The 72089-nt window shown below is 35.7% G+C and overlaps 1 protein-coding gene and 1 long non-coding RNA gene across 2 annotated transcripts; both read left to right on the forward strand.

The window, feature by feature from the left end:
- Positions 1-33237: 33237 nt before the first annotated feature.
- Positions 33238-47097, forward strand: LOC121410443. The gene is made up of 5 exons (XM_041602535.1): positions 33238-34233; positions 43031-43747; positions 44532-44732; positions 45355-45470; positions 46226-47097. Exons 1-5 carry the CDS (start codon positions 34101-34103, stop codon positions 46439-46441), a joined length of 1383 nt encoding a protein of 460 aa, XP_041458469.1. The 5' UTR covers positions 33238-34100; the 3' UTR covers positions 46442-47097.
- A 13365-nt stretch (positions 47098-60462) lies between these two features.
- LOC121412187 lies at positions 60463-63709 on the forward strand. Its single transcript, XR_005969566.1, has 3 exons — positions 60463-60503; positions 63263-63382; positions 63695-63709. It is a non-coding gene; the product is annotated as an uncharacterized LOC121412187 (long non-coding RNA).
- Positions 63710-72089: the final 8380 nt, after the last annotated feature.

Consider the following 72089-nt stretch of genomic DNA (forward strand, 5'->3'; position numbering starts at 1 on the left):
AATTTTCATTACAATTTTATTTATTTACCTGAATTATTTTGTTTTTCATTTAAACTTCTTTTACCTTTGAATTTTCCTTCATACATGTAAGTAAGAAAATAAGAGTTTTTGTCAACCCAAGTAGGAAGATTTTCATTATTAATTGGGAGAATTTGTAATTTTTCAAATCCTTTTATTATGTGAAACAAATCATGTTATGGTACCTATAAAAGACATGAATCCTATTTTCAAGGGGTTATTGAATCATTCACCAAGTCTAATTATGTGCTTGACAGGGCAAACAGGAAAGGACCCATGTCTTTCAATGGCAATCGTTGCTCCTTCAAAATTGACTCAATAAACCATTCTGGTTTATTGAGTCAATTTTGAAGGAGCAAGATATGGCAGATCGAGTAAAATGTATTAAAGAGTTGTGAAGCAAGCAAGCAAAAAAATTTCCACCATTTCATTAAAATATCTAATTTTGCGATTTTGACATAATATTCAGAAAGCGATATCATATTTCACTTTCCATGTTTTCTGTTATTTTCTTTCCACTTTTTTTTCTTGGTCATGATTTTTTTTTTTTTTTTTTTTGGGGGGGAAGCGAGCACCCCGAGCCCCAACCCATCAGTATGCCACTGTTCAAGCACCATAACCTTTGTAGCACACAATGAAAGGATTTGAAAAAAAGTTCTCTCATACTTCGGTTTAAAAAAATTGTTCTTGCCTAAGCTAAAGAAGGAAAATTCAATGCTAAAACAGGATATTAAAAAAGGAACAACAACAGAAATCTTTGAGCAAATAAGTAGATTTGGAAATGAATTTTGACCGCATAATACAAAAATTATGGCAAAGATAATGTGAAGATTAAGAGGAAGTCTGCTGATAAGCAAGAAGTCCGATCGTCATGTTTATCATTTGATGACATTTTGGCGCAAGCCTCCTTTTTAACCCCAGACAAAAACATTCCGTGTTCGCTCAAGCGTGAACGAAACTAATTTTTTTAATAACATTTGAAGGATAAGACCCCAGAGCATCTTTTGACACCAAAATATAGAGATCATAATTTGAAACAAAAATTTTATAGACTTTTCAAATCTGTCCCGTTTTTTTTGATACGCACTGTATAAGTGGACATTGACAATCTTCTATGCAAAGATCACTTTCAATCATTTAGAATTAAACACACTGATATTTGTGTCATGTTGGGAGCAGTGAACCCTTTCCATTCGTCAACTGAAGGTTGACACATTCACTTATCTCCTATATCTATGATAACTCAAACTTGACTGACTTACCGTAAACAGTTGTAATAGCATTGTGAACTTGGCTCCGAGTATTAAAAGATTCTAAACATTATATTGATCATAGAACAAATGACCTTATCATGTCTTGTCTTCAGATTGAATATGAAGCTTAATTTAAAGAAAATTTGTTACTGAACATAGATCTGCTTTATAGAAATGGTATGGTACATGGGTTTGATGCAAGTACAGAAAAATAACATGATACTCCTGTATGACAAAATACCCACCATATTTCCTTTTGAATTCAAAATATTTCAAGCTGTCATACCCACAACTTGGTAATATACAGATTGTTTCAATACAGTCAATAAAGGCTAGCCCAAATGTTGGACATCAAAAGTTTGTTAGATATCTGTTAACACATAATTCTTGATAGAATATAATCATCTGAAAACCAAAAATCTTAAACTACTCCATGAACTTAACTGAATTACTAATGCTTAGATATGTTATCCAGAGTTTTGTTGAAAGATATTATGTGCCTCTACAACTACATCCAGTAAGGCTATAGGCCTACTCTTACAATTGAATCTTACTTACCAACCACCTTTTTAAAGATCAATTGATTATAAAATTGATTCTTATTTTCTATGGATAAGGAACCTATTTCACTGTTGTATAAGTGACAGTTGAGAAATGATAGGCTAGACCCATATGCATTTCATATGTTTATTAAATACAACTGAATGTCAGCTTTGGTTACTTTTCATCCTACAAGATTTTTAGGTTCTGAAATTCATGTATTACAATTTCCCTTTGATTGATGATTATTTCAAAGCCGTGTTCACCTCATAAGTATGTAGGAGGGTGGGCATATCTGTAACTGAAAGACAACTTGGCAAGTCTGCAGTGATTTGTTACACACCTTGTCAAAACTTGTCCTACTTTCATGACCTAAATAAAACCATCAATTGGGATCTGGTCCAGACCATACAACTGTTTGTTATCTTCATGTAATGTCTGAATGGAATAATTCTCAATGAAACAAGACTTATCTAGGTGAGTGAATCAGGTCAACCATGAAAAACTAGATCTTAATCAAAAGAAGATGAGTTTGGTTTCTATAGCAACAAATTCAAACACAGACCATGGCCTCAATTCAAGGTGTACAACCCTTCCCCTCCCTCACATAGCGCATGTCCATATTTCGTCCCCTTGACAGACACCTTGTCAAACATCTTAGTTGCGACACTTACCAGGGATCCCAAAGTGATTCTCATTGCATTTTCCATGCATTCCCCATTGTTTTTTTATGTGCTGTGCCAACTCGAAAAAAAGGGGGCTCTGGACTTAAATCTTAGTCTTAAAACGGGGGTCTCTGGAACGGCTCTTGGATCAACATTTGCTAAAAAATGCAATGCTCTGGAATGGACCACATAAAAACAGGGTCTCTAGATAGGTGTAAAACGTGAGATTTATACAAGGCCAGCGCAAGCTATCTGCAGGCGTCGGTAGCTTCAGCGGGCCGGCATAATGGCTCCGCGCAGATCGAGCTCGCCGCTCTGACTGGCTGAGTAGATCACGACAGACGCTCTCTGGAGTGAGAAATCACTGTGACAAATTTGAGGGTCTCCGGAACAGGAAAAAATTAAATTTTCTATGGCTTTCTGAATTGGTGATGCTCTGAAACAGAAATTTAGGCTGAAAATGAGGGTCTCAATCGCGGCACATACGTATCATTCATTTATACTGAATTTCCCCCCCCCCTACCCCAGGGGTTGCACCAGAGTGGTCGAAATTCATTCGCTTGGGTTTTTATTTCAAGTAGTCATAGCTTGGGAGCTTGTGATGGTACCGTTCTGCCTTGCTTTACAAATTCATCAATCAAAATTCCTAAGCATTTATAAAACAAAAATTCAATAACCATTTATATTTTAATTATCAAAGTGACTACTATGACGAAAACCTCCATTTGAGAACACTATACCCCAGTTTTTCTCAATAAATTCTCTTCTCCAAGTACGACAAACCCTACTGCACCATGCAAGCAATGTAAGTATCAAAACACCTGTTTCTTGACCTCGGTCCGAAAATAACACAACAGCCCGAGCACGGTCCCGGCAAAGCATGCCGCCATTTTTTATTCACTTACTTTCCTTATTTCGAGGTCGATTTTCTTCGTTCGAAATTGAAAATGGACTAACATTGAATTTCTTAATACGATATGCCTTTGAAAACGTGATTAAATATCGAATACAATAATTTCATTCCTACTACAGGCAGAGAAGTCTTACGTAATAGCACAGCTGTTGTTTACATTTTGTCCCTGGCTCAACACTCATAATCTGGCCTGTGGAGGTGAAATTGAGACAGGGGGATAACCTGGCCAAGCGGGGTTGATCAGGCGGTGTTTCATAAAGCTGTTCGTAAGTTAAGAGTGACTGGTGATCCTGTCTTGCGGTAAATGGTACACACCATTGGCGATGATCACCAGTCGTTCTTAAAGTCGCTCTTAACTTATGAACAGCTTATGAAACGGCCCCCAGGGCTTGGAAATGATTTCAAACACAAAGTGGGGTCTAATACCGCAGTTTGCAATCTGAACTGCGGTCTTTCTCCAAACGGGGGTTTGACGTAATGACTCAGCTTCCAATTTCACACTTGTTATTTCAGTATACATCATGAAATAGAAATGACGCCAAACAACCATCCATGTATATATTACCATTTTATGCACTTTCCTTATTATAATATTACAACTACCAAACCTTGCATTCCAAGCATACATAAATTAACAAAGCAAAAGCTATTGAGTACTTCCAAGAATAACCCTTCCAAAATACAGTATAAAGAGAAAAGGATTTGAAAGGCAGTTGACCCCTAAGGCATGTATAGTTCACTCCTATGTGTCAAAAGTTAACAAACCTGCAATGAAGTGGAACAATTCAATTATATTTGCGGTCACAATAATTGCTCCACAAGATTAACATTTTGTAAATATGATTATTTCTGAGAAACCTTGATGTTAAACAGAAAAGGCTTTAAGCATAACTGGAATATTGAAAACTGATGTCGAAGATTGTCAACCAGCTTAGAAGTGTTTCCTTTGGATATGAATGGAGATAAGGAGAAATCTTTGTTTTCATGGGTGATGTGATATTCTTAAAAGCTATTTATTCTCAAATACCGATGCTGACATGCATGTATTCCTGGTTCATAGATGAACTTTACTAATTCTCAATACTCTGTACCTTTTAACTGACCAGATTTACAAGAAATAAATTGTGCTGTCATTTCATAATTGTGTTCTTTTCTACTGTCATTAATAACATTTGCTATCATGTATAGAGTATTAAAAGAGGACAGTTTCAAAGAATTATCAGAGTCTCACATGTTCGAATCTTATCGTTTCCTAGCATCCTTTGGCAAGGCATTAATCCACACTTTGCTCCTTCCACTCAGGTGTTCAATGGGTACCAGTAAGATGCAGAAGTCTGTGTAGTATGCCTAGAAATTGAGTTTGTTAACTCTTGTTTAGCATTCTCTCGAGGGAGTGGAGTACGTTAATCGATTTTGTGCAGGTAAGCCAGGCAGATTACCTGGTAATAGTATACATGAATCTGGAAAGTGGTGAGAGATATCGTTCTGATGTACTAGCATTATATAAAAGTGAAATATTATTATTGGTGTGCATCTCTGAAAATTGGTCTTAGTACTTGAAATACAGCTTTTATATTTCAATATTGGTGTAATCACCCCCCTCTCATTCAGGGAAAGAATCAACCTTTCCCAGCTTTGGCATTAAAAAGAGCACATTTTAAGTAAATCAATAAGCCACTTTGAGCAAGGACACATAATTGCATCCTTAACTGTTTCCCCAGATGAGTATGTTCTCTACAAGGGTGTCTATAGCAATCTATTACCCCTCTTTATGATTTTATGTTGTGTCAATACGGGGGAGTTTGACACATCTTCTCATAGTCAGACATCGTCTTGAATCACTACATTCTTCCTGCCGGTGAATGTGTCATACATTAAAATCTTGGCTCTGACATTCATGTTCCAAAAGTCTAGCCAATCTCAATATTGTGATAAATCACAATATCAAAGCACTGTTCACAATTTGCTCTAATCCAAATATTTGATTTTTCAAATTTTCCTAACCTTCAGTACACACCTTAAGATAATGTTTGTTTGTACTTATTTCCATTTATATACATGTTCTAATTCAACAAACCGTATACATCACATAAAACATGGAGGATGGCCCATTTCAGCGATATTAACAAAATACCACTGTTTTTCCATAGGGTCCTTTAAAATGTAAATACATGGATATAAAACAAATATATATAATTACAAAAATATACACAAAACTTAACTGAATACATTACAAGAAAGAAAATACAAAGACTAAGACAGTAATATGCTCTTATTTGCACTCCCATAGAATAAAGTATTCTCTTTCATCAAACTTTTATTCATTGACACCCTTCTGCCTCCAAACTAGAGTTGTTTAACAATTGTCATTTATTATATGACCTGCCTATTTTTCATTTCCCATGATTTAAATTTTAGGTCAAGACTCAATATGGTGAGGTAATTGTCAAGGAGCCAATCAATTTAGATTACTTTGGTCTCATTTATTAATTGTTCCATCAGCTTGTGTATTTCAATCTTCCTTTTTCCAAGAAAGTCCCCTGATGATGTCTGTATCTAAACTGAAATAATCCCCTGTAAATCAATTGACTTTGTCCTTGAGTTGGTGAGGTAAGGGTTATTCATCATCACCAATCTATATCCCACTGGATTTCTTAGACAAGAACAAAAAATAAGAAAGGGGAGTAAAGATATCCATGAGGAACAGGAAGGGAGACAAAGGTGGAGGCAGACAGGAACATGGAAAAAGACAGATATCACAAATTCAACAAAAAAGATAGATACAAGAAAAATATAACAGGAGAGCAGACTTGAAAAGGGACAGAAACTAAAGGCAGACAAAAGTAGCTTTATTTGAAAAAATAGAATGAGACAATAAAATAAAAGACTGAAACGTGAAATAATCTCTGAAAGAGTAAGGGGGCTAACAGTTGGGTGAGAGAATGGGAGGTGTGGAGGGAGGGGGAGAGAGGGGGGTGACTTATAGATGGGGGGGCATCCGCAAGGGCCACAAAATATTTATAAGATCCCATCCCCCAAAAAATGGGCGAAAAAAAAATGAACAAAAAAAGGGGTGAAATATGATATCCTTTTCTGAGAAGTATGCCAAATGCATTACATAATCAGATTTTTCCATCAAAAAGTTAATAATTCTTTCCTGCGCTCCTTACTCGCAGCTTTTTAGAGATTTTGTCCCAGACACCATATCTGGCCCCCTCATTTTTTTTTTTAGCTCATTATGCTATGGGACAGAATAATGAATATTGTTATAGAAAAATTAATTTACAAAAGGTTTGTATCTCATATTGAATTCATTTCTTTTTACAAAAACAATGATATCCATGGGACTACAAAACCAAAACCAAAGAAGAAAAGTGAAACATAAAATTGTGATGATTCAGCAGGTAAGTCTATATTTAAATGTGAACACACACTATTCAAGATTGGCTGATAAAACCATCTAATAATCCCAACAAATTACACATATGGGAGCTCAAAGGGGGTTATTCATTTAGCATAATAATATATACTTCAGATACTCCCTTCTTTTTTAATATATTTGTTTCTCTTCAATCTCTCACTTTGTCTCATTTTCTCTCTTTGTTCATATCAACAAACTGTCATAACTGTATTTTTCTTCTGCTCCTATGATGTACCCTTGCCAAGTTTAAATCTTCAAACTCTGTATTTGAAGCCACACAAGTTCAGTTGAGTGCATTAATAATTCCCTTGTGAATGTCTCTGTTAGAGGCAAGGAATGTGATATGACACATTTTGTGATCAAGTTATCTCAACCTTAAACAGCTGCTTCAATAATGTTTTAGCTAATACAGCTACAAATTGTTTTTCTTTATTTTCTCGGAGGGGCTGGCAGCAAAGGAAAATAAAGCAAGTAAAATTGAAACAATAGATATTGAGTATGTGAAATTCCAGGTGATGTCATTATCATGGAGAGCTACAAAAAAGAAGAATAAATAACAGGAAAATATGCCACCCAAGAATACACTAAATTCCATTGTTTAAATCATACCCACACTATGCCATGGTCAGTGGACTCAGTAATAAATATTGAATTCAAACACTTTTGAGATAAAAAAAGATTAAGTCTCACTTTCACAGATTTGTTTTTTTGTTTTTATTTACATGTAACCCCTTAATAACATTAGTGATCAATATCAATTTGACTGCATTTAAAAATAGCAAGTCTTTCCACGAAGAAATACCCTTAAAAATATTTCAAGTTTTTAAGTCCTTAAAGGATTGAGTTATTTATCTCTTATTACAAAAAATCACAAAATTCATTCTACAGGAAATTGTGATTTAGTTACTCTCTATTGTCATATTAGATCATATGTTTGATAAAACACGCTGAAATAAGGATCTATTTTATTTTCTGGTGTGGAAATGTAGATATTGGCAAAGAGAATGGAAATCACTAATAAGGGGTATCCGGATTCATTTTTCAATTGATCAGATAATTACATGAAAAGTCTAATACAAATAAATCTTTCTTAAAATTGGCTAAAAATCAAATTTTGCAAATTGAATGCATCCTAGCAATAGTTTCTTTTTATATGAAATCAGTTTTGTGTACTGTTTATGGCTGGATACAGTGTCATAAATGGCACTGTCATAATGAAGTGATTATATAATCTCTAATACAAATAAAACTATTTAAAACAATGAAGTTTTGGTGAAAATACTTAATTTTCTCAATATTCCTGAACTTTTTTTTATTATGAATTAGTGTATCCACAGTAACAAAAGTGGCATCCAAACTTTGATGAAATTTAATGCTGGTTTTGAAATAAAAATTGTTTAGTTTTATGTAATTATGAGACAATTTAGAGGGGAAAACTATGCGGGATCCTGTTCACACATCAAAGGTAACTAGCATGAAAGACATATCCAGAATCACAGAAATGCTCTGGAACATAAGCTAACTGGATGAAGAAATTTCAAAATCATTCTGCAAACTGTAAAAAAGTGCATCCTTACTCACTGGCTAAATGTGAAAAAAAATAATTCATTTTTTAAGGAGAATGCCAACAAAATAAAATTAGATTTCAGAAAATTAAAAAAAATGGAACTTCCTGGAAACATTCACTCATTATAATATACACCAAGCCAAAATAAAAATAAATGTATTTTCATTCTTAGAATGCATTGGCCCCTAGTCTCAGGTGACTCAGCTTTTTTCAGAGAAAGAATTTCACGGAGGAATCACGGGGTGACGTTTCACACCTAGGCGGTGACGCGGTTCCCGTGTCACTGACGTTTGAAAGTGCTGAATCAAATTGAAGAAATAGAAAGTTGACAAGACACTGAGAGAGTTGAGGATTACATACTCTATCAGCACCTGACAACCAAACAATTCCAGTTAAGTTGTATTAGTAGTAGGGATGATAAAGTATGGACAAAGATCTAGATTGTGAAAGAAAGAATAATGAAGGCCAATGACTGTAAAAAAAAAAATGGGATCAAACAATAAACGTTAGGAATGTAATTTTCAAAACTTAATACAAATGTAATAAGGCAACTAAAATTGATAAAGGTCAAAATATATTCCTTTCCCATTTCCAATTTGAGAATTTCATGCCTTTGTTAAACTCTGCATTCATAAATAAAGATTATCATAAAAATTAGAGCAACATGAACTACTTAACATCAACAGTGGACAACATTGTTATCAGTACTCTAATGATATTCTTATAAATCAATAACCTTCAAGTTCATGCACTATTTGGTCCCACTTCTATTTCAAAACAAAAACAAATTCTCTTTTCCTCCCTTCCTAGAAACTTGAATCAGATCTGTTTCCAGGCTCCGCACATCTTCTCCTATCTGTGCTGCAATGCTATTGGAGGGAGACCCTTGATCTAACTTTGTTTTCTACGAAAGTGAGCAATCTTGTACAGGTCAGGTTTGTAAGGAGATTAGTTCCAGGATATGGGATTATTTGACCTGGTGAGCTAGGAGAATCACCCCTGAGGATTGCCCTTCTCACACTTTCGGCGGTATTCACTTTACTTTGAAGATGGTAACAAAAGACTTTTAAGAATTTAAAAAGCAATTTCATTAAACAATGTTATGTGCATTTTCATATTCTCTCTTTTCAACATGTACTTGCACTAGGATGTTTGTTGTAATACGTTTTATTCTGCTATCTTTCCCCTCTGATAAAAACCAACCATGAAACTAAGCCTTGAGAGAAATAAAACATTGTTTTCTTTGAACAGAAGAGAGAATGTTTATGCTATGTAGCATCTGCAACCATGGTCACATATGTATATGCAATTTTTTTTCAGGGGGTAAGATATCTAAATATTTTCAAAAGTATGAGAGCGATGCAACTAAGCTTGTCATGAGGGTGCTTTTCTAAAGTGAAATTGAAGGATTTGTGAACATTTTCAGAAAAAATGTAGGTTTTTAAATTTCTGGAGGACCATTGCCCCTCCCCCCTCAAAGACGATATCTGCAAATTGAGAGTACTTTATGCACTGGCAGTGTGTACTTGACACTAATGTACACTGTTTACAAAGTGCATAAGTAATCAAGAGCAGAGCATTTCAAAGTTACCCCTCCATATATAGAACAATGTGATTACATCAAATATTTTAATTTATATGGGAGTGCCCACATGATGTATTCTGTATGAATTACCCTCCCCTTTTATTCAATATGAAAAAAATTACTGATGTTTTCATTTTGTTTTCTTACCATAACATTGCCTTATAATGAAACTTTAGAATGTCACAACTTTCCTATTTTACATCTTATTTGATGAAATTTTTCAGTTTTATGCTTGTTTGATTTTTTAATATTGATTCAAATCTACTTTTTTTCTTGACCTTTAATAAAACAAATTATCCACCACATGCACTGATGGTATACTAACTAACCATTCCTCTTTATATCAAATAGGTTGGCAAAAGTAGAAATACTAAGAGCTGGGGTTGGGAACGATTAGGAGTTGTATTGTTCAACACTATGTTAAGAAGTAATCTAGAATGAATATAAGGTATAAACATCAACAGACTTAATTAACAGATGTGAAAGGGGTAGCAGATTTCTGTGTTTTGAAGAAACTTGTTTACATTATGTTACACTTGTAGCCAGGACTAGGGTTCATGCAGAAAAGTATTTGGTTAACCCCCAGGTTCAAAATCAATTTTCAGGTGCCACAAAATTGGTTGCTTCCACTCGCCCGAAGGAAAGAGTCAACAACAATCTTTCAAAGAGTGTAAACTTGGTGAAGCATATCTGAAGACTTTCAGCGTGAAAAGCGTAGAAGCGTTGTGGTGTAGTGGTTCTGACTCTTGCCTTGTAATCAGAGGATCGTGTGTTCGAATCCCACCATAGCATAGCATCCTTTGGCAAGGCATCAATCCACAATTTGCCACTCTCCACCCAGGTGTTAAATATTACCTGGTGCGATGCGAAAGCCTATATGTAGTATGCCTAGCAATTGAGTCTTGGAACTCTTGTTGGAATGCTCCCCAGGGAGTGGAGAAGGTGCATACATTGTATGCGGGCATGCAAGGATCCGATGACCGGGGTATTAATATATCTGTAAAGCGCTTAGAGATGTCATTCCGATTTGTTAAGCGCTATATAAATGCGGATAATTATTATTAAAAGGATGCCTTGCTCAATTTGCCTATCAACTGTAGGCCTATTTAAGAACTGTTACTTCCTAATTCAACCAATTGATTACCGTAAGTAACGGTGTATTAACCGCACCCGTGTATTAACCGCACCCCCAACTTTGGACTAAAAAAAAAAAAAAAAAAAACTTACATTTACATGCATATTTGAGGTACGAAGAAACAAAATCTAAGATTTTAAGATTTCAAAGTATCCAAAGAGATTACCGGTATGCGGAAATCTGCTGTTCTTTATCAATTCATCTACAAATGTTAGAAAGAAAGAACAATCCCGACAATATTGGCAACTTACACACTCACTCACCTCACAGTCACAGTGTACACGCACACACACAGCACTGCTATTACATTGCAAACTACGATACAGTACCAGTCATGCCAGTACATCAAATTATGATGTGTCTTTCCCAGCGTAGGAGGAAGAAACATTCACATTTCTTGCATCACAACCTCACTACCATTTTCAGAAATTTAATGTCTTAGCATGAATTTTGGATATGGGAATACAGGAAGGTTCAAGAAACAAAGAAATTGACATTTTTTACGGCTTCATGCCGTCTCCCTCGTGCGTGGTTTACATGGTATCTTATGAAAAGCAAACAGGAAGGAAAAAAAAAGCTGGCGCGAAACGGGACTTTGAATAGCGCCAGCTTAAGTCGCACTATAACCACATTACAACGCAATCTCTAAGCTCACTCAACTCTCGCTCATCGGTGACAAAATATTACCGAGTATGCTTGGCGTCTCTTTTAAATTAGCCAGGGAACTTCACTACTTTGAATCGAGAATAAAGTCAAAATTAGTGTCATGAAGGTGGGTGCGTTTGTTATGGACAACATTTAATTAAGATCGTAATAATCGCTTCCCATTACCCGCGGCTCATACCCCTCTAAACGACATTGCCTGGGCGGCTACGCCCGGCCACTCGATGTGTTGTGAACTGGCAGACATCGTACATGTACGGGAAGGGTTACGGCGGGCCGGCTCAGACCCGTCACCGTGTATAAACCGCACCCCCGACTTTTGCTTCTATCCCGCCGAGAAAAAGGTGCGGTTAATACACCGTTACTTACGGTATGCACATAGGTACTTATGTGCTTAGTTTAGTCTAGGCTTAATTAGAAACCTTCTTCAGCATCTTTTACACTTTATACCCTTTCAATAATAAATGGGGGTAAAACATGTGAATTTCATATAAGCTGCTAAGAAATCTTGTACGCATTGAAGCTTAGGATGTGATTGTTGTCAAAAGAGTACAAAAGTGGCTAAAAGTGGAATTATAATGAAGATTCATTTCAATGACAAGGTGATAATCTACACGCAAATGCACAATTCACTAACTTTCTAGTTTTACAATTAATATATTATGTATCATCTTATGCACCAAGTCTATTACACAGGCATCATTAAAACATATTCAGGTCATACTGTCATTGCATAATTTGATATATTTTATTTTCATAGTGTAGTTTACTATGAACTCAATCATTCCCATTAGTAGGCGTACCTTAAATGTGGCAGATATTGCTTAATTGACGAATGTTTAGATGAGGATTTATATCTACTTTAAAGCTGAATCTTACCATGGGCTTATCTTATACAGATGTGGACTTAGTATTTTGCAATTAAATTAATGACTTAGAAAATTCCACAATTTATTCATTTAAACAGATGTTTCAGTAATATCAACTGCACTTTAAATGTGGTTTGCATAAAGAAATTAAAAAGTCCTGTGACTATATGAAACACCTGGATCTTTTGGGCATTTCATGGGAAGAATTCACCAGGTTACACCTGGTTTTGACTCTGTCCTTAACCACAGACACACTAAGGATGATTTATTCATTGAAAACACATCTTTATAAATCCCATGACATCATGTAATATATTTTATATCTTGGATTGATTACACATCATCAATCCCTTGATAGTTTTACTGCTGCACAGGGACAAGGTGACAATTACAACCACATTTCCAGTTCCAATATTGCAGTAGACAAAAGAAGAGTAAAATTAGAGTTTGCTCATGAACTGTTCATCCATGATTGGCTGTTTCGACTGTAGCCCCATTCATGACTAAGGCTGTAATGTTTAGATCTTTTACTCCCTGGTAGTCCATCCCAAAAGGTTTAGCTTTCACTTACCTCTTAATATCCCTGGAGCAAGATCAAATAAATTAGGCATGGCTTAATCACCAAGAGTGACAAATGATTCTCAAATGGACTGAAAATGTTTTGATTTCAGCAGGCAATAGAAAGAGGTTCAAAACGAAATCAGGTGTGGTTCTATTTCACCATGCACATGACTCATATGGGAATGTTTGGATTTGATAACCAAGCATCACAATCGATATTTGAAATCCAAAGCGGTACATAATGCTATGTACAGATATTTTGTTACCATGTCCATAAAGTGATAGCAGTACTATTCTTATGAGACTATGACATTAAATAATTGATTTGGTTTTAGCATTTACATTCATACAAAAAATCTTATAAAGCATTGACACACAGATTAGGCTGGTAGATAATTTTAAGCTGCAATTTAATTGTTGCTGCTGATCTTCCAGGCCCAGTAAATAAAAAGAACTCCTTATTTTCAACAAGGAGTACGTAACACAAAAATAAAGAGTAACTGATCATTCCAATGTGACCAGGGGCCCATATCACATGTACAATTGTACAATGTACAATTAATCGTAATAATCAAATGTACAATTAATCACTAACCTTTGAGTTACAGGACCAAAGTACAATATCTAACAAAATAAAAAATAACAACTGGGGCCCGTTGCAGAAAGAGTTGCAATAAATCGCAACTCTAAAAATCATGCGCAACTTGATTTTCAACCAATCAACAGCGCGCATTTGGGACTTGCGACTGATTTCTTGGCTTGCGTTTAAACGCAACTCTTTCTGCAACAGGCCCCTGAACTGATAACGATCAATCATAAGCTCATAAAATGCTTTTATTTTGTGAGAATATCTCCTTTGTGACAGGATTTTACATACAAGATACACATTTTTGAAAAATATAAAAATCTACATGGCTATCAAATGAAGGAGCTGATCGATGGCAACACCCATGTAGCCGTTGTCACCCAGAGGGTCCAGAGTAATAGAAAGGGCTTTGCCAAGGGAGAAGAGGAAGAGGAACCAAGGTAGAGAGTCCTATGTGAGGTGTTAATCAAAACACCTCAGGAACAACTGATGAGTGATTCTCAATTACACATCATTGATGGTGATGTTCCATCATTGTAGGGTGGGAGAAAACCTCTTTCATAAACAATGTAAATATCAAACAAAATGCTTGATTAGAAAGGTTATGATTGTTACATAATGCATGTTGGAATAGAGGAGTGGAAGTCTGTCAACGTGCTAAATGAGAAGAAGGATATATTAACTTGAACTTATTTAAAAGAGCACATATGCCAATTCAAATACATCAGCATCTTACCACATATTCAACCCATTGGTGAAGAGATGCCTTGCCAAAGAAAATTAATGGTGTAGAGTGCTCTGATTTATTGGCCTGAAATCCAGATCTCATTAGGCATTGCCTTTACAAATAAAATATTAAGAAATAGTATCACATGATCAATTCAACCAATAGAGAACAGAGAATGGAAGAACCCAGAAAAGTAGAAGAACCAAGGGTGAAAGGTAAACCAATGATGAGATAGGATAATATGAAGAAGAATGTTCTGAATATGAATGAGAAAAGGACAATAGAAACATGTGGAGCTACATGGAGTTGGAATGGCAATGGAATGATGTGATGTAGAAACTGAGAAATGAGAGAAACAGGTGTATGACAGAGGCATAGAAATGGTAGTGAAGAGAAGTATGGAAAGCAAAGTGTGAAATAAACAATTAGATTAAACATGGCAAAATTCAACCCTTACAATGGTATAAAAGGGTAAATCACATGATTCTACTCATAACCTACTAGATAATTAGACATTACTGTATCCTCATTCCACACTGATATTAGATATTAGAATTTAAAGAAATACAATAGAAACATTCCTTCCCATCTTTTCACAATATGAATTTCATTCTATACCAATATCTTAACGAATATTTAATCCAACCATCTTTTCTGTGATTGATACAGTGCCAAAATCAGTCTAGTGACTATTTCCTTTTAGCCATGAATTGCAGTTTCACAATCAGCTCTAAAAAAAAGGCAAATTTTGATGAGAGTAAAAAGGGCATTAAGGCCAAATCAAATGATATAAAGTAAAATCCTTCTTACTCCAACATGACAAATTAAGACTGATGCTGAGAGACCAAGCCCATATTTCAAATGTTTGATTAGGGACCACAAGACGGAAATCAAAATGGAACATCTCCTCTCTTGATAAATGCAGGGAGGGATAAAATTGTATCCTTACATACAATGGATAAATCTATGTTCCATTTCAGACGTTATCACCACTTGTGACTGATAGTGCTATCAATCACCAGTGGTGATAGATTGTACATCAGAATACTCCTGTATGACCATCATATCCTACATCACTTCCATGAGACACATTACTGATCATCACTGGCTACTGATAGTGCTATCCATGGCTAACAGTGTGAAAACACCATATTTGTTAGTGTGCTATTTCATATCTGTCAATATAGATCCTAAACAATCAGACTTTGGTAGGATGGGAGAGGGGAGGAATCAGGTCAACTTCACTGCAGCTGGTTTGACTCTTTAAAAATAACCTTTCCAGATTTACTGGACAAAACATAACTAGCCTGATTCAATCTAAACTGTTTTTGTGATCACCGAGCCTGCGTGTAAACACTACACAATGACTTGATGAAGCAAGCGGAAATGCCAAGGTGAAACAAATCTGAAGGATTTTGTGCAAAATTATCTTCTAATTTGGGTTACAATTCCATTCATGTTTAGTCCTCAATGGTATGTTTTAGTTAATATCATATATAGCTGCTCATTATCTTTCATTTAGTATGATTGAATTCAATGGTTCTCACCCATATTTTAGTTGTGAGTCAATAAAAAGAAAACTAATGGCCCGGTCTTGCTTTCCATCTTTAAATATAACGTGTTAAATTACCTCTTGATCCAAGCTTACTTTTATAAGGTGTTTTACTGAAACTTTTTTCTTATATTGCCAGTGCAAATGTATAGCTTGTCTGAATGTGGGATAGTGCTATCTGTGGCATGAATCTGATAGCTCCTTACCTTGTACTAGATGATGATATCTGACATTAATGGATCTACCAGACACATCACACTACCCTTCATGTACTCACCTGTTGTCATTGGCTAGAGTAGGGTGGCATAGATCTTCTTGAATGTCAAGGACCAGCATAGACCTGGAGCAAGGCCAGATCATTTGCGTACTTCATGGTAAGACCACACAAAACATCCTAAAACCATCCAAAGTTTTAAGGAGATTATTCTGATGTCATGGAAACAAAAATTACCTTTTTAAAAATAAGAATACAAATGATAGAAAAGATCATGGCCGTATTGGGGGATCTTCTTTTCTCTTACCTTCAAAAGAAATAAGTATTAACAGCACTGAACTATTGGACCAACGTCAAATGAGCTAACGGCATACCTTATTTCTGAATGTTATAACAAATCAATAAGATAAATTAGGGTGTACAGATATCCAAGAATTATTGAATTATTTGGAACTGGCATGTTATTAGGAGAAAAATTAGGTGTTTGGTTTCAAAAATTTATTCATGAAGTGAATTACTCTAAAGGATGAACATCTTCACCATGTACACTGCACTTTATGTGCTGGACAGTTTTATGTCACACATTTAGAGCTTGCTTGGTATTATAAAGATGTTTTACAAATCTAATAACTTTGCATTGTTAAATATAGTCCAAAGTTAAAATTATCTTAATTGGGATTAATACTAGTCATAAATGTTGGGATGATCAAACATGTGTGTTCAACGATATGTTTTTGTTTAACTTATACAAATTTGATTCAGATTGTTGAGAAAAGTATGGAAAAACACAATTCCATGAATTAAGCAGTCATGGTTTACAATATCGTTATATTTTGTCTTTAAAATATATATAATCATAAAATCATTTAGTTTACATAAAAACTTATAGGATCTGGTTAAAATAGCCTTTCCCTCTGCCAAAGAAAGAGTCATTTAGGCATTAAAAAAAATTAATATGGAATACTCTATGTGGAGATAAGACAAAAGATAATGGGAAAGGTCAGAAAATGACATGGAAAAAAATTTGCAAAACTTATTACTTGGAATGGGTTCTGTAATGTGTTTTGGAAATGACTGGTATGACCTTAGCTAAATAACTGAGGATTACAAATATATGAATATCAGCACTCATGATGACAATTACAGGTATGATATGAGGCTATCAAGTTTATGAAGTGAACATAATATAGCATAGTTCATGCCATCATTCAGTAAAATAGTTGTTATCCATACACCATACTACAACATGCTTGTTTTTATTGCTAAGATTTGAAGATTTTTTTTTTATTTTGGGACATATTTTCATGAAGGAAATATATTGCAGTACTATAAGATATTACCTCTATAAAGAAGAAACAGTCAGTTTGTGTAGCAGTATAGTCAGATGTCAGCCCTAAACCTATGAAAGAGTATGATTCATAAGGAACGTACTTTCACCTATTCCTACACTGAGGTCAGGAAGAATGGAAATGAAACATAATAAATTTTTATTTTTCACATATTTTGGTTTCTTATTTCACAAACAGATGGGCAATAACCTTAAAATCATCATGACCCATTCCCCATATTTCATAGTTATAAAATAAATCTGTCACCCATCTTTCAAAAGTGTATTTTCTATTTTAGTCTAAGATAGTTCTATCCTCCTCATCATCACCAGCCTACAGCTTTTATGTTCACACTGTATCCCTGTCATGCTTGCCTGCCATCCAAACATATCTAAGCTATTTTCGGATGGGTATGAAATCACCGGGTCTATGGTCCTATGCCCTCCCGATATAGCTGTCCATCTTAGAGAAGACACAGAGAATATGTCTCACTCTGTCCTCTTAGTCATTCCTAGTCAATCCTTCCTCTCATCCATCATCACCATCTTTCTCACATCTATTCAACCATGAAAGAACAAGAAGGAAAAGGAGTCCTCCCAAATTCTTTATCATTAGTTTTTGACTTACTTTCTTGGAGAAATGGGATAAGTTCATTAGCTGGGATTTAATGTTACAACACAACCGTAACTGAATCATTATCTTGAATTCTAGAAACAATATGCCAATTGGGGTCAACGTGGTACAAGCGACAACTAGCCCCCCCCCCCCTCCAAACAACATTTTGCAATTACATTACTTGGGTTTCAATCTGAAACAAGTCAACCTGACTAACATGACTGAGGTTCATTCAACTTCATTTCATGAGCCTGAATGATGGCTGGCTGATGGCTATTTGTTGCTATGGACACATACTGAACAATATTGGTGTAATTTACGCATCTTTGGCTAACTGCAACAACTGACACCAGAAATAGACACAAGTTATATTTTGAGCCATTTTCCAATTGCTCTGAAAATGTAATAAAAAGCAACTGTGAAAAACATATCAAATCAGATGAAATGTTATGATGTAGTCTCATCATTCATCTACAAAAAAAATTCACATCACTGTAAGAAGAAGACCATAGATCTATTAGTATTATGATCTAATGCCCCTTCCTTACCCCGTTTGCAATTAAAATACACTCTCTCTTTCTATCTCTCTTTCTCCCTCTTCTATACTCTTTTTATCTATTCAAATCTTTAAGGCGTTCTGAGCCCCAATCCCCCCCCCAAAAAAAGTTCAGTTTAAACCAGATCTGTTATCTTAATCATAATCTGATTGAGTCTGAATGAAGCAATGAAAACTTGGTGGAGCTCAACATGAAGAATACAAATCCACACCAACAACTCCCCATCCTACCCCTCCCCCCACAGAAATGTTGCATAGAAAAAAAAAGTTCAGTTTAAACCAGATCTGATATCTTAATATCATAATCTGATTGAGTCTGAATGAAGCAATGAAAACTTGGTGGAGCTCAACATGAAGAATACAAATCCACACCGACAACTCCCCATCCTATCCCTCCCCCCCACAGAAAAGTTGCATAGAAAAATAATAGACATTTGGTCCACATCGACTGTGTGTCTAGTACATGAACTGCTATGAGAGGCATGATAGCTTCTGGGGGAATGGTCTGGTCGGCACGGTACCTGCTAGCCAAAAGAAACAACCATCTCTTGAATATTCAAAGAAGTCCATATATGTTTTATGAACAAAATTAAACACAAGTCTAGGCCTAGAGAGAGAAGTCTCCAAAGAGTCTAACCATAGATCTTAACTTAGTCCTAATAACAACCATGTTTCAAATCAAAGCAGTGGCATAAGTATGCCACACATTACATGTTACTGGTTAGAGTTTATCTTTCATGAACAAAATTCCTAATAGAATCTAAGTCTAATTCTCCAAAATAGTGGACATAAGATCTGAAGTTTAAGTTAGTTAGATGAAATGGAACAGCCAACGTTAGATCTAAGTTAACAAGTTAGGCCCTAGGCCTAATTAACGTAGGTCCTAACGTAGACTGAAAATTCTGCTGTTTCAGAGAAGTTTTTAAACATTCTGATTTTTTTTAGTCCTCCTACACATGTAGGGAGCAGATGTCAATGTTTATATTACATTTATCAATTAACCTCCAGTTTGAATCAGTTTCAATTCAGTTTCTTCTAGTTCACAATTATCCAACTGCAATTATTGATGCATCAACGATTATAGTTACCTTTGCAATTATTAATGAATTTGCATTTTAATCATACTATTAGGTATTTCTATTCAACAATACTTGCGCTTATTATTATTATTCATTTCAATGATATGTATTCCATTTTTAATGTATTGATTTGTTTTAATTTATATGTAAATACATCGCAATTTGGCTTGGCCGCCATGATGTATGAGTTTTATCAAATAAACCATTTATCTATCTATCTATCTAAGCCAGATGAAGTCAGGGCAGAGCATATTCTGACTGAAATAGACTGATTTTGTCTAGGCCTAACGTTAGTCCTAACATAACGTGTTATCTAGCCAAACTTACCTTTTGCAAGTATTAAGGCATGAAAAATTACATCCGTCATGACTCATGTCCATAAAAAGTTCCCTTCAGATTATGTCCAATAATGTGTTTTCTTTTTAATAGTCCTGAATAAAATGTTGGGGATAGAACAAACAGGAGTCAAGAATCTGTATTGTTCCATTGGTACGTCATATTTGTTGTGCACACACAAGCAATAAGCTTGTAAATGCTCGAGCTGTCGAAGGCTTAAGTAACAACTCAGAGCGGCAACCGACCGATTAGTAGTCTGCTCGGGTGCCGCTGGAATTTAGGCATCGCCCAATGATTTTTGTAGAGGTCAAGCAGGCTGTAAAAATACTTAGCGGTGGCCGAGCAGTGCAAGGTCGATTTCTCAAGGTCAAATCGGGGAAATTATCTGTATGGTGTCCGAGCAGTGATTGCTGACGACCCACCGGCAACCAGCCTTTTTTTATCTAATCGTCGGTCCGATCTTGAATTTGCCGCAAGATCATCAACCGATCTCTGACTGGCCAGCGGCTGGCGACCAGCTTTTGACCGCTCAACAGCTGTTGATCCACAAGTTCAATTTCGACCTAAATCGTTTGACGGTGACCACTTGATTACATTAGCCCCGGTGGGCAACCAACCAGGCACCGAGCATATTTCAGGCGGTGCATGAAAAGTGAGCAGGTGCGGCCAGAATTATAACTTCGCAATAAATCTTGAGCTGCGACCGAGCAATGCCCCAAAAACCAGTGGTACGTGCCTGGACGGCTGTCATTCAATGTCCGGGTGAAATTGGAGTTGTGACCTTAGTCTATCGCGCTGACTCTATGGTATCCACAATCACCGCCGAAAGGAACATTTTGTACGCAATCAAATGGGGATCTCAGCAAAATCTTGTTACCTATGTCCGTTGCCCTTGGCAACCACCTTAGTTGCGGGCATGGTTAAATACATGACCTCACTTTTGACCAGAGGAATGGATTGTTTGACTTTCTTAGAGAGAGGTTTATAATTATAGCTAAATACTTCAAAGAGTAGTCTCAATTTTTTTTTTTCATAAAACATTTCTAATGATCAGTCCAGCAAGATAGTGGACTGAGCTGCATTATTTACAAAAGACAACCAAATAATTTGGACCCAACATTATTGTAAATAATAATATCAATTCTTGTTCTACTACTCTAATCTGTTTTTGTATAGGGAACAGTGCCTTTTTTACATTTCCAAGCCTGTTTTCACGTCTTATATTTGATGAAACAGGTATAGACAAGAAACATGCACAAATGTCTCTTATTTGACATATTCCATTAGGGAAGCTTCAGATCTACAGCTATAGCAGTGACTCTTGACAAGGTAGGCTTCTTGGGTGGCTGTCATCATCTTTTCTTTCTCCTATTATCTATCAATTCTTCTAATGTTTCATGAAAAGGGCATGAATTCATCATTCTTTTGTTTTAAGAAACACACTTCTGTCATCTCCAATTTGTGCTTGCTAACCCTGTTTTGAACCTGACAAAGCTAGACATCACATGAAAGGAACAAAGTAAAAGTGTTCACACTTATTTTAAAGCAGTCTCGCATCCCAATGGATTTACACAATGGAAATACTGATTTATTTGTGAGATGATTTCATATGTCACTGAAACAGGTCAAATCAAGTGATGTATACAAATCTTCTTTTGTTTTCCTCTTTACCAATACCTTACAAATAAAGAATATTGACCTCTTCCTTATTTGCATCTTGTCCTTGTATCATATTCATACAGGATGCTAAAAATGGAAGGTTGAAAAATATATATGATTACCTGATGTGATTTGTGACAGTAGCCAGGCCTCTCTGGAATGGCAATGGTCAGATTATAATAGGTGTCCTCGATCTTTCTGATTCAATTGACTAGGCTGAACTGGCCAATTGCCATCAACAACCCAAATTTCACAAACTTTACTATCATTATAATTGTTGAGGGAAAACATTTAATGGTGTTTTCACTAGTGAGCAAAAGCTTCAAATCAATATAAGTTAATATTTCTTAATATCATTTCAATATATTCATCTGTATAAACACTTTAAAATAACTGTTCTATATCACAATTGTTTTACTTGTATCCCAATTATTTGTTCGAAAGTTCATACATTTTTTCCCCGTATCAGATTTGAAGAAATTAAGAGGTGAATTTTATTTATTCAAAATTTCAAAAATTTAACTTACATATGCATGATGAAATTATGAAACATCTGCGGCGATTCTGGCTTAGGCAGGAATGAAAAATGAATTGGTGTGGTATACTCTTGTGAAAACGGGAGACAATTGAATAATTCAATATCTTATTCAGGCCTGCTTTCAATTTGACAAACAGAATTATTGACATGTGATAGTACTATGCTATGTCAGTTCTTAGAGGTTGAATTCAGAGTAACAGAGAAAACAGAAAAAAAAATCTGGGATAAATTGAGGAGGAAAAAAGAGAAAGCAGACAGATAGATGGAGACAGAAAAAATGAAATACCAAATATAGTTTACATGAAGATAGATCAGCATACATTTACTGATACTTAACATAAACAGAAACATCTTGAAAGAAGTCTAGCATAATAATAATAGTCAGTTCTTGTCCCGGGGGGAGGGGGGCACTCGACCAAAAAAGTGGTAAGGGTGTGCCACGGGCAAGACAAAAAAACGGGGGCCTTGGAGTGGGTTTATTGTAAAAAGGAGGGTCCTCGGAACGGGCTTCAGAACTACAAATGTTTATGAAAACGGGGGTCCTTGGAACAGATCGCCAGCGTGTGAGTACGTGGGTATAGATCCCTATGGAATGGGCATGCGTGCATGATGCATCTAGTTTGGCCTCCTCCGGGTGCGCTCGCGCAGAGGCGATGGTCGGACAGCGCTCTGCGGCCGCTCATTATAGCAGATCAATGCCACCGGAACGGCGTAACTAAAAATATGCGAAGCTTTGGAGCGGATTTCTTTCTTCTTTTTTTCTCAATAAGAAGAAAATGCTATGCCTTGAAGCAGCTTTCTTTTTTCTTTTTCTCAATAAGACAAAAATGCTATGCCTTGGAACGGAAATTTGAGTGTAAAAATGGGGGTCCCCTCCGCGGCACATACCCACTATGCATTATATACCGAGTGCCCCCCCCCCCTGTGTTCTTGTATAGCACATAACATATTACATAAGTTTAAACCTGTGTGAACGTTTTTGGCATATTCTTATTCACCGGCACTAGTCTGAAAATTCAGATCCCTTTATAGGGAAATATGATACATGGCTTTTCGCCAGAATACTAAGGGAATATCAGGGTATGCAGGACTGTTGAATGATAAGGGTGGGAAATTTGGTCCCTTCTCTTCAGAGATAATTATTTCCCCCATCATTTTTTTTTCTAAAGAAGTGATGATGGCCAATATAACCTCCTTCAAAATGTTGTCAAATTTTCAATCTCTTATGAATATCACCATTATTGGATAATAACACTGCAATCTTCTGAATGGAAAGTGGCACAATAGAACAAGCTACTCATTCAATGGAACCAATGATTGGAGACAACACCAGTTTACAGGGAGTAGTATTGTAAATTGAAACATAACATGATACCTATGTGCCGTGCCAAAGCCGGGGGTCAGGGGGCTCTGAAACTAAATCTTGGTCTAAATATGGGGCCTCCGGAACAGCTCCTGGATCAACGATTGCTGAAATGCAATGCTCTGGAACTGACCACATAGAGAAAGGGGCTTTCGAAACACATTAGATCGTAGGCATACCGTGGTAGCGGCTTCATAAAGAAATGCGAGCACGTCTTGCTAGATTCATATCGGGCTAGCGAAAAGTAGCTGTGGGCATGTGGAGCTTCGCCGGCCTGGCGCTATGGCTCTGTGCCAATAAAGCTCGCCGTTCCGTCCAGCTGAGTGGTTCATGATGGGCGGGCACTAGAAGGAGAATTACAAATTTGAGGGTCTCTGGAATGGGGAAAAATATGAATTTCTATGGCTTTCTGAATTGGTAATTCTCTGGAACGGAAATTTAGGCTGAAAATGAGGGTCTTAATCTTGGCACATATGTATCATGCATCTATACTTAGTATCCCCCCCCCTGATTTAGGTTTGCAAGTGGCTAGTTACAAAGTAACTGGCCGATGTACTGTAGTGTCACTGGAGTTTAATACTTTAATTAGTTGATTGATTATAATAATTTGGGGCTCTATATCCTCTAATGCTAAAGCTTCTAACTCCTGCTAGTAGGTAAGCTTTCAAGATTATCTTTCTTGCTACTTATTACTGATGTGACAGAACTCAAAAGCTGGTTTGGGAATAAGGGTTGCATGTATCCCTTCCGTGAGAAAAACTTAATATTGCACAGGCCTATCTGACTGCTGCCTTAAAAAAATTCCAGGGACCTATTTCATAAGAGTTACAACTGTTGTAACTTTGCCATAATGGCAACTACCATACCTTGATTTTGATTGGCTGCTGAGCCCTGTTACCATGGTAATTGCCATAATGACAAAGTTATAACAGTTGTAAGTCCTTTATGAAACAGGCCTCAGGTCTTCATTGACAAGGGGCCTGGCCATTGATATTCTATTACTAGTATTTCAATGTGAGATAATTCTCTACACTTTTACTCTTAAATAATGGAGGATAAAGTGGTATTGAATGGTTGAGCAAAATCAAGTGTTGTATTTTCCCCTCTAAATCTATGACATCACAAACTATAACAGACCATCCAAATAATTAAGTACTGTCTCAGATACAGACTGTAGATGGAGCTCTACTACACACAGAGAAGATTTCATTGAATAGTTGTGATACTACATCATTGAAAACAAAAGATGATGCAAGGTAATGGAGGTTACAATACAGCTAGTAGCACTCAGAAGATACATCTGGGACACAAAATAGACTTTAATTAACCCACTGCCTACCAGATATTCAAATGGGCTTTGCATTTGCATTTCAGCTTATTTTTTGCTTTGTGAAGATTTAACATGTCTAACTAGGATTAGAAAAAGGCTCCAATAAGAAATCATTCAGGATTTAGACATTTGAAAATTGATTCAGCCCCCCCCCCCCATATACTGTTTGATCTGTCCCACATTAGTATGTTTGTTTTTGTAAGTGGTTCAATTATGATTACGATGTACTGAAATATGAATCACCAAAATGTTAGTTTATCAACTTTTTATTTAATTCTAACAAGGTATAATAGTTTTTTATGGTAATCTCATAAAAGATTTATACTTTATATTACCAAATCAAATAGTAAAAATATCAGCACATTTCAACATTGCTTATTATGATAGAAAATGTCTGATACCATCATGGCTTGAAATATCTTTCATAAAGTCAGGTGTTACTTAAAAAACAAATTAATGAAATACCTCCCTGAATGGATCCTTGAATGAAAGAACATAGCTATAATATGAGATGTATTTACTATCTATCATACTTGCTTATATTGTGCACAACTCCTACTTATCAGAAACATTACCCAATCTAACCTGGGTTCCACAATACTTCTATGATGATTGCTGAGTTTAGTGTTAAGGACCCCTGGTAAAGTAAAACTGGTAATATGCAACTCAAAGAATAATATAGCCATCCTATCAATAGCAAAGTAATTTTCTACTATGAGAATGTTAACATTATTCTTTTAAAATGATATTGGGATATGCTTACCTGATCAGCAGAAATCACATTACAGCAGTTGAGAATGGTGAACATCATATCACCATGGCAACATCAATTTTCCAGCATTGTAAGTAACAAAAAGAAACACAAAAGAAAGAAGATATTCAAAATTACATATATAGATCATTTGTCATGTATACATTTGTAGGTCAAACTGGTATAGTACATGACATTTTTCTATGAAAAAGTAATGGCCTGGATGTCTATTACCCCTTTCATAAACCCAATTATGCGGATAATATCCGCATAATTTGGTCGGCGGATAATATCCGCATAATTTGGTCGTAAAATCGGAGCGGGACCAGACTTATCCGCATTATTTCGATGCTGCAATTATCCGCATAATAGCGGCATTGGGCCAGATTTTGACTTTATGAACGCATTTCCAGAGTAATGCAGATAATTGCCATGGTGCGGTCACAAGGTCATACTTTTCCAACACAACCCCATCGGAGGGGGTGTGTGCAGTTGCCATGACAATTATCCGCTTTTTCAGGTCGGGCGCTCGTAAAAAATAAGGCGGATTATTTTTGGAGTTTGTGAATGCTATTTTTATTGAATTATCCGCATTACTCTTAGGCAGATAATTGGAGGATGGGTTTGTGAATGGGGTATATGATTACCAGACATACACTCCTTAGCTATGTTAGCCTGATACTTATAATGTAAGATTTATTCATATATTTCATTCATCTGACAATAGTTAGATCTAATACAGACCTTAAATATAATAATTATTTCTACAGTGGGTGCTGGAATAATAAATACAATGAAATATGTTTATAAATCAAATCTAGGACAGGTTTCTTATGAATATATTTCAGTGAGGGAAATGTCAAGAAAACCAACTTGTGGTCTTTATAGAAAGGCAAAACTATACAGCTTGTGGCTAATGTGGGTTCATATGTACGAATGTATTGTCAGCTGGTGTTAGAGTGAGTTCGGGAAAACAAGTAAAGCTCCATCTGTTGGCTAGAAGAAGTTAAAGCAAAGAGCGAGTTGAATCTTTGCCAGAGCTAACCCACACCAAGGAAGAAGAGCTCTGGTTGAGTCACACACACAGAGGTAACAACAATAATAATACCACTATCAAATCAATGAGATATCTAAATTTATTTTGATACAGATAAATGAGGCTGACAAAGACTCTTATCATATTTAGAGATAACATCTACTTATGCTAATTAGATATCTCTCACCATTACATAACAAATAAGAAAACAATCTAAGGTGCTCTTACCAGAGTAAAAGCCAAGGAAATTTTTATAACTCATAGCTTGATTTGCATGAAATATATTTTATCTTCATATATAATGACAAAGATGTCCCTTCAAATTTTTTGCTATATATAGTTGAAACTTCATTTGAATTAATGATTGACTTCATTAATTCACAGAAAAATCACATCACCCTTAAGACTAGATTTACAAAAAGTAAAACAAAGTGATGAAAGATATGAAGGTCATTGGTCACTTGGATCTTCACTATACTAACCACTAACTCGCTACTTGGGGGTGTTTCACAAAGATTTAAGTAAAACTTATACCCCTTTCATAAACCCAATTAAAATGAATTAGGCGGCTAATAGCAGCATAATTTGGTCGTTAAATTGGAGGAGGACAAGTGTTATCCACATTACTCTGATGCTGCTATTATCCGCATAATAGCGGCATCGGGATAAGATTTTGAGTTTATGAACGCATATCCAAATAATGCGGATAATTGCCATGGTGCGGTCACAAGGTCACCCTTTTCCAACACAACCGCATCGGAGGGGGCGTGTCCAGTTGTCATGGCGATCATCCGCCTTTTTCAGGACGGGCGCTCGTAAAAGTAATGCGGCTTATTTTCGGAGTTTATGAACGCAATTTTTATTAATTATCCGCATTACTCTTAGGCGGCTAATTGGAGGATAGGTTTATGAAAAGGGTATTAGACTCACACTTCAAGGTCTTGTTGGGTGCTGTATAAAAGGCATGACAGTATTGGTCAGATCATGCCAAAAGGACGCGCACTACTGTAATGATTGATAAAATTGCGTGTTGCATATCAGATACATGTCAGCATTTAAGTGCAATCTAAGTCATACTTAAATCTTTGTGAAACACCCCCCCCAGGTGTAATGACATTTAAAGGTAAATGGCAGTTGTGGTAACGATATAAAAATGAGTTTGTACAGAATCCAATGAAATGACCACCAAAAGTGTCTGTTTGTATAAATAAAAAGAATGTGCCAAAGGATTCTGGAAGAAATAGTGTATTGCTGAGAAATTAGCAAATAAGCTCAGGATTCGGGTCAAGCGTCGGGCCGACATTCAAAACTATAATAATACACTGTCCCAAGTGCGCTTATCTGTGTTGGTGATCTTCAGTGTGAACATTTTTTTCAGCATAGATTTCAAGATTTCACAAAGTTCAGTTTATGTAACTGTACCAGATCTAGATCCTCGATGATATACTGACAATTAAGCCTGGTTTTTCAGACTTTCTCATGAAATCCGTGTTTACCTCAACTACTGGCATTTCTCTTTAAGACACAATATTTAAAATTTGTCTGCTGCCCTCTCACTCATGAGCTAGAACACTGTGGCCAAAATGATAATATGATTTAGGAATCCCAGTTTAGCCACAGACAACTTTATATCATTCTACTTCTACCTAGGGATATTCAAAGGTTAGAATAGCCATTCTATAAGTCAGTAAGTGGATGATTCTACTAACCATGGCTAGTTGCCATGACAACATCACTCCCAATGGAGATGTGCTTCCTGAAAGAGCAATTGTCTGTAAAGTGATTGTCTTCTCAGTTTGAACCTAACTTTCAGAAAGTAATGATTAAAAAAAAAAAACCTTTGAGCATGTATATTTGTAGATGCATACTCAGTGATATAAAGAAACCTATAATGAAAAATCATTACAATCAAGATGAAGCACAAAATCAGAAATTTCAAGTCGATTTGAATATTATCATCTATTATACCTTGCAAGGAATGACCACCTCAGTAACGACCTACTGCCCAAATATCTAAGATATTAAAAGTATGAATAAAATTGAAATAAGCAAACGGTGCTAGCAATGACATGAAAAATTAAAAGTGTGTAAAGTAACTGACTGATTACAGGGGCAATGGGGTTAATGTTTTATCAAAGGTCATACAACTAACCAACCAATCAGGATATGAAGGCACCCCCTCCTTCTACTTCTTCCTCATCCCCTTCCTCTTACCTCCCTCCACTCCCTCTCTCCTTCGCTCTGTCTCAACTTCTCTCACCAGTCTATGCTTTGGACTGTTGCTAGTGAATACACTCCGTTGCTATACACTGACAACGATGTAACAGGAAAGTTTGAACAGTCACTCCCTAGTTGGGTTGAACTTCCTAAGTTTGTTGTAGCCCAAGGGCAAGCATTGACATTTACTTTAATTGGAATGCTATTTCCAACGTTCTCACCCTCAGGAGAACCCTATGAGTGACTTTTCAGACAGCATAATTTTTCAATTTTGTTAATTGCAAGATGATATTTGGGCCAAGCTCTTAAAAGTGGAAGTGATCCTGATTGCTTTAAGAATGCACATATATGCAAGGCATTACACCAACATGGTTCCACAGAGGTATATGTTGTATAGCGTGGAGCGTTGTGGCCCAGTGGATTAGTCTTCAGACTTTGAAACAGAGGGTCGTGGGTACGAATCCCAGCCATCGCGTAATTTCCTTCAGCAAGAAACTGATCCACAATGTGCTGCATTCAACCCAGGTGAGGTAAATGGGTACCGGTAGGAAGTAATTCCTTAAAAAGCTGTGTGCGCTATGAACGCCTAGCTTAGCCGGGTAATATAGGAGCACCTTGAGCACCTAACAAGGTGGATACGTGCGCAATGTAAATAACCTATATTATTATTATCATATGAATACATTTGTAATTGTATTAATACTCCCAAAACTAATCAGACTATCATCTCCCCAAGATTCATCAGTGGACCAAGTTTGAACATGATTCATCAAATCATTGCTTGGTTACTGTGAGAACAAAAATGGGACTGCTTGATGGACAACTCAACAACATTCTGCCACTGACAATCACCTTCCATGTTGCTCCGAGGTATAAACAAGAGTGTCGCTAAGGCGAGCACATAATACGCCCGCCTGTAACATGGAAAATGGAGTTATTTGTCAAGCAAGAAAAGTGGAAGGTGGCGACTTCACCTACGACCGTCTGACCTCAAAATCAATAGGCTTCCTGCGATCCATGCTAGTATCATGCACACCAAATTATATGAGCCTAGTATAAATTTAACTAAAGTTACCACATTTACAAGGACTTCAGAAGGGTAAGATGAAAACATGTCTGTGTGACCTTGACCTTTGACCTCAAAATCAAGAGGCATCTTGAGATTCATGCTAATATCATACACACCAAATTACATGAGCCTAGGTTAAGTCAAACTGAAGTTATTACGTTTACAAGGAAAAGTTAATGGACGGAGGCAGACAGACAGACGGATGGACACCGAACGTGATACGCTCGTCTAAAAAACATTCAACTTCCCTAGAGACATATATGAGGTAACATAGAAGCTCATTTGATAAGTATTTTGCACAAGTTAGACTACAATAATAAGATACTAAGAATAATCACAATATGAACTATAGTATTTAATCCATTTGAATAAGGGAATGTAATATTTCTCACAATGAATATGTATTTGAAATAAAAAGCTCTATCCCAACTGATCTATGAATGCTATCTACTGAAGATCTAAATATGAGAGCAAAATCTTATGTACTATCACAAAGACATAGAATCCTTCTAGTTCAGAACAGATGAAACAATCATCCCTCTGTTATTATGAACTAGGAGAAACCAGTATGAGGGCAGACCAATACAAAATGAAGATATATACACAAATGAAATCAGACAGATTCACCTTTAAGAGTTCAGTCTATGCCTTGATATAAACAATGAAGATGGTGGCTCAGAAAGATTATTACAATCTCAGTGTTGAGTTAAAAAAACAAAAAAGAAGGCCCTTTCACTTCTTGAATGGAATGAATTCAATTATTTAACAGACATGTATTGGTCTATAAGAGAGAGAATATTTTCTGACAGAGTAATTGCAATTTGTAAACAGAAATATCATGCCATCTCTTAAGAATACAATCAGGATGAATAAGTCGATCTGATAATGCACACTGGCAGAAAGATTCATTTTCATGTGAATATATTATGCATAATTTTAACAACATCTGTATGTTTGCATAAATCTGCAAGAAGAATAACTTTAGGTGAATAGAAATAACTAATGGCAAGCTTAAAAATGAAATCTTCATTACAATTCCCCATCCAATATCAAAGAAAATTAACTCTGGAATGGGGAAAAATATGAATTTCTCAGGCTTTCTGAATTGGCAATTCACTGGAATGGAAATTTAGACTGAAAATGGGGGTCTCAACCATGGTACATATGTATCATACACCTATACGAATTATCCCCCCCCCCCCCATTTAGGTTTGCATCACCCTAGTCTGATGGTACATACCCTAATTGAAACTTTAATCAACAAGTTAGGTTTTTTTTTTATACAAGTCTTGCATTAGGCTTTATGCAAATTTCTGAGCAAGAAAGACCTTCAATACACAAAGAGACATTATTCATAATTGTGATATGCGCTATACAAGAAATGTGTATTTTTATTATTATTACACAAGTGCCCTTTTTCAAATTATATCTGGTTACTTTATTTGAATATATATTTCATATAAGACATTGATATACAGACTGAAACATTCACCCATTGTAAAGTCAATGACACCTCATAACAGTTTGTCATGAAAATCCATGCTAAGAATCACAGAAACGAACAAGTATTACTCCAGTGAGTTTTTTAGAGAGAGAAAGTAGTTCCTGAAAATGATACAAAACATGAGCCATTATCACTTTGATAGAGAATCAACCATCAAATGATAAACAGAAAGCAAGAAGGTAAAAAACAAAAGCTTGATTCTGTCTCTCAGATTTACCTCCCAACTCATGCTAACCAATATGACAATATCAAATGCAGATACAAATAGTGTAATCTTTGATGTAAATCTGGGGGCGGGGGCAACCTGGTGACACCTTTGAGAGTCAGCCAGTCTATTGAAATATACACTTCTCAATTATTATAATACAATAAGACGTCCCCTCCCCTGAAATAATAGGCATTCCATCTACCATACAATCCAACTCATTTTCCATCAACATATCCCATTATTACAAAAATCATTGTGTGAATCTTTTCCCTGTCTCTTGTATAAAGTTAAGACTTTCTTTGAAGTGGTAAATAAAAGCTCAATGATGCTTTTATCCTCCATATCTTTTCCATATCTCTAACAATGTTTAATACCAAAGCATCTTCAATGTCTTCAGAAGGTATTTCTTCCCTCAAACCCATTTCAAAGCAGGGTCTTCATGCTCATGTTACAATCCATTTTATGTCTCAGATTTCAAAATCAATGAAATCCTGCAAGATAACAATTTTCTCCTTATTCATTCATTATATCTCCCACTTCATCCTATATCCATGGCAATGGAAAACCATACTTAATTTGTTCATTGGTCTTTTTTTACAAATAGGGGAAAGGTGAAATAAAAGCACAAAGAGTCCCACTTACCCAAATGCAAACTTAATCAAACCCTTGACTGCGATTAATACATGTTTGTTCAAATTATTAGGATATAATAAGAAATTATAATTTCACTGGAATGTCACATTTCAATATAAAAATATTTCCTTTTATCAACCCTTCCACAGGTTCCTTTGAGCATCAACGCCATATATATTTTTCACACAATATTATTAGGAAGTAAATATGATTTGCAACTAGTACAAATTATTGTCTCAATCATAAATATTAGAATTTCCCCTGTCAAGATGAAAACATATTAATCTAACTTTATCCAACGTCTGTCATCCTCCCTGTATTATCTTTTTTTAAAAAACTTTCTTACAAGATAATATTTCAACATTTCTTCTGATACACCTCTGGCCTTGGCTTAACCTACCTGTTGGTTTGAATTTTCTGAACTTTCTCTACATGCTCATCTTACCAAATTTCTTGAAATTCTAAATCACAAAACTCCCCTGCATCTGTAGTATCTCACTTTGTAGTTTAATTTTTTTCCTGTGAAACTTACTTTTTCAGTTTCCAGGTCAACTTTATTTTCATCTTGTTTATACATTCAATAACTTTTTGGCATTGTTTTAGTGTTTGTTTTCCTACCATCCACCCAACCTCCTTTCTCTTTCTCTCTGTATGTCTATCAGTAGCAGTAAGTGCATGCCTCTTTCTCTCCCTCTCTGAGCCCCTAAGGATAAGACACACATGCATAAACATCCCAATATTGACACGATCACTAAGCTGGAGGCTCGTTGGAGGTGGTGTACTTGAGCCTCACCAGATCTTCTGGGTACAGAGGCAATACCTTAACAGAAAGAGTACTGAGAATTTGTACAACAGCTTTAAGAATCTTCAGCACTAGGAGATCTCATGTCTCAATCCCGGAGCCATAGTGGGACTTTATTAGATCAGGCAGCATTGTACAACAACTGAATTATCGTTCCTGCCATCAGCGTACCATTCCATCATATTCTCTGTCTCTATTAACTACATCTTTCCAACTCTCTTTCTCTCTCTCTTTCACTTTCTCTCCATCTCTCATTTTCACTCTTAGTCCTGCTCTTCGTTTGGAAGAAAACTCATTTAGGGGGGAAAGGAAGCTGTGGTGGATCGATAGAATGAATAATAAAGCAGTAAGCCTGTGTAGAAATCCAGAGTGAAGTCAAGAGGGACAGGGAAGAGGAATAGAGTTTGTATTCTAGTGATTGTTTTACAATCAGTCAGGAATATACCTTAGTTACACTGCCTGCTTTATTGATTAAAGCTTGTATGAATTAATCATACGCCAAGTCTCTTATTCAAATCCAAGAAAGGATATACTGTCTTTTGATGGTTTGATACTGTGTTTGGGACATAAGTATTTATCTGATTGGAATAAGGAAAGTGTGATTTTGGCAGAGCACTCCGAGCTTATTACGCCAATAGCACCCAAATTTAGATCCCAGTGACGACATCAAAAGTTGTCAAGGCTGAAGAGAAGGCTAATCTGCCGCAAGCTGCCGGACTCTCCACAGTCGACGTAGAATGAATACCTCTTAAACCTCATCATTGTACCATCACTGTCTCGTATTAGCTGGATAAAGGAGAATTCAAAATGGAGATTATGGGGCTCAGCATCTTTATAAGTTTGTGCTCTGTTCTGCTGTTGTCCTTAGGGGCACCCAAGGCAGAGGGGTGTAGCTGTGAAGGGGCACACCCTCAACAACACTTCTGTCGAGCATCCTATGGTAAGTTTTAAAAGCTTTCATGTTAATTTCTAGTTAAATCATTTATTGCTGTGAATTTAGTAAATCCATCGGCACTAATAACGGAGAATTTAAAAGATTTATATTCTGCTAACATGTTCTATAAACAAGCAACTAACACAAAACTCCTTGCAACGATTTCAAAATCAAGAATAAAATGCAGTGTTTGAAGGGAGCTAAGAAATTAAGGAAATCATACTGTGCATTTAACCTTTTGTATGCTAATGTTGCAATTTTGTACAGTTACAACTAATTTGAACAATATTTATCTTTCTCCTTTACATTAATCGTAGTTTAATGTCTATAATTCAATGGTAACATCTACAAAATGATTTTTAATATCAAAGGTGCAATATAGAAATCTACATTCAAAGAAAATATATAGAAAACAATTATCATCAATATCCACCATAATTAATTTAGGGTGCAAACAAGTAGAAGCCTATTCTAAGTTTAGGTAGATCCCTTCAAGTGCATGTACCATCAAATTCATGAACGTGAATGCCCTAGTGATAATGTGGAGAATTTACAAAAAAAAGGGATTTTATGTAAAAGTATATTTCTACTTGGTGCCAAATCAAAATAAGTAGCTATATTTTTTTCAATATATAGGAAACTCACTTCTCAATCATGCAACAGGTGAATTAAATCTTTGTAACTTTCTAATTTTTAATCACTACATTTGTAAGATATGTGCACAAGAGGCCATTTTTTATGAAAAATACACCAAATTCAGAGAGAGGAGAGAGGGGGGGGACAAGATATCTAAAAAGTCAAAATGCAAACTTTGGTAAATAGTTTTTACCACAGTGCTAAGAAAGCATGAATACTTGTAAGCAAGCAACCAGAGGACCAATGGCTTAAGGTCCTCTCCGAGGGACCTGGTAATGAGGATTTAAATGCCTCACCAAAGGGCACTAGCACACCGATTGGGAATCGAACCCGGATCATTGGAATATGATATACCTGTTCTACTGACTAATACCCCTTTCATAAACCTATCCTCCAATTAGCCGCCTAAGAGTAATGCGGATAATTCAATAAAAATTGCGTTCATAAACTCCGAAAATAATCCGCACTATTTTTACGAGCGCCCGTCCTGAAAAAGGAGGATAATCGTCGTGGCAACCGCACACACCCCCTCCGATGCGGTTGCGTTGGAAAAGGGTGACCTTGTGAGCACTCCATGGCAATTATCCGCATTACTTTCGAAATGCGTTCATAAAGTCAAAATCTGGTCCCGATGCTGCTATCATGTTGATAATTGCAGCATCAAAATAATGCGGATAACTCTGGTCCTCCTCCGATTTTACAACCAAATTATGCTGCTATTAGCCGCATAATTGGGTTTATGAAAGGGGTATTAGCTATCGCGCCTCACAAAGAATAAATGGTTGGAAAGATTTGATGGACCCTACACTTTTGTAAGATTGGAATGTAAGACGATTCTTGAATATATTTCACATTATTGGATTTTTAAATAAAACTTTAGATGGGCCAAATGCAGCATTTGAATAAAATAAAATTTATATCAAATTTTTTCCCAAAATTTTTATATATGATTTGTTTAAATAATATTGCTATCACAGTATACACAGTTTTTTGGGTGTGTTCTTAAAAAAGAATATATTTTTGTCAAGGAGCTCCTTGTTTTTGTTAATTGAAATTGAAAAGTTTTTATTTTGCCATTGATCAGTGAAATGTCTTTAAGCCTTTGTGGGATAGTCCATACACTGTGACCCATAATAATGATAACAATGATACATTGCATTTATGTTATGAGGTTTTAGGATTTGAATCCAACAGTAACTAATAATAATATGCAACATTTACAAAGTGCTTGATGGAATGTTTCTAAGCGCTGCATTCATAAAGCAAAAGTCAATGTACTCCAGGTATTAAAAATCTAGAGTAACACCATTTTCCTTTCTGAAATGGGGTGAGGGTGAATACAGTCACTGCTTTGTATGCAAAAAAAGAAAGAAGCGTTAATATGACTGGAGAAAGGAAGAACAATTTCATAATGAGTAACTGTAAAAATTCTGCATGTAATCATACTGTTGAGGTGCTAAAAAAGATATTCATGTTGTATTCTGGTGGAAGGAAAATCTATGAATAGAATTTTTTTTGCTTGAAGCCATCCAGGCATAGCAACCCTGAAAGATTGAACCCTCAATGTAGTCATGCTAATTTAGAAGAAATTATAGATATTAAGTTACACATATTTACCTGAAGAGAAAGGATATCTTTACCACTTGAACATTCCATAAAAGCTTCTTTCTGAGAGACAATAATGCACGTTGAATATTGTAACTGAAATAATTTTCAATATTCATTGTCATGTACATAAACTTGGTAATCAAAGACAGTATTGATTTTGTATTCCAGAAATTCACCTTTTATATTTTTCTGGGTGATCATTATTTACATATTTTCCCTCTGATCATTTTACATAAATTAAAAATAAATTTAAAGAGTTATAAAATAAGGGAAGTAATCCTCATCCCCAAACTGATTACAGTTGTTATGGTGATTGGAATAGAAAACGAATAACTATATATGTATTATATATAAACGTATTTATCAAAAGTATAATTTTTGCAGAATAATATTTTTCAAAACTCCCATATATAGAATCCTAATTAAAGTGGGCAAGCAAGTGACGTCAATGATTTTGCCACATTCCAATATCCTTGTTAAAAAAATCTTGACTTCCAATCATCATTCATGGATTAATGTACCTTGTCTCCTGCAGGTGCCAAAATCAATTTACTCCTTAAAGGTATATCACTTCTGATTTTAAACAATTTTTACATACACATGAACATTTAAAGCAGATTTGTTTTCCAATTGATCTTAAATTGCATAGGCCTACTTTTTCATCATTATCATAAATCTATATATAGCTGTTGATCTTTGGATTAGATTTAGACCTCTTCTTTCTAAAATAGATTTTTTTTCCCAAAAGAAAAAAAAATCTTCTTTGAAATTTCATATTTTGATATCTGAAGACAAAGGAAGTGTTTCATCATTTTATAAAAATGATTAAAACAAAGAAGTTACTTAGAGTTTAAGCATCCATCAATAATCTAATCTATTCATACATTTACAAATTTATAGAATAAATAACAGAATATAAAATTTACTATAAATATGAAGGAGGGAATTTAGAAAACATACTGTATGGAACATACAAACCATGTTTGAGTTTCCTTTGATATGTTCTTCTTAAAGGATGTGCTTATCTTACTTTTAAAAGCATTGATATTACCTAGACATTGGAAAGGTAGTGGTTACTTTGATCCACCACACTCCCACTAGTATTTCCCAAGCATTAGATCCAATTTCCTCATCTGACTATTTTTTGCAGTCTCAATTGGCCTGAATGCAACAATGTTTTCACAACGTATCTTAAGCTTTCCAGAAAGCGAGATTTGCCCTTTCAAAGGTAAATGCAGCTAATGCAATTTGCTTGCATTGGTTGTTTGTTTTGCCCAGTTCTATGATGTTAAGAATTTATATCAATGAAGATTGAATTTCAAGGCAATATTCTAACAGTCCATAGCAACATAAACAGAAGAAATATATATCACTTATAAGGAATACTTTTAAAGAAATGTGATCAAATGAGAGATAGGAGCAGAATACAAATATTAATTATCTTACAATGATGAAAACAATTTTACTCTAAATAAGTTACAAAAATAAGCATTGCAAGTTCCTTACAAATAACATTAGATAACAAATGTTTAGAAATTATAATACAACATTTTAAAAATGTAGCCAACATAATTACCTTTTTCCTATCTTAACAAATGATGGGTCTCATTGATATGGATTGTATTCATCAACATTGGACAAAAAAAGTCAGGCTATCAAAATTTACCCTGATTGTTTTCATTTCATTTCAGTTTGCTTTTATATAGCTACAAAAAATCAGAACACTTTCTACTGCTTCCAAAAGTGAGAATGTGGTGATAGATAAAAACAAAAGTATAACTTCATTGATTTGGAAAATGGTCCTGGCTTGACTTAAGGTTATGGGATATGCTTATGATAAGTGTTAAAACTAATAACTATTCTATATTTATCCATTAAGTAGATCATCCTGTAAGATGAATCAGCATAATATTGGTTAATGATGACAGTAAGTGACCACCTTTATACCCCCATCTCACTAGATGGCGATTCCGCTGCGATCGTCAAAAATCGACAAAGCGTGGTATATCGTAGCTTGAACGTGGCTTGATCTTTTCAATCTTCTCCGTCGTACCTTTATCTTTTCTGAAGCAGCAAGGATCGCCACCATCTTCCTGGTCGCCACAAAATTTTGAACATGTTCAAAACTTACGTAGCGAGATCGCGGAGGTGCTAAAGCGCATCATGATCGAGTCAAGAGCGTATTACAAACGACATATTCGTAGCTGTAACGAAGCTCCAACGCACAAAGCGTAGTAGAAGCACATTAAAAGCGGCACCGATCGCCCGTGTTTTTCAGGCCCGTTCCCAAGACAATTCTGCTACGCTGCTTCCGTTTACGAGGTGACTGCCTTGCGCTCGACACGCTTCACACCGTTTCCACCACGACGCTTTCCCTTTGGGTGGCATGTGGCACACGTTCTCAGCCCGCTGCAGGCATTCGCGTGGCGCTTTTGCTGCGCCGCTGATGACTGGCCAGCGATTGAGCAGCGACCGTCCGCGCTGCTATGAAACAACATGCCGATGGTAGCGGATTATCACATTTTCAAAAGATTACGAGGCGACATCACTACGTTTTCAAATATACTTCCCAGAAAAAGGACCGAAATGGGAAGCTACCCAATTTGTTATGCCGGCGGTCCAAGAGGAAGCGAACAAGAGGTTAAGGTGGTGGTAGAGGAGGAGGAGGAGGTATAGTAGGAGGATGAAAATCTAACTGCTGAGCCAGCTTGAAAGAGAGAAAAAAAAGACGCTCGCATGTCCTGATGACGAAATGGGTTACCTCCGCAAAAATATATAAATTGAATATGTTTTAAAAATAGAATGAATTTTAACTACAGTGACAGTAAACAATATTAAAATTTTAATGATTCGATCACTGATGTATTGATTGGGAAAGCACACTTTATGGGGATTCTGGCATTGTGCCCCCCCCCCACTTTTGAGTACTCTCACATCAGTAGACTACTTCTTGAAAGCAAATTTGAAAGGAATTTACCTAACAATTTTGAGTGACAAACTTTTGTGGAAAAAAATAAACAAAATATAAAACAATTTTATGCTCTTTTATGAATTTCTGGATGCATCCCCCATATTAACTATTAGGCTCATCGACATCTTTTGAGTGAAATTTTAATATATATTGTATATTATGACTTAAGTGACAGCCAGGATCGGACCCAGTATCTTTTTGGCCTCCTCCTACTGTCCTCGTATCAGGTCCTCGTATTCAACTTCTAACTGAAGTTGTTGTATAATGTTAAGATGTATAAGTCCAACCAAATTCTGGACATCCATCTTGGTCGGAGGTTGGCAATCGACTGAAAAATGTCTCATGTGCCGCGATCAATATGCCGATTGCTTGAAATCGTTTCAAGAGCCCATCATGAACGTAACACAATCGTTCCATTCGTAGCACCACCGTACCGAGGTCCTAATTAGCGTATGGGCCTCGTTGTACGGTCGCTTTGATCGCAGAAGCAGCGCATCACATCTGCCTCAAATCGTGGCAAGAGAGTGGTAGCGTCGTACTACCAGCGTATTACCATCGCCTTCAGCGCAGGTCCGTCGCAGTGAAGTTGTAGTGCAATCGCCTCGCAGGCTAAAAATAGAATTCGAGGACGATTCTGCTACGCTTTGCGGGATTTAGACAGATCGCCATGGTCGCCATGATCGCCATCCTAGTGAGATGGGGGCCTAAAGGTTAGCACAAGTTATAATACACAAGAAACCCATCCAGACATAATCTTTGACAAAATGAAAACATAAATGAAACCAAAGTAAAAATAATCATCTTATCTTGAATAGATGAAAGGGTGATAGGTTGTAATATTAACATGACTTGTCTTTAGAGACATTTTGAGTGTAGGTTGATGATAACCAAAAGTGACCAAAGACATACCCGGTAGTCAAGATGTTTTATAATAATTATAATCAAATTGATGTCTACATAGTGTTTATTATCATGTTTCAATGTAACAATGCAAAAGAATGAAAAAGAAAATAACATGAGAATTACAGATACATTATAAAATTTATATTACTATATCACTATCATTATAATTATTATTACAATATTTCTTTGTTTTAAAATGAGAAACGGAGGACTGGAGGAAAAAAATAAAGGAAAAGGTTTACACTTAAGAAATAAAAACGCTACTTACATAATTGTACCCCATTTTGAATTTAAATGAATTGGAAGGTACAAGTTATTTCATATCAGTGAATAACATGTCTATGCAACATTCTGGGATTGTGATGAACAGAGAAAAGGCCCACCCTCAATTGGCTTGATATTGAAACAGGGTCCCCTGCGGCATGGGCTAAAGTGTCAAGTAATGCAGAAATAGGAGAGGGAATCGGATCCTCAAGGAAGTATTTCTGATTATATTTACCAAGCTATCAACCTGAACATTAAAGGTTTTGAGAGAAGGTTGATAGAGGGTACTACAGCTACTGAAGATGAAGCCTTCAGAGGAGTAGATGGAATAAAGATGTGACTGAATCAGGGAGGGATGGGGATTAGAGCATATTTAGACTTTAAAGGGAAAGATGGTTGAATAGATTTCAATAACTGGGAGTGGGTTGTAAGACAGAGAATAGAGAAATGGCCGCTTGTAATGAGATCAGGGGCCCATACTTTTTTCCAAAATCAAATATAATTTACATTTTAATTAAAACTAGATAAGAGAGTTTTTTTTTGTATGTTTTATTGAAATAAATCAAAGATAATTACATATTTACAAGATTGGAATGATTCAAAATAGGTACAAATAAAAAAAGGCAAAGCATGAATATCAATAAACAGTGATTCAAATGAGGCAGAAAGAAAAACTGACATAGGTCCCTTGTATCTTTGACAAAAAGAGTGAGGAGATAGATCGTAAATTCCACCAACTGATATAAAAAGGGGAGTTACAAGAGATAATTCTGATCGATACCTAGCACAACTTATTAAGAGAGTTTCATCACTATTCGTTCTGATTGGCTGAAAATTGCAGGTGGCAGTCTATTACTATAATAACCATGGTAACTTGTCAGAGCTGACAACTTTCAGTAAAATAGACACATTTATTTGTGACATGCATCTGATAAACACTTTTATACATTTAATTGCAAGCCCTCAGTTTTGCAACAACCCCTTAGAAAGAATGGTTTACAGAGAAAAAGTGAAATTAATCTTGAATCATTAGAATGAATCAGAATTGTAATTTATAAAATTCAACCAATAAGAAGGGATTAATACACAAGAAAATTAGAACTATAGCATTTTTCATGCTACAGCAATCATAAAATGAAAAAAGATGTTAATCATCATTATCCCTTCCCAATAAATTCATGTTCAGGGTTTTTTTGTTTACAAGTATGAGAAAAAAAGTCATGAAGCTAAAGCCTGCATGTCAGGCTACAACTTCTTTTAAATCAGGACCTCTTTTATATTCTTGTTGATAAAGCAGTATACAGCGGAGTGTATTCAACACAACGTTGAAGAAGAGAAGATGCAATTATAATGAATGCAGAGGATGAGGGTCTACGAGTAGGATGGAGTATTATGCTACCATTCCATGAGATGCATGTTTGATATACTTTGCAGCATAAATGGGTATTGAATATCCTATTTACAGGAATGATTGCCGTAGGGTATTATTCATAAATGGATTCTCCAAGCCTGCAGTGAGATGAAGTGTAATGTTGTTTCTGAATATAAATGGAATATTTGGGAGGATAATTGGTACCACAGAATTTTGATTGCCAATTTTCAACTCCCTCGTCCATTCCCTAAAAAGCCTCTGGTAATATTCTAAGGCGTATATGTTTGGCACCAAAGTAAGATTTTGGTGCATGCTGTCATTCTGTGTGTTTTTTTATATTTCTGAAATATTTTAAATGGATTGAAAATGATAAAGTTATGACATGTTAACATTTTTAACAAAGCAGATATAATAAAAGCTGTGAGCAAATTGATGTGATTACTTTCTCTTAAATATTCTTTTGATAAAATGAAATACCTATAAGAAAATGCGAGCTGATTGTATTATTGTCTCGATTATATTTTGAATACAGCATTTACAACCCATACACAACTTTATTTTGCTTTTTAGTATTTTGTTTTATTTTCATTTCAATTCAAATGTTAATAGCTTCATGTCAGTGTCACCTTTACAACTCATTCAAGTTTTTAGTTAAAATGGCTTTTATGCAAAATAATATGATACATTTTCCATTATAGCTCCTGTACAATAAATGAAATTAGGATAAATTGATATCATAATCTAAAACACAAGGACAATTTTGTCCACAGGGCTAAAATCAATGAAACTCCTTCCCATTGTTCTGTAGTATAAAAATGGGCCCTTTTTAAAGGTGACCTTGCCCTGAAAATATCAAAATTGAAGGCACGATCCACTTTGATTGCATTCAATAGATATTCCTGTTTCAATCCATAAGAACCTGATGTTTCTCATTGGTGCTCTTTTTAGTTAGTATCATCCTAATTTGATATTCAAGTGGTAAACAAGCTTACAACTTCAACAAAATATACCCCCATAACCACTCTTACTTTAATTGTTTGTTTTTCCAGTGATTGGAGCAAGGGTTCTAAAGAGAGACTACATCCGTAAAAATTCAGGTGGTATTGGTTCCAGCACTGGACTATTAGGATCGGACCATGCTGCCATCGAGCCTCTAGGTGAGAGGACCCGTCCCTATCCTGGAACTGGTCTCCATCGTCTTCCAGATGAAAGACTTCCAGACGAGCAGCTTGGCGATGCAGGCAGACAGTGGCAGGACTTAGAACCCCTAGAACCTCTTCCTTACCCCGATGGATTAGAAGCTCCCATTCTACCGGAAGCTGCAGAGCCTATCCAAAATGATGGATTATTTGGGCCTATTCCTCAGTCCGATGGGCTCGGACCACTTCCTAAGATGGATGATCTAGCACCCCTTCCACAACCTGCTGGACTACAGCCTCTACAACAACCTGATGGTCTCCAACCCTTACCTTTTGAAGGTGGCCCTGAAGAGATGGCTCAACCAGAAGGTTTATTACCCTTGCCACATCCAGAGGGCCTACAACCCCTCCCTGAAGAACAATACAAACAAGATATTTTGCCACCTCTACCCTTACCAGAAGACTTGAAGCCTGTTGAGGATACCATCACCACACTTACAACATCCCCTCCAGAATCTGTGATGACAGATGGCATCAACACCATGACAACCCTTCCTCCCCAAGAGAAGCCTTCTAATGAAACTGTCATAACAGAGCCTGTTATTGATGTAGAACCTACAACCGAAGGTAAATTTCTTAGTACATGAATAAAAAATTCTATAAATTACACCTTATTGTACCATTTAAGCATGCAAACACAAAAGTGAACTGGTTTTAGCTTTTGAAATAACATATGAGGTAAAATATTTGAAAATATAACCCCTTTCTTTAGTGTACAAGCCTATGGAATCATAATGCTTCTAAATCAACATGACCTCACGGTCTTGAGCCCAGAGAAATGCAATGGAAAAACTTTTGTCCAATCCCCCGCAAAACCTGTTAGTTTTAGATTTTCTTCAGCAAAATATTCAGCTGTCAAGTGGTGATTATGCATAAAACTTACACTGTGGTACTATGTAGCTTACATATTTCTGTTCTGTTTTTGTTTGTGGTACGTAACTCCCGTAGGAACTCGGCTGGACAGCATTTTTTGCTGGTAAACGCCAAGCTGGTATATAACCAATTACCTTGGAAACATTTTACGTCTAGGTTAATCAGTCATAGTGGTTGACGTAATAGACGAAAGATATCACTCTTGTGCCTTTTTATCAAAGTGGAGACAATGGCAGAGTTGGGATTCGAACTCACAACCTTGCGATTATGAGTCCAATGCTCTAACCACTGGACCACACGACCCATGTGGTCCATTTGTCAATTGCATTTTAGCTTCGGTCTGGGTCTTTATGTAAAAACCAATTGCAACACAAAACATCATACTTTTCCCTTAAAACTTGAATTAAAACAAACTGGCAGCGATATCTTTAATAGAGCTTGTGTCTTGTATTCTTTAATTATGTTTAACAATGCACAGAGGAGCGTAGAATCGATCCTGAGAGCATGGAAGCATGGAACTACAAAATCATCTACACCCTCAAAATAAGCCACATCTACAAGACAGGGGTTGAACAGAAAGGTTGGAAAATAGGCGATGAGATAGAGCTTGAGAGTCCTGCTGCTACCAGTCTTTGTGGCAAGACAGACATCAAAACTGGAAAGAACTACCTCATTGCAGGTAAGTTGTTGTAAAGTTTAAGGTACCTTCACCAAACCTGCATCCATTGCCTTGTCCCATGCAGGATTTAACAGTAGCTTTCGTGATCTTAAGCTTTTTTGTAGAAATTGAAGGATTATTAGACAGAAAATTCAGGGATTCTTGCCAAATTATATAGCAACAGCTAAAACTTAGCTAAGACTATTGTTCATTTATTATTGCTAAAGACATGTGAGATTCTCAATATATGCTGAATATGAATAATGCAGGCATGAACAAACGATCACTGATCTGAGTTGATCAGTGATCAACCTAACTTTCACCTGAAGCATGTTTTAATTTACGGTCCTTATGTCTTTTTTAAGTCTAACACAATGGTTTAAGACAATTTCATGTCAGCACATGTACTTGAATAAAAATTTTCAAAAATAAAATATTGTTATTAGAAAAAAATCACCAACATTGACATCTTTCATCTCATTCTTTTTTTAAAATACCATAACTTACATTTGTGATAATCTCTTGACTACTGAATAATGTAATACCATGGGCTTGTTCACGGACTGTCTGTTCCAGAAGGGAACAGGTCAATTTTCTTTTTTTTTTCTTCGTTTTAAATCCTGATATGATTCATCAAACACAGGTTCAAGGGCAAACAGAGTGGTACTGTGTGACTGGGTACAAGAACATCACAAACTAACATCAAGACAGAAACAGGGACTCAAGACAGTCTATGGAAAGTCCTGTGATGTCTGCCAAGTAAGTGATTGACAAATTATGTAACGGTCGGGGATGGAAGACCGTCTAACCATTCAAAGATTCTTAGAAACACTGTAGATTTTAGATGCTTGAAAGCAACAGTATTTTAGAAAGTAAGCCTGGTGGACAGAGAGAAGATGCCTTGACTTGAGGATGGTGTGTAGACAGGAATAATATTCAAGATTTGGGGGATTCACAATCTGAATCAATCAATACAATCTACAAGTATAATAACTCTTGAAAGTTCCCATGGCCCTAAATCACAGTGCAATCACCAAAATGGTCATAACACTAATGATGAGAAGTAGTTTTGGAAAATGTAACAGAACAAGTCGTTAGTTTAAGCTTAGAATTTGATCTGCACAAACTTTATCCTTAATAAAAATTTGGGTTGAACATGTGCAGATCAATTGATAAATTAATTTTTGTCTTCTGTGTATTATATGTGTTGTAAAAAGCTCCCCATTACCTGTCATCAAAAGAGAGTCACTGCTAAAGAATCACTTAAACATCACAATGTAGCAACAATATAGAGAGTATAAGGAATCAACATCATCCCCCCCAAAAAAATGGTCTAATTGAATGTGATATAGAAAAGGGTATTAAAAAGAGAAATAATCCAATATCACCTTCATACAATTTGCACAACTTGCATACACCACAACCTCTTCCACATTGTACATCACAGGTTACCAAAAGACATCACAGACGATCTTTATAGTATCCTTTATTCTCTCTCCTCTACCCACTCCTAGATCCATTCCTGTACTTCAAGTAGACACTGCAAGAAACCAAAGCAGAACAGAGCAACTACCTGTCTCTATGATGCCTCTCAACTTCAAATTGGAGAGCCTTACAGCCCCTATGACTGCATCGCATCACATTCACGGTGCACCTTGCGTCACGGTCACAAGTGCAAGTGGCAGAAGAACAATGACTACCATAAGTGCGTCAAACACCAGCTTCCTTAAAAAGAAAGATACAGTTTCCTTGGTACTGGTGAAAATAAAATTATTTGATGAAAGGTTAGCACAGGACTTTGTCAAACAAGGTTTTCAACAATTTTCAAAGTCTAAAGAACCGAAGCACATATAAACTGGTTTGAAATAAATTCAAACATATATAGGCCTAATATCTATCATGGATGCTGTGAATATTATAGGAAACTGTAGAACTTAGTAAAATAATGAAAGTGTAAAAGTTTCAAGCTTACCTGATTTTTTTTCTTAAATAACCTTTATATTTTTGTTCACATTCTTGATTATAAACAGTCACTTTTCTAGAAATGTTTGTTTCTTACTGTATCCATTTTCAATTTTAACATGATAAGTTGCTCAACATGCAATGCAAGTGAGCTGAATTCAGAAGAAATCTTTTAATACCTTCCTAAACATGTTTATTATACACTACAGTCACACAAACAAAGCAGAACCAAACATCTAATGATGTATTATTGGATATATTATGTTCTTTGGTCAGTTTTTACCAGTGTGACAATGGCATTATCATTGCAACCGCTGTTGTATCTATCTATGGGTGCGTTTATGCACCACTTTTTTACCCTAGAATCATGATCTGAATCTTGATTCAAATCATGATTGCAGTTAGTGAAAATAAACGTCTTTCAAATCACAAACATGAAACACAGAAAAAGGTTGTATAAACGCAATCGTGATTTGAATCATGATTCTATGACGTCACTGTGTCGGGCTACTTCAGGTTTGACTCTTGCCAAGCTCAAGGCGCGCTATGCTCAGTCTATTTATACATAATTTGCTATGCATGCATATCTTGTCACATGCATTAAACTGTGTTGGGCATCGCATCGTCCACTTCTTTTCATCTTTTTTTGTGACTCATGTTTGTGTTTTGAATCATGATCAAAATCATGATTCAATCATGATTCTGGCTGAAGGTCGCATATACGCAGCCTATAATATCTCTCTTTTTTAGAACTATTTTATGAACTGGTAAAAAAAATTTAGTCGATCATTGGTGAGAATTGGCCATAACCACAATCATTTACAACAGCACCTATTATCAATGTTTACCTTCATTTTATAAGCTTTCTTTTTCCTCTACATTTAGTTTAAAGAAACTCAGAAACTCATGCAGATGTATCTCTGGCTGCGTTTATGCGACCTCAACCCAGAATCATGATTTGAATCATGATTCAAAACAGCAACATGAATCACGATCCGACAGAATCAGCGTTTATACGACCATCTTTCTAACGCTGTTTCTCCCTGAATTCGGGCCGATCCAGTGCGCATCACAGTGCGCAGTTTGACCCAGGAAGTATAGGTCAACATTTTCGCGCGTGTTTCTAACTTCAAGTCGGCTGCTAGATTTTTGCTGCCACCCGAGCTAACGCGCGATCGTTTGTGCAACGTTTACTCGGCTTCCGAAAAATAAATCTTTTACTTCCAGAATTCCGTGTATTGTACCTCGTATTGTTTTTGTTTACTTGTATTCAATCTTGTCAGTTCATCGAAAATGGTGTTCGGTAGCCGTAGTACTGGGCACGAATTCTGTTAATTTTGTCTCGACAGGCGGTGCCACATCTCCGTAGAAATCCCTCCCTCGCAAGCGCCGCTGAAAGGGATTAGTAGATCGTCTTATTTCTGTGAATCCCGGTAAGGGATGCTTTTGCTTCAGGCCAAAGCACAAGCAGAGCCCTGAGTTTGTCGTCAGTCCAATTTGTGCCTTTGGAACTTGAAGATATGATTGATGAAAACAATGAAATATACAAATGACGCTACAGTACAACCCCGGGGGTACAATACACAGAATGATAATTCCTAAACGCACGTGACAATTGGCATATACCGGTACTAGTACACTGGCAATACTGCTACACGAAAATTAACCTGCACGAAACACAGCGCGCGCCTTTGAGTCGAACCCGGAAGCACGACACAGTGACGTCATAGAATCATGATTAAAATCACGATATCATTTATACGACCTTTTTCGTTCGTGATTCTACAGAAACGTCTTTCCAAACGCCCCTTTTTCCGTGTTTCATGTTTGTGATTTGAAAGACGTTTATTTCCACTTTCGACTAAACGCAATCGTGATTCTGCAGAATCGTGATTTGAATCATGATTCTAATCATGATTCTAGGGTAAAAAAGTGTCGAATAAACGCACCCTATATGTACCTATTTGTACAAATCTGATAAATTATCTGTGAAAGTATATTCTATGCCATTTTTACATTATCTGATTGCTTTCAGATAAGATGTAACATTTCTAGAGGTCTACATGTGGGCTATATGTATATCTCATCTTTGAGAATGTGTATCAAAATAAATGTATTCCATATTTAAAGAGCTATTTAAAAATTGTAAAATAATTTAAAAGTAAAATTGACAAGGCCATGACAGAGCAACTGCAGAGCTTTTCATTGATGTCTTATGTGTATATTAATATTGATTGATTAAAAAGGAAGACAAGTATAGATTTCATTTTTCCAAATTTTGGTAAAATGGGTAAAAGAATGGAAACTAATCAGGCAGTGAAGAAAAGCAAGTTTTCATCCTTGCATTCAATGTTAATTGAATTCCCAAAGTCCATGTGATCATTTTGATTCATTACAAGAAAACAGTTACGATGTTACTTGATAAATTTTCATGATTTTACAAAAAGCAATACCAATCAAAATAATCTTTTTGTTGGTAGATTTCTTTTTACCTGTAACCACTATTTATTCACAATGCTCAAAGGGCTGTTTTAAAGGAAAAATAAAAACCTTACTGAGGCGATAAATTACAACCTAAATTTCACAAAGTATTAATGGCTATCACACTTTTGTTACATTGGAATGTTATTTGATACTAAAGCATGGTTCAATTTAGGCATTAGTGAGACTTTAATATCAGACAGACTTGCTAAAACCTGGAAAAATAGAATTTACACTGCTCAATCGGTCAAGCCATGAGTGACATCAGAGGTACAGAAATGGTATCATTAAAAGCTTATAATTACTCTTTCATCTACTTGTAGTATATCCATTTTTTCAATATTCTCTAAATAGTAGCCCCTCTAAATTTGGAATAATTTCATTCACACTGTGTATAGGTAAGTGCCAGCCAGTCTCAGTTGATAGTGGTGTAATTAAGATAAAGGTTCATAATTTTGTACATTATCATGTAGTGTGTATTGTGATCCAGTATAACTGAAATGGTTTTATGCATAGCATAGAGATACATTTTGTGTGGCAAATTGGTCTTTGTTATTCATCACTGTGAAGGAGAGACTGAATCTTAATATATGTTTTTAATGATTCCTTCATTGTGACCAACTCTTCATTAACTTCAAATTCTTATCTTTTTGAACTTTTATTTCTGTTGCTCTGAAGCCATGAATTTTCACTAATGATACATAATATATCTACAAATTTACTTGAAATTCAATTTCAAAGAAGGAATTCCTTTTTCCAGCGTCATACTAAAAACACTAATATTTCAAGATATTTTCTGGAGGTTTTTTTTTTGCTTTGGGTTTAAGACATAAGTTAGTTAGACGCTGAATTCTATTTTGTACAAAATTGACAAATATTTAAATATAAAGAGTTTATGTACTTGAATGTTTGTAAAGATTGGTATGTTCAAATCTCAGTCAGATTCTGACAGGGGCTTATTTAGATTGATATCATAATGGTGAATATTGGTTTTGTCAATAAAGATATAGTGAGAAATGTATATGATTTTCTTTGTAGTATTTCTTTTAATGTCAAACCAATTAAGAATAAATTTAACAGCTCTCAATGTGTACCTGACACTTCCAAATATCATAGAGTCTAATTGTTCATAAATTCTATGGGACAAATTTGGCATTTGGGGGGAAAAATGAATTGACAACAAGATAATTTCAAGCTCCATACCTAAATTCATCTCAATCTTAAAATAAACTGCTCTCTTTCTCAATGAAAAGCACAACTGCAATGCAGAAAAATAGAATATCCCATTATTAATTTCAAAGAAACATCATTTCCTCTGCAGGCACTTTGTAAAATCCATCAACACAAATCCAGTATACTTCCTATGCTTATTTTATTTGGAAAGATTTATGACGAAATAAGTGGCCCTGTTCTCAACTTCTAAGAACTGACGGGGACTGGTGTATAGTTATCTCTAGGGTAGGGGTAGGGAGAAAATCTTGCGTGACCTCTAACTGGAAGGGGTAGGGAGAAACCCTAGCTTGACCTTTAGCTGGAAAAGGTAACAGGTGAATGTACTGGTGTAATAATAGGAAGTGGATTTGGAGCATCTTCCCTCCTATAATTGGTGTGAACAAATACATTCTGATCCTTGTCACACATTCAGTAAAAAAACCAAATAGACAATTTTGCTTTTTGCATATTTCATTGCTGTTATACCAATGTAGAGAATATACTTAAGCATTTAAACAAGTTAAAGTCAACAAAATTAAACAAAACAAAAAAAAGGGTTTTGAAACAAGCAAGTCTTACAAACAGAGCGATGTTGAATATAGCATGTGTTAATACAAAATAGTGCAAATCAGATAATTTGATAAAACCAATTAATGCAATTATTTTAAAAAGTAAAATACAACAAAATTTACAATATCAAATCTTTCGTATTACATATCTAATGTTGATGAAATGTCAAGTGTTTTGCTTGTTTGACTTTTTTCTGCTTATTAAACCACAGTTTTTGTTGGAGTGGACTTGACTATTAATGCTTGGAAAGGGACTTTGACCAGTGTCTGCTTTACTTCATTTTTTTCTTCTCCATTCCTGATCTCTCTCTCTTTCTCTTTTATATCTGACTCTCCCTCTCCCCTATTTCTCCTTATTCCTCCTTTTGTCTTTCTTTCTAACCAATCAGTCTTTTTAACCAAGCCTAAAAAGTCATATTCAACAATATTAAAGGACATTTTAGGAACTAATCTGCAGTCAGTCTCATGCTGTACCAGTACAATTATATAACAGTTCCTGGAAACCAAACATACCAGTCATGACCATCTTGTTCTTTTCCTCAAACAGGAGACAGAAGGTAATGTCAATTGGGTTCAAAGTGCTTTTTCACTCTTACTCATCTTCATATATGGGATACCTTCCAAATGGTAATCATATTTATATGATAAAAATCCACAAGAATATGTTACAAGGTACAAGGCCAACTGACTACTGCCTGCCAGGTTACGTTTGTTATTTGGAAACATCTGACTTTGTACTGGGAATGACTGGGCCAGCATTATGATGACAAAAGTTGAATGACACTTAAATTAAATGACAAAGGAATAAGATGAAAAGAATGATTATGAGTGAGTTTCTACCAGCATTGCAATGCATATACAACAAACTATCTGAAAATGATTTATATATGATTAACAGTAAGGAAGGGATCATCCATTTATAGATGTGGTGTGCACACTTGTCTGTGTTCATCAAATATCATAACATTATGGGAAAAAATATGACACAAACCTACTATAAACCATTCATAAATTTTTGCCCTTTTTACACAGGATTTTCTTAACCCCGGACTATCGCTAACCCCGTACTATCCTTAACCCCATACTATTTTTTTTTCCTTTTCACACATGCCAAATTGTTATTGCTAACCCCGGATAAGGAATGCTTGCTTTTTACACACGAAACTCGCTAACCCCGGACTAGTGGTTTTTGTCGATCATTCGTAGTACAAGTGCTTCACTCGTACACTTTTTACACACGCTACAATTTCCTTAACCCCGTACTATAGGTGGGGCCAAATTGCCATTTAGCCCCACCTATATAGTACGGGGTTAAGCTTAGCCCACTTTCGTTTTACACATGCGATCTTAACCCCGTACTATTGCTCTTAGCACCGCAATTGGTGGGATAACCCTGCTTTTTTGCAGGGCCAAATAATCCCGTACTATAGGTGGGGTTAGCCCACTTTGCAAAAACGCTGTGTAAAACGAAAGTGGGCTAAGCTTAACCCCGTACTATAGGTGGGGCTAAATTGCCATTTAGCCCCACCAATAGTACGGGGTTAAGGAAATTTTAGCCTGTCTAAAAAGGGTATTTGATGTGCATCTGACCACTTTCATTCCTTCATTCAACCATAAAGTATGGGAGGAGCTCATTTGCTATTCATGACATCACACAGAATGAGGCGGAGCCTTGTGTTATAAACTTCCTTTGATCCAGACAGGTTTTCTGTTACAAGCCTACCAAGTTTGGAAAACCCACTTTCACTTTTTTCTAGTATAGTCTCTTAACAGACTTTGCATAAAGGAAATGTTAGTTTATATTGATATCATTTGCTATGACTAAAATTAGAGAGAACTTTGAGGTACTTCACCTGAAATAAACTATTTTAAAAAGATGATTTGTAAATGTTTATCTTTCTTACAGGCAGTAAAAAACTATGTACATGTTTATATAATCATTTTTCCCAGAACACTTCTTTGATAGAGTAATCCTATCATACTTGATAGTAATTCATGTTCATTACAGTCATTTCAAAGAAAAAGGAAGTATTTTTGTTTTCAAACAAAAATAAGTGTAAAAAAGTATTAAAAAGAAAGAACCCTGAAAAATATCTATTCCACAATACCCTTCATGGCCTTCTCTTAAAAAGTATTGCAACATGAATAAATTTACATACATAACATTGAAAGAATACGATAAAATATAAGATGCAAAAATACTTAGAGAAAGTTTAGAAAAAAGACTAACCAGGGAAGGAAATTCATAAACTTCCTGTCACAGGTCAAATTTCCCTGGAGAGAACCGTGATGATGTCATTGAAGCAACTGACCAATCACAGCCTTCATATCCCCTGCACTGATCAAAACTACTGTGAGGATTTGACCCTTTCACAAGATCCCTGACTGGAATTATTTCATGCAGTTATGTTTTCCAGTTTTCTGAAATCTATTTTCAGATACTCACCAAGGTTGAATTTTATATTTCTTAAATAAATTCTGTCAATTTGTTATTCTTACGTCAAATGCAATAAAAAAATAATAATGTCAAACATCACAAACAGATTCTAACCCAATGCAAGAGGAAAACTATTATTGTGACCGAGATTTTGCAAGAAATGAAACACAAATTTTAAATCAAATGACTTAATTTTTGAGTACTCTTTAATACTCAATATATCCCCCATCAATATGAAAGAAATCCCATATATCATGATCATCATAAAGAATTAATTTCATTATAATATTGAGGGAACCATTACAGTTTGAGAAGTATCAAATAAAGAATGATGTATATATTGATTTTGAATTTTGTTGCAACTCTGATCTCTGTCAAGATCTATTATTTGGGTTGACCCCAAAAAATTTAATTTCAATTTTCAAAAATTTGATTTCTATTCAATTATTTTATTGTCATGTTCAATTAAAAACACAAAAAATTATCAGACTCCTAATAACAGAAAGTGCAGAGGAACAAAGAATAATCAATCACAAACTATAAATACATCAAAATAATACATACATGTAAATATAAATAAATAAAACAAATATATATATACCGTGTTTGCATGCTTGAGCACCCACAACATGACACCAAAACACAGACCACTGCATGAAACAAAATTGTCACCCGCAGTGGAACCATGCAATCTTAAGATCTCTTTTATTCCTCAGAATATCTGTATTTTTTTATTAAATGACACCAATGACACAATTTATCATATGATACCAAGCCATAAGCACCTCTGCAAGTTCAATAGACATACTAGCACTATTCTGAAGTCAGGTTTAACTTCGATCATGGTCTAACTCTGTGCTAAAATTATGGGAAGCCAAACATGTCAAACTTTTCCTTACATTGCATGTTTCTTATGCTTTTTGTGCTCTTTCCTGACTCGTGAATTGTGAAGAAAGTTATCTTATTTATCTTTCCGAAACAGTTAAGAATGATTTGAGCGAAAAAATGAGCTGATACATTTGTATTATATTGTTAGAGATTTATGCAACTATTGTCCACAGTTAAACCACAACTTTATACCAGAGTTCAAATTAAACCCGACTTCCGAATACGGGCCACTAAGACCCCTGTTACATCTGAAAGTTTCCTACCCGAGACCCGACCGAGTCCACTTGCAACCTTGACTGGATTATTGGTGGATTAGCTTCGCGAACGGACCGAGTCCGAAATGTGGTCTGTTTACATCACAGTGTTCATTCCCTCCCCTATCGCCCTATCTGTACTGTTTCGAGCGGCATCCGATTGCTGACACCTTTAAAAGGCGCTCTCGATCTAGGCTCCGAATAATTCGCGCGCGCTAATTGAAGTTACCCGAGATTCTGAAAGAATGCTGATGATCCCAGCAGTCGTTGAAGATATGATCGACTTGAAAAGGATACGTTTAAAATGCTTCTTTTCACTCAAATCAAAGACTTTATCAACGATTCACATGTCGCATGCCGCAAAAACATTCGAAGAACGACGGGGCTGGGGAGCTAGAGAGGGATAGCACGCACTATATGACGTAATTTGACAGCTGGCGAACGGACCGAGATAGGTTCGAAAGCTTGTGTGTGTTTACATCTACGAATCGGTGGACCGGGGCCGGCCCGATACCTACCCGAGACTACCTCTGGATGTGGTCTCGGGTAGGTTCGCTAAAAGGTGGCCCGAGGTAGGTTTGGGATGTTTACATCTGATTTCTTTCCGACCCGAGGTAGGCCCCGGGCCGGCCCGAGGTAGGGAATCTCTCAGATGTAACAGGGGTCTAAGTCTTTATCTGGTCATTATGTCCATGAAATTCCCATGAGAATTGCAACATATCTATGACACCGCACTGGCAATATACCAGTATGAAATTACTTCATAAATTATCAGGTCATCATAGTAATTAGAGTCTTCCACTCCTTCAGAGTTATTGCAAAATTCTTCAAGGTTACTCCCAACTTGACTACATCACATCTCTGTTTGCCTCATAATTGGTACGATAGACAACACCCTTACATTGCAGGACTGGAGGTATTGCATCATACGATTGTAATGTCGCTGGACATTGCTAACTAAGACTCCACTCTATATGTTTTAAATGAATCACCAATTATGGACTTATCTGTCTGAAAAGCAAGACAATGTCAAACTCACTTAAGGAAGATTGCATCATATCCAATGGGCAACAGATAAAGCAAAACGGAACTTTTATTCTCTGTTGGTTTTAGTATTTATTTTGATTTTGAATTGGTTGTCCTGTTTTGCTTTGAGAACATGGCTATCCTATTAGTTTGTTATACCTCCTACTTATAAGACATGAAAGTATCCTTGCATATTATTTTAGACTTGTATGGGAATCAGGTGTTGACTTAGTACCAGCTAAAATAAATCTTTAAGTGATATAAGATTGATTTACTGAGATTTGGTTATTCTTTCAATTTTGACAATATATCTCCTCCATATTGGGCTCAAGAACAAGTTTTAGAAATAAGAAAATCTACAAGTCAGTAGGTTTATATCACAGTAAAGACTGACCCATTCAATTGTGATGCATACATTTTTCCCACAGCATTGTGAATTTGATGATAATCATGTTTATGAAAACAAGGTCAAATGCATATAATTTGCATTAGGAAATAATAACCCTACCTTCTCATATTCAATGTAAATGAATAACAACTCAAAGAAGTATTTATTTGAAGGTGCTTATGTATACACATCATTCAATATTCAGAATATAACACTGATCCTACTATCTCCAGTATCAAAATTTTACCCCATAAATTATAATTAAATCATAATAAACCATAACAAGGTAAAAGCGATTTTGTGTCTCGCCCACTGATGAATATAACCAGAAATATCGTGATTTGCGAGGGCACGTAACAGAATTGTATCGAAGCATCATTGTGAAATGACTGGGATGGAATACCACTTGTCATAAGAGCCTAGCATGTAAACTTTAATGTTGACCTGAAAATGACCTTTGACCTTACTATGTGACCTCTGACTGCAGCATAACATGCAGGTCCCCCAAGTCCATCCACCATCCAAGTTTGGTTGAAAAGCGACTTACGGTTGCGGAGTTAGGTGTCATAAGAGAGTCTTGCATGTAAACTTTAACGTTGACCTGAAAATGACCTTTGATCTTACCATGTGACCTCCGACTGCAGCATAACATGCAGGTCCCCCAAGTAAGGTTGAATAGCAACTTACGGTTGTGGAGTTATGTGTCATTAGGTTTGTGACGGACAGACGACGCACGACATTTGGATCCCTAAGTCTCGCCTTCACCTCTTGTGGGCGAGAAAAAAATGAAAAAGAAAGACTAGAAATTTGATGTGTCCAATAGACACAGATTTCCCGCTTAACGCGATCAGAAATTAATTCAATATGATTGAACCTAATATCGTGCAGAAACCAATATGCAAAACATAATAAACAAAATTTAGACTTTTGAACCAATTCGCATATATAATGAGCTGTGACCTTTGACCTAGTACGTACTCCAAATTCAAACTTAGCCTGCATTTTGGTGCCATCTACCTACATACCAAAAAAAATTTAAAATCCATTAGATATTTTTCAAGTTATTGCGCGAAAACAAATCGCATATTTGATGAGCTGTGAACTTTGACCTGCAGTCTTCGAATTCAAACTTAGCCTGTGTTTTGGTGTCATCTAACTACACACCGAAAATTTGAGTTATTGCGCGGAAACCAAGTGGGGGGACGGACGAACGGGGCAACGCTAAATGCCCCCTCCGGACTTGGTCTGTGGGGCATAAAAACGAAATACATGCTACAGAGTTGATTGTCAAATGCAGCACATAAGATATACACAGCCACATCAAATTCAATCTTTACAAGGACGAAAGGAAATCACATATGAGAATAAAACATATAATATAAATGTAGGGGGCAACTAGTTTTCATTATTTTCTTTAAGTACAAAAAAAATTTAATTGGTTTCAATAAGTGAATAAAAAAAATAAACAAACCCTGAAAATTAATCAAAACCCTTATAAAAATCAATTTGTCTGGTCATAGGACATTTCGTCGACAGTCATCCGAACCGTCGTATCACAAACCCATTTTTAGAGAAAATCGACTTCAAAGTTTACTATAATTTTCACACTTAGTTCCCCAGCCTTACAACATATTTATTACTTGAAAAATACATGGTTAGAAAGACCAAGACAATTGCTTGACATTGGTATCTTTATTTTTACACAAAACTAAGAATCCGAGAAAATATCGCATAAGACCCTTATAAAAATCGCCAATGGTATTTGAATGGTGCCGAATGGTAGTTGAATGGTAATCTGAATGGTAAATGGTACGCGAATGGTATTTAAGTGGTGTTTCAATGGTAAGTTCTTAATGGTAATTGGTAGTTTATTTAATGGTAAATGGTATACCATATACCGAATGGTGTTTCAGTGGTATGTGACTAATGATATGATTGGTATGATGAATGGTATACCATTTACCCAATGGTGTCTCAGTGGTATTCAATGGTGTCTCAGTGGTATGTGCTTGTAATGGTATGATTGGTATGATGAATAGTATACCATACATCCAATGGTGTCTCAGTGGTATACAATGGTGTCTCAGTGGTATTCAATGGTGTCTCAGTAGTATGTGCCTGTAATGGTATGATTGGTATGATCAATGGTATACCATACACCAATGGTGTCTCAGTGGTATACAATGGTGTCTCAGTAGTATATGCCTCTAATGGTATGACTGGTATAATGGATGGTATACCATGCACCAATGGTGTCTCAGTGGTATACAATGGTGTCTCAGTGGTATTCAATGGTGTCTCAGTAGTATGTGTCTTTGATGGTATGACTGCATGGTATACCATGATATACCCAATGGTGTCTCAGTGGTATACAATGGTGTCTCAGTGGTATTCAATGGTGTCTCAGTGGTATGTGCTTGCAATGGTATGATTGGTATGATGAATAGTATACCATACATCCAATGGTGTCTCAGTGGTATACAATGGTATCTCAGTGGTATTCAATAGTGTCTCAGTAGTATATGCCTCTAATGGTATGACCGGTATAATGAATGGTATACCATGCACCAATGGTGTATTAGTGGTATACAATGGTGTCTCAGTGGTATTCAATGGTGTCTCAGTAGTATGTGCCTCTAATGGTATGACTGCATGGTATACCATTATATACCCAATGGTGTCTCAGTGGTATACAATGGTGTCTCAGTGGTATTCAATGGTGTCTCAGTAGTATGTGCCTCTATAATGGTATGATTGGTATCAATATGGTGTCTTAGTAGTATGTGCCTAGTGGTATATAATATAATCATGTTGGATAATTGTAAAGCTATAGTGGCTTAGTGGTGTTTGCCTAATGAATGCCATTTGTGTTAATGCTGAATGATATGCCCAATTGCATTACCCATTAACATAATTCCGAAGATTTAAAGAAAATATATCAAAGATTAAAAGGTATTTAGAGTTAATTAAATATTTGACCTGTGACTTTTATGCGAGCAGCTTCCCCAAATCAAGTGTATAATCGCTCATGATTGTAAACATGGTCTCGATATCTTGCATTCTTTTGAATTGTCTTTGTCCTTATTAAGTAAAAGGTCTATATGTGTTTAAATATTATTGATCCAGTGGTTATGATACAATATTATAAATTTGTTATATTTTACTATTGTACATAAATTTAAATCTGATGCAATGGGTGCATGCAAAAATAAAATCAATCGGTCAATTAAATCTTTTTTGATAAAAAGGGTTTTAATTTTTAATCAATAAGTTTTATTCTATTTTTATAATCATTTTGCTTGTTTATGGCCGCTTTTTATAAAAAGAAATATATATTTAGTGTTCCAAGAAGATATTTGCAATCAATCCCAAAATTCGATCAGATGCAAATTTACAGGTGATGATACATTAAGTTTATCTAGAACATATCAATTTGGATTTTTTTATGGATCAGTTGCAAGTTTGCAATGAAAAGTATGACTCTCATGATTTTGGAGTCTGAAATTGATTTGCGTTCGATTGCTTCGATTGCAAGTTTCTTGCAATGCCCCATATTTTGCTAAAAATGAATTCACTGTTGGTTGTCTTGGTCCCCCAACCTCTATCAAATTCCCATCCGCAAACCCTGATTTGGTCTGTCTGCAACGTCAAAAGCCCCATCTGACCCATTTGTACGCTATTATAGCTGCTTCCAATCATGAATTATTTCACCCTTTTTTTACAAATGATATTTCCAAAATTCTAATTCTATTTTAGGCTCTAAATATTCTTTCCCACTTGTGGACGGCGTTTATAAAGAGGAGAGCTATTCTATAGGCCGGCATTACTTGATTGAAATGATTTATCCACATGGTCTTGCTCCCTCACCCCTATCAAAATTCCCTGCCGCCATACAGGGTATAGTACAATGTAACAGAAAAGAAATCTACTGAATGAAATCTCAATTTCAATCATTACAAAAGCAAATTAAAAGGGAAGAGGAGTGAGTAAAAAATATATATATAAAGGGGAAAAAACAAGAAAAGAAAAAAGGCAAAGGAGAAAAGAAAGATTAACAGAAAAGAAAAAAAGACAACGAAAATAAAAAAGAAAATAACATAGAGAACAGGAAAAAAAAGTGAAGGGATCAAAAACTTTTTTCATAGATTCCAAGATCCAAGGAAAACAGTGGCATGCACTCACGCCATCATGGTTTCCAACCCAGAACCAATCGAGAGGAAAAAGACACCCCTGATTTTGTTTTAATTCACCCCCCCCCCCACCCATATCGGGATGTGTATTTATCTTGGCGAAGAAGTCCCCTCCCCCCATATTTTGTCATAATTTATCCCCCCCATATGCTTTGGCGAGAGGGGCCGCTTGGCTGCTTGCCAGGTAGCTCTATTATACGTGTTGTTCTCGCACTACGCACGCGCGAACGTCTAACCGCCAAGTGCAATATTTGAAAAAGAAAACTCGATCTACCGGTACTACCGTTTTGCTGTTGATAAGTCCGTCGATAATTCATCAGAAACTAAAGGAACACGGGTCAGATTCGGACAGCGACTTCAAAGTCATTTGTAGAAGGCTATAACAGTAAGTTCTATAACAATTTTCTTTGATTTATTTCTCAAATTGTCTCAAAATGTTAGATGTCGTTGTACTGCCACGACATGCACGACCACTGCACTGCCACCGTCACTGCCCCGTTGGCGCTGGCCGCTGCTCTACGGGCCGGGACGTGGCTTTGACGATAGGGAGTGCTTATGGTTTATGCTTTGTATTGGCAGAGTTAAGATCGGCGAGCATTGAATAGTAATTCGCTCATATTGCCTGATGTTTATTGTCAATGTTTTACAAAAACCATCTCTGAATACATTGAATTCGTGAATGAATGATTTGTTAATGCTAATGTCAAGACTGTCAAAGTTTTAATTGTGAATAAATAGACCGTTACTGCACACGTTAATTTACTGAAATTGAAAACTTGCCGACAAATATTGCTTTGAAATTAGGCCTATAATTTGTTGTTGTTGTTGATAGATGTTGGTAAATGAGATAAAATGGAGGTGAAACATGGTAAGGGTCCTAAAGTTTAAAAAATGATAAAGGCTACGCAGGTCTATAACTTTGCTACACTGTACACACCACTCATTGCACATACTATTTCAATGGTAAAATGTGCACTTTGTGTGTGGAACTGTGACTGGACGGAGTGACAAACGATTCCTATTCAATTTTTCTACAGAGGCTGCAATAAATATGCAGAGAAAACTGGCGCTAATGCAGTTTTGCACCGGCCGATTACCAGCATACCTCATCACCAAAACTTGTTCCCAAATGTCATGACAGGTCTCTCAGTCACATTTCGATGTTAATATACCCACCGTTTTTCAAAATATTGGGAATGGCTGTATTTAGTCTTCGATCTCGACGTCGTTGATCTAATCCGTAGACATCACTTCGCGGATCTCTCGGATTCGCCGTAATATTTATATGGACTGAAGTTAGCAACCAAATCATGCTAACATGTGGCAAACAAACTGCCAGCATGCCGCATGCGAATCTTTTGATCGCATAACTTCGGTCCATATCAACATGACGGCGAATCCAAGCGATCCGCAATATTTTGAAAAGTGGTGGGCATATTGTGTATTGATCTCAAAATGTGTGTAGACAATTCTGGTGGGGAGTTTTGCTTGAAGTTGCATGCACAACGAACAATTGTCCATAGACTGTGTACAACGGATAGATCGTCTCCGCACAGCGATTCGAAGACCGCTGATTGGTCAATAGCGCAGATCACGTCATGACCACGTGGTCCCAAAAATAATTCCTTTGGACTGCGTGCGGAAGTATCGATAACGATATCCGGTCATGTTGTGTACACGGTAAATGGTCTTGGTTCGTGATCGGATCGCTCCGGTATCGATCGAAAATTATCGAAACTGCAATTTCATGCATATTCACGCGACGCTCCAAAACCCGGAAGCCAATTGACTTTATGCACGTTGCGATAGACTCTACAAATTCCAAGGAACACGATGACATATAGACGCTAATTCGTAAGATTTTGACGGAAAAGCAAGAAGTATTCAAAATTCGCTTACCTGTGCGGTATCGGTGAGAAAATAGATCCTCCGAGAATACCTTTCATAATTCATATAAAATATAGGAAAATTGAAATTCTAGGTCGATTTTGGTACGAGGTGATAGGGAATTGCACACTTGTTTTGGTGGAATTCTGTGTGGGGAAACAAAAGGCTTGCACTGCGCATGCTTATTATATTTTCATTCATAAATTGGTTCTCGGCAGTGGCTGGATGACGTCATGTAATAAGCAAAAATGTACACGACCGCTACGTTCACGCTCCGCTATCCGTTGTACACAATTGTTCACTGTGAGTTGGCTGGTGTGAAACTGCATTAGTGCCGGAGGGTATTCTTAGATCCTTTCATGGGGCTAGGCATATCAATTTTTAAAGTAAATTTTATCCTCTTTTAAAGTTAAGTTTGTCCTGTGATCACATTTTATCTGTTTTTATTTATTTACTGATCAAAACTTGCCTAAAAAACGTCTGGAGTTCATCCACTGGCATATGATTGTCCATGAACGGATCCATGATTTCTCAAAGGGGGTAGTGGGGCACATTTTCCCAAGGAAACTTTAAATAACAAGCAAACCAAAAAGGAGATCCTCTTGTATGAGACAATATTTTTAATATAAATATTTGCTGTAACTTTCGAAGGGGGGGGGGGGAGAACATTTGTGTAAGAAAGCCACATTTTTATCAAACACATCAACTATTGCTCTCAAGGTGGGGGCACAGGTCAAATGTGCCCACTTGGATCTGCTTCTGCGATTGTCAATACCAGAAAAATGGAAGTTATGTCATCGATTACCCTCTTGAAAATTGCTGCTCTAGAAATTTGATTTCAGATGACATAGCTGGAATACTCCCCAGGGAGTGGAGGATGTGCACATATTGTGTGCGGGAATGACTGATTGAATCCGATGACCGGGGTAATAATATATCTGTAAAGCGCTTAGAAACGTCGTTCCGATGGATTAAGCGCTATATAAAAGCGGATTATTATTATTATAGCTATTACTAGTATAAAGCATGCACAGTTATAATACAGCCTTGTCTGAACTACGCTGAAATACTATCACATTTCCTTATTTTTATCCTAAATTCTGGGCTGGTAATCAGAGGTCCATGAAAAATATCTTTAACATTAAAGTTCTAAGATCATTATTTTTCTATTACTATATTAGTATTCTATTTTTGTTTGTATCTGCACATACATGCAGATTTTACAACACTTAAATTGATTTTATTTCATTTTCAAAGTTTGGACGACGGATACACTGGATGATAAGGTAGATGATCCAGCCTTATCTTGGAATGACACGACGGGTGTTGAACACAGAAAACGTACCGTGTACAAGAAACAATTGGAGTTTATGAAAGGTAAAAAAAAAAAAAAATGCAAAGCTTCATGAGATAAAACATTGGGGCAACCTCCCATTATATAATAGGTTATTGTCTACCCATCTATGGTTAAACATAAATTTATTTATCATATTTTACAAAATGTTTTGTTGATATTTGTTAATTGGTATCATTCAATTGAATGGTAGAGTATACTGCAAATTTCTCAATATATAAAAAAATATATGAACTTCTAAAGAAAGCTTACACACATGACAAGCATTCATATTTTGAACCCTTAGCTAATATACTGTCCTTTGCATTGTTTTCATCCAATATTTCTTATTACAGCTTCAAGGAATTAATCCTGCCGGGTACCCATTCATTTCATCTGGGTCTAGTGATGCAGTGTGGATGAAATTCGGGCTGAAGGAAAACACACCATGGCTAGGACTCAAATTCACGACCCTCTGTTTGAAAGGTGAGAGTCAGAACCACTAGACAACGACGTTCCCAGCTGATGTCATATCCCCACTTGTTCTTTTGTATTTTATTACAAGAAGTCGCGCTAATTTACATTTTGTCCTCCGAGAACTATAAAAAATGGAGTGAAAATTTATTTCAAAGACATGTCCACCCTAACAAAAAAGTTGATTTGATTAAAAAGAGAAAAATCAAACATAAAAATCGGATGAAAAATAAGAAAGGTATGACATTTTTAAGTTTCGCTCAATTTCACTTAATAGTTACATGCACATCCAGGTCGGTATGCAAATGAGGGAACTGATGACATCACTCATTCACTTTTCTTTGTTTTTTAAATATGAAATATTATAATTTTCTCCTCATTGTCCTATGAAATAAAGTTTTATTTTTATTTTTTATTATCAAATCTGTAAAAAAAATGAAATATTGTACAATTCAAACAATGAAAACCAAAACAAAAAGTGAGGGTCTTATTTTGCATCCGATTTAGATGAAATATTTTGCATGATGCTTGCCTGGTTTTCTCTGTTGATTCAAAACAGAAAAAAAAAAAAAATCTTTTCTGTGGTGGACTAGACCTTTAGTGTGAAGATATGCATTGCTGGAAATAATGATATGATACTTGGGACATATCATACACACATGTATGAAAATATGAAATAATTATTTCATTTTATAGAATAAGCCTAACAAATATTCCTGACGATCGTGTGTACATTGGGTTAATTTTTTACCAAAATGTTGTTAAATTTCAAATTCAATAACTTTTTTATTATCAGATTTTAATGAAATTTTCAGCATGATCCTTTTCTGATTCATTCTCTCCCTACCAAAATCTCCCCTTTTCTCATGCTTTCTTTCTATGGTCCCCTTCATTCTCCTTATAACTATGTTATATGTAAAGTGTAACCGGTCGTCCAACCAATTTGATTGAAGGGCTAGAGGTACTCGAGACTGAAAGCTATGTGATATAATTCAAAGTGTACATCAGACAAACAAAAAACACTGAAAATCTCATCCAAATTTGTTTAGGATTAACAAAGTTTTGACGAATTAAAGTTGTTATTTTTTGCTAAAACTGTTCTCTGCAAGTCCTCATGAATATACAAGATCACAATTTATATATTTTTTGTATTATATGAATTTAAATTTTGTCCAAGCTCGGTTGTAAAAAATTACGACTGACTACTGATTTACTGTGTAAGACAATATAACACAACAAAAATAGACAGAAAAGAAATAAGTGGGTATCTTGTATATATTATTTTCTATATATTTTGCAAAAAAGGTCTCTATTTTTCTTTTGTTTTTTAGTTTTCCAAATTGAATAATTTTCTTTCCTTATTTTCCTTATATTTTTTTTCTATGTGTGATATATTATTTATTTATTAATGTATCATTATTGTATTTATGATAAACTTTTGGCGTGTTTCTACAGTAAATCATTAAAAACAGTTTATCTTTTCCGGACTTGAATAACCTTATCGTTCTTAAACCAACCTGTTTCTACAGACTGAATAATCTGATTAACTTGCATTTCGCGTCGCAAATACAGTGGAAATCGGAAAATTCAACCTTTAACCTCACATTGCATTTTGGTATGTCAAAAATTGCATCTCGTTAGGAAAATTTTCAAAATTCATGGTAGATCTCACTCATTGTAGCAGGTACACGTTTTGCGATCAGCTGGCGAGATAAAAAACGGCCAGAATATATGTTTACTGTGAGATCGCACTTCTTGGTTCAAGCACTTAAGCCAGACACGTATGCTATTTTGCCCCGTGTTTTTACAGAAAAGTTAAATGGATTAACATGGCAATAACCACCTCTCAGAGAGATGGTTATGAGAAACCGTATTTTGCGCGATGCAATTTATCAATAAACCGCATCGCGTCTGTTTCTACAGGAAAGTTATCAGGGATTCTGGATACTTAGGCGGGTAATACCTTTTAACAATTCTATGTAGAAACATGCCATTGATATATCTTTTTAGGTGAAAAGAAAAAAGAGACCAATTTGGGAGTACTATTTTCCCCCTTTTGGGGATATTTCATTTCTTCTAGGTGTGGTACCCTTTATTCATTTGGCCATGTGAAGGCTATCACACATTTTGAGTTTAATCTTCGAAATTTGGTGTTCATTAGTTTGTTGTCCAAACTCTGTCTTACATGTAAATTTGTTTATAGGAAGATTAACATAATATTTATGTGGAGTGCAATCATTGATCTCTTGTGGAGTCGCACAGTCACATGTATTCATAATATGGTGCTTTTATGCCATACCTGTCAATAATCTTTTGTACTTGAACTTATTAGTAAAAAAATGTTTATTAATGTCGTTGAAAGCAATTACACACAACAGATTTAACATCAAGTTTATTGTATTACAAGTATCAGGTTTGTATGCAGAACAGTGGTTTTGCCAAGTACTCAATCCATGTAAAAAGCAATATGAGAGAACAGGTTTATTCTTGGAAATGTTAGCCTTCATTTGTTGTGTTTTTCAATCAAAATCTGTCTTGATGCATGTTTACTTTTAGATAACAAGATTGACAGAGTATAGATATCAACGAGTAGCTAAGTCATATATATTAATAACTTATGTGCTTTAATTATAAAGTCTATACTTGTGAATACTCTGTGCCATTTATGCTGTACTTAAACTTCTTATAGTAAAAACATTTATTGACGTTCTTGAAATAAGTAACTGTTTTCATTTTTTTTCTTGTGTATACTTATTCCATTATTAAGCCTACCACCAACCCCAGAGATATGCTGTTCACCAATGGTCTACCATTCACTGTACTTTATTGGCCTACTATACATTGCACATCGTTGTTCTACTGTCTACCATTCAGTGTAAACCATTGGTCTACCATTGAACTTGTGGTCTATAGTGTATGACCAATGGTGTTATTTGAATGGTTGACTAATAGTATAGTGTGTATGACAGTGTTGTATGGTAAATGGTAGGTCAATGGTGTACGGTGTATGGTAAGCCAATGGTGTATGGTAAGCCTATGGTGTACGGTGAATAGTAGTTCAATGGTGTATGGTAGGCCAATGGTGTACTGTAAATGGTAGGTCAATGGTATACGGTGTATGGTAGAATGGTGTAAAGTGAATGGTCAATCAATGGTGAATGGTGTGTGGTGTACGACGAATGGTAGTTGAATGGTGTATGGTGAGCGGTGAATGGTACGTGAATGGTGTACGACGAATGGTAGTTGAATGGTGTATGGTGAGCAGTGAATGGTACACGAATGGTGTACGGCGAATGGTACGCGAATGGTGTACAGTGAATGGTGTACGATGAATGGTACGCGGATGGTGAATTGTACACGAATGGTGAATGGTACACGAATGGTGAATGGTACACGAATGGTGTATGTTGAATGGTAGGCGAATGGTGTATGGTGAAAGGTGTAAGTTAATTGGTAGGCCAATGGTGTCCAGTGAATGGTGGCTGAATGGTAAATGGTAGGCCAGTGAATGGTGGCTGAATGGTGAATGGTGGTCAATGGTAAACCTGTCTATAGTGGCCATATGGTAGATCAATGGTGAATGGTGTTTGATCAATGGTATATGAATGGTAAATGGTGCTCATGAATATGGTAATAGTAAGGTCCGAATTATTTAAATTAGTTTGAATGGTATACCATTGAGGCTTGAATGGTATACCATTGGTGTATGGTGGGTGCTGTGCGAATGGTATTCCAATGGTATATCAATGGTGTATGATAAATGGTAGTCAATGGTATACCATTCAATTTTTTTATAAGGGGAGCTACATGCTTGTAATTTCAGTTTGAGCGGTTTAGATTTTCCCTGTACAAAAATGCCATATTGAATGCAACAACCCTGACCGCGATTTCAATGCGCGCGTGTCAGTCAAAACGTATCGCTTTTCACATGCAAAGTCAATACAGTTGACTATACGATGGTTTGGCTGACTGCGCGCATTGAAATTGCGGTCAGTCAAATCGCCGTATTGCCGTTACAGTACACGTTATAAATGGGATTTGTGCATTTTATTACAAATTTGAACGGCATTGCCGTGAAAATCCTCTCATATCTCACAAAATAAAATAAATTGCTGCCGAGAAATTTAGTTATGAATAGAGTAGGACTTGTACTTTCATTGTATGAAAAAATCTCAAATCAATTTTTGACCAAAATTGACTGATATGATGGTTCTGATGACGATTTGTTCAAGAGCTTCATTCTTCATTGTTTCTACACAAAAATTATTTCTAAATATTAATCCTGGGATTTATTTTTTCTTACAATGAATGAATTAATTTGAACAGCCTAAAAATCAATTTTTATGTATTGTAGATAGTCATTCTATTTTAATCTGAGACAAAATAAGAAGTTACATCATGGAAATGTCTCATCATTTGAATACTTGCCTTCCGCCCCTTTGTGCAATAATCCCCCCTCTCCTTTTCTACTAGAATGAGAAATATTGCCAATTTCCTGAATCACTCCAGTTCTAGACATTGATGAAAGCAACCCCCAAGAGCACTTTACCCCTTTCTTATTCTTCCTTACCCCTCTCCCATTTTACTGGGTATGTTCCCATTTAAAATATTCTTATACTTACACCTCAAACATGTGGTGCACAGCTTAAAATATAAAGAAATATTTACAAATATCACCAGATTTTTTTAACTACTGTAAATCTTGGTTGATAAAATGTTGGAAGATTTAGTCCTTTAGTTCTTTGAATAATAATCAAATTAGCGTAAATCGAATAGTGTGAAAGATATGTCAGTTTAAGTTATAGACTATTCAATGTGGTGGCCCTAACTTGTCCAAGGAGAATTTCTTTCCTAGCAATGTAAAGAAGCCTTTGGCTGGCTACAGGAGTTTGCTGTGACTCAAAAATTGTATCTGTGTCAAGTCTGTCAATGTCTCAAATCAATCATTTCTCCCAAAAATTTTCTCAAAAATCTAAAATTGCACAATATCTATATGTTTTATGAAGTTAATGGCAAAAATTTCGTGGTTTAATATTGTTCCAGAAATTACAAGACCGAAATGTAAAACTTCAATTTCTTGTTTTAGATTTTCAAATTGTTAAATATTTTTCAGATGTGGAAACATGGTTCAAACAAAACAAACAACAGAAACTACAAACCTATAAAGTGGACTGAAAGAAAGACCACAATAAGGGAGCTTAATAAACTGATATTGAAAATTCAGTACCACTTCATGAATGCAGCTTGAAGTAAATGGCATATACATATTAAAGACCAATCTTAAAGGTCAGATATATAAATTGTAGAAATTGATTTAATTTTCCAAGCTCTCTTTTTATTCTCAATATATTTCAAATATAACAAGTTGAATTTTTTCAACCATTGACTAAACAATGATAGAAACATTTTACCTGCATATATCTAGAGGGCATTAGTCAAAATGTAACATGATGCAACTGAATAATTTTTGTCATTCTACTTCTGTGTGTGGCTAGGTATTAGATTGAATCAAATACTGATTCTGGACTCAGCTGGTCTGTGTTGTAGGGGGTAACCACATTCACCTCAAAAAGACTATCCAAGGTAATTCATGTGGTTAAAATATTGACAGGGTTCCATAAACAATCAATCAGAAGAATATTGTTTTTATCTTATTCAGCAAAGAATAATCTCATTTTCATTTTCAATTTAGGAGCTCTATATATTTTCTTTTTAGTTGGACTGTACTGTACAGATTGTGATTTGAACAGTTATCATCAAAGAGACACAGGGTTTCTCTTTAGATGCAGAATCTTGCATGGTCGATGTTTACATTACGTGTAATTCATATTATTCTTGTTCATCATGTTTACTTAAAAAAGAAACACTGATAATAGACAATATTCCATCTGAAAAAACAAATATTCAGATGATAACCATTTCGCTCACAAATATTACATCTAGCATATTGCCAACAGTACCTATTCACAAGTCCATAGAAACATTAAATACGGAAATCATTCATGTAATATAACTTCTTAAAGTTATGGGGTGTTGATGCACACCAAGACATATTCTAAATTACCTTATACAAAAAGAAACCAGTGCATAAAAAAGAGCAATGTAGATGAAAGCATTCTGAGGGAATACTTGATTTAAAAAAATCATAAAAAGATGACTGCTGAAAATTATGATGTTTTCAGACTCTTCTATTTGTTCTAAATTATTGCATGCTTTATTTCTGACAAGCTCTTCCTTGACCTACTTAATACATCAACCAATAGAATTTATCCATGTCATATCAAATCAAAGCAATATTCTATATAGGAAATGACAGAATGACTTAAATCCTTACAGAGCACATTTTGTTGACCTTAAAGTTTAACCTTTGTCATTCAAGGCTAGAAATAATTTTTCAACTATCCAAATTCATAAAGATTTGGAGTAGAAATGAGCCAAGTTCCAGTACACAAATTTGTAAAAATCCAAATGATAATGAATTTGTTTGTCCGTTCACCTGACTCACAAAACAACAAAATAGAGAGTGAAACAAGTATATTACTTTTCTTTTTTAGCAAGGAATCAATACATACCAGTGGCATGCACAGCAATATGGAATCGGGAGGGGGGGGGTAAGAAAATATTTTTGTAGTTCCCCGAGGTAGTGCCGAAACATTTTGAAGGTGGGTTCCTAGGGTCCCACACTAGGGCCCTTGGTAGGGATCCAGGGTGAAGAGCCCACCCAAAATATTCAATATTTCAGTCATTCAGACCCCTTACATTACTGTTTTACAGCATCATTTTTTCAAAGTTGAAAGATGAATATCAATACAAACTTGTAGACATTCCACCATTTGATATAACTAAATAAAACAACAATATTGAAATCTATTCACTCAATATATGTCAATGCCACTCAGTGCTTCAAACATCCTTTGTTTATGCTTAGTTCCTCTTATTTATTCATGTCTAAAAATGAAACACAATTTTGTTTTGAATGTGAATATTATTTTACATGGTGAAATAAATAAAACAAACAAACTATAAATCAGAATCAGAGGAAGGCACCTTCTGGGTTCTGCAGAAATGAACCTGACTTTTTTATTCATCTGATAAGATGGGAAAGCACAAAACAATAGCCATGAACTTCAACCTCAGACCATTATAATTTTGTAACTTTTCCAACTTTGTGGAAAATGGGACATGGAAATAATAAGAGAAATATATTGGACACAGAATTGGATTGTGTGGGCGGACATTGTGTAATAATGGAAAACAAATTCAGAATTTGGCAGCACCTGTTTAATGGAAACTCTATGTCAATGAAAGTCGTGGGGAATATGAAATCATAACAAGACAAGTTTAACCTACTTTCATCATTTCCGTCATATTTATCAATTTCTTGGTAGGTTTTTGACGATGTGAAAGAATGTTGAGACAGGGCAATGGAAATAGTCAGCAGTGACTCTACTTAAGAATTCTACATTCATTATGCCCAGCATAGCCAATCTTTGATTTGTCAGTCCCAACAACTTAAATACAGAGTGAAATAAAGGGATTGAAAGGGTCAGTGTCAGTAAACTAAGACCCCCCCCCTCCTCATCATAGGAAAAAATTAGATTGGAAAAATTGGAATATGGACTCAGGACGGTAGATACGAGGATGAGAGAAGAATGAAAAGAGACACCTTTTACCATGTTTGATTAGATTTTGTGGTTTTCTGTTTCTATGGTCTAGACTCTCAGGTATGGCTGACATTAACAAACAAACTTTACAAATCAAATTCCAACACTCCTGATATTTGACATAACTTTAACGTCAGGATGGAAGATTTTAAGTATTTTTAATTTGGAGACAAATATTTCCCTGAAATGGAAGACAAAATAAATTTACAGTGTGACACTTCTTGAGTAACATTTATTGCAATGTTTACAAAATGATTTGGTTCTTGTTTTTAAATTCAAAATCATTTATAAAAATATAATGAAATTATTGCTAAAAGATGTAAGTTTCCATCTTGGATATTAGATACCCAAAGGCAGCTTTTATTTCAAATGGTATTTGTCTGTCAATATCACAATAATTACTTGGCTAAAGTTACAGTGATGAATATAATTTTTAAAAACCAGATTGAAAAATCTTTAAAAACAATTTCCCATAATTATTAATTCACTATATTTGCTTTGTTATCACCTTTGTTTTTCTTTAATTTCACGAGTTGAAATGTGACAAAAATTATCACTTGTTTGAAGATATTTTTCAGACCAGAGTACATGTCAGGCTCTCAGCCAACAGATA

Source organism: Lytechinus variegatus, chromosome 3, assembly GCF_018143015.1.
Source record: "Lytechinus variegatus isolate NC3 chromosome 3, Lvar_3.0, whole genome shotgun sequence".
Taxonomy (NCBI): domain Eukaryota; kingdom Metazoa; phylum Echinodermata; class Echinoidea; order Temnopleuroida; family Toxopneustidae; genus Lytechinus; species Lytechinus variegatus.

Bases quoted from the DNA above. Each gene is read 5' to 3' on its own strand.
- LOC121410443 (XM_041602535.1), top strand. From the start codon at position 34,101: ATGGAGATTATGGGGCTCAGCATCTTTATAAGTTTGTGCTCTGTTCTG. The intron at 43,748-44,531 runs GTAAATTTCTTA...AACAATGCACAG, and splicing joins TGTAGAACCTACAACCGAAG to AGGAGCGTAGAATCGATCCT. The intron at 45,471-46,225 runs GTAAGTGATTGA...ACCCACTCCTAG, and splicing joins AGTCCTGTGATGTCTGCCAA to ATCCATTCCTGTACTTCAAG.